Here is a 72,089-nt window from a genome sequence, read left to right on the forward strand (position 1 = left end):
ATTTATTTTAGATTGGGGTACAGTTGTTTTACAATGTTGTTAGTTCCTCCTTTACAATTTTTATACTTCCTATTTCTTTCTCTTCTCTAATTGCACTAAAATTTCGAAAAAAGTTAATTCTTACCTTCTTCCTGAATGGAAAATTCTTCTAGTGTTTCACCTTTTAGCATGATATTGTCTTTGAGAGATTATAGGTAGGTAGGTAGGTAGATATGTTATTTTAAGGACTATTCAACTATTTTATTGAGTTATTTTTTAATTAGGAATAATGTTGAATACCATATCTTTTCAGCATTTCTCATGATTGTATGATTTTTTTCTCCTTTTTTTCTGAATATGATGGAAGAATAGGCAAGGAAGAGAGTAACAACAGTTGGGGATGATTTCATGGAGAAAGTTGCAGTTGAGCTGAGATCTGAAGACGGCTAAGATTTCTGACTTCAAAATGGCAGACTAAATATACATGGTAGTTTCGCTACCTCCGGACTCCAAACCTCTACCCCTTTACCCCTCTTAAGGTTTTTTTACACCAAAGCTAAGAAATGGGTGCAATACGTGGGCTGAAAATCAGGTGATATTGTTAGATAATTGAAATTTGAGGAACCATTGAGAAACTGACAGCCAACCAACCCAACTAAAGAGGAAAACGGCAGCCTAGAAGGTGTACAAATTAGGCACCAGGAGCTGTTTTCACAAAATGTAGAAGCAATGAAGAGAGAGGGTACATCACACCTGAAGTCAATGAAACCTGGGAAGGGGTATGGAAAAGGAGAAACCAACAAAAGGATTAAAAGGGGGGGATACTGAGGTGATTATAGCAGATAAGCTGTCCAACCTCTATGCATTCCCCTGCCCTATCACCACTGTGAGTCAGGCAACAGCATTTAAGCAGGAGCAAATGCTTGAGTCGGGGAAATACAATAGTGTCCCTAGAGGGCTTCCATGGTGGCGCAGTGGTTGAGAGTCCGCCTGCCGATGCAGGGGACACGGGTTCGTGCCCCAGTCCGGGAGGATCCCACATGCCGCTGAGCGGCTGGGCCCGTGAGCCATGGCCGCTGAGCCTGCGCGTCCGGAGCCTGTGCTTCACAACGGGAGAGGCCACAGCAGTGAGCGGCCCGCATACCGCAAAAAAAAAAATAGTGTCCCTAAAGGCTGGCAACCTCTGGGAGGAAAAGGGAGTGGCCACGTCCTGACTGACAACTGTTACAACATCCTGCCCATCAACAACAGACCCCAGTGGGCACCTCCTGGGGAACTGCATAAACAGGAGCAGTAAAGAGTCTAGCAAGGAATCACATCAATAAAAATAATTTCATAATCAGTAATCACACAACAAGCTGAAGGGTAGGAAGGATTTTACCAGGCAGACATAGAGTGAAATGCATTCCCTTCTGCCTGCACTGTATCAACAAAGACATAGGAGTAAGGAACAACAGGATATGTTTCGAATATAGAACACTGGAGGCAAGAGGGAGATAAGCCTGGAAAGGTAGGCTGAGGCCAGGTTGGGGGAGGGCATCAGATGCCCAGTGGTGTTGTTTGGGGTTTTTTCTCTAAGTAGTGAGGATGAAGACAAAGGCACTTATGAGGAGGAGACTGACAGGATGACAGCTATGCTTTAGAAAGATGACTCTAATGGGCGTTTGGAGTGCAGATAGGAGACAGTGATTTAGCGAGTCCTGCAACAGACTAGAGTTGACTAAGGCCTAACTGAGGACACTGGCAGGAGGAGATGAAAGGAAAGAAGTGAGATGTTGTAAAGCATCTGTAACTGATTACACTTAAGGGTTGGGGGGAACTAACTGAAGGAGACACGGGTGGTGTTAAGTGGCACTTCTTGTACCATGCCCTGAATTAGGGAACAAGAAGAGAACTACATTTGGTTTTTGTTTCTTTCATCATTGTTATTGTTTTTGGGGGGAATGAGGAGGCCACTTTGGGACAGTTTCAGTCTGAGGTACCTGCAGGATGTCTAAGTGAAAGTGTCCCATAAGCAGCTGGAAGATCCAAATTTCAGAAGAAAGGCCAAAACTAAAATATGTAGACTTGAGAAGTCTTTTGCAAGAGTGGATTAGATCATCCACCAGAGTGGATGAAGGGAAGAAGTAATGAGGAGACCGGGACAAAGGTCACCACAAATGGGGAACAGTTATCCTGGGGACTGACTCGAGTCATTTGCAATAAAGCACAATGTGGAATTTGTTTCTGTTTTGTTTCATTTCTGCTAATCAGAACCAAATATGTGGACCAAGTGATCATGAGAGTAACTCAGTAGAAATAAATTGGTATAAGAAAGAATATGTTCTCTCAACAAATGAAGATTTCTTGTTTGAGTAATGTTGACTTAAATAAAGTAGTGCATAATGTTAGATTTAAATCTTTATTTTGCAATTGGGGAAACTCAAGTACAAAAAAGGTGTAGTGATGCCTCCAAAATCACAGTCAGCAAGAGTCAGAGCAAGACTAGAATCCAGTGATTCATATTCTCCCCCAACCCCCATCCCACTAACTCACACTGCCCTCTCCTGCCACAACTAACAATTGACATGGCTGTTTACTGCACCTGATCCTAAGAATTTCAACCATAATTGAAGGTATTTGGTGGGGAAAAGGCATCATGTACCAGGCTGACAGCTGTCTATTTAACATAGAGTTAACTATCAATAATTTCTGCCAGAAAGGAAGCTCCGTCAAGAAAAGTCCAAAACAATGGATGCATTTCAAAATCATTTGCGTGTAACACATATTTCAAACTTACATCACTTAAAGTAAGCCATGTGCTCTTGAAAGGTTATCTGCAAAACAGATGTTTGTAAAGTGAATTATCCTTTCTCCCTTGACTTATAGTACAATTTCTAAGATACAGTCTCAGAGAAAAACAAAATATACTGTGTTTTTAAGACAACCTGGTCCTTTCAAGTCATTAAGAAGTCTTTAATATATGATAAAGATCTGCAAAACACTCCTTGGAGCCTGTGGGAAAAAATTCCACACCCCATAGCATGCCATCCAAAGTTTCCAACCTCTAACTTTCTGGATTCACTTATTACACACCCCTATACCAGCCCCTTCTTCTGATGACACTAAACCATTAACTCTTCTCCAAACATTCCATGCATAATTGGGTTTTTCTCTATGCCTTTGCTTGCACTGTTCCCTGGTTTTGAAAATGACCTTCTCCGTAGTAATCACCTGTCAAAAGTCCTATCTGTTTTTCTAAATCTAGCTTGAATTTCATTTCCCCATGAAGCCTCCCCTGATGACTCCATAGAGAAGTACTCTCTCCCTTCTCCATACCTCCCACAGGAAAAGAGAACAGAATCGGAGGGCAACCTAGTTCTGGGACCCATTTAAGGTATTACCTACTCTTAAAATGTAGGTCAAATTTACCATTCATTCTCCTGTCCTTAAAATGTGCTATGAGCTTGATAGGGATAGAATAGGATAGTTATACAGGTAGTTGTAGAAGTCCCAGTAGAGGACTACAGATAGAGAGGGAAACCTAGGAAACTCTGGGAGACCACTGTAAGTTAATGATCACTCAGGAAAGCTATTGGAACGTCATGGAACAAAGCAGGCTTGCTTAACTATAAAGCCATAAATAAAACCAGGAGATATGCCCCAGGCCATTAGGTGGAAGAAAAATGTCACCACCCTTCTACTGATTTGAATAAGCACTATGATAATCCTAGTTCGACCTCATAGGGTCAGACACTCTCCTGCCTGATACGAAGGAGGAACTAGTGATGTAAGCCTCACATCGACTTGAAGAAGGTGGTCTTTTCCCCTCCCCATTTCCTTTGACTATAAAATTGTAGCTCACTTAATCCTCAGGGCAGAGGTCCCTCACCTGCCTGCTTCCATCTCTTACAAGCATCCTATATTAACAAATCTACTTCTTGCCTATCACTTTGCCTCTCACTGAATTCCTTCTGCACTGAGACACAAAGAACCTGAGCATCAGTAAGTCCAGACATCAGGTGAGTGATTCTAATTAAAAGACCATGGGTTCGAGTCCCAAGCAGGGTTTTGGCCGGGTTCAAGTCCCGGCCACGTGGGTTTAAGTCCCATTATGAGTTACACGGTTTCAAACCAGAGATCCTGCTCACTGCTGAGAATATAATGATGAGCAAGAAAGAGTCCATGCTTTCAAGGAGTTCACAGTCAAACCACTAAAATAGGTAAACCACTAAATAGGTAATTGTAATTAAAGTATGAGGAGTGCTGTGATAGGGGTGAGTGTTGGACTCGCTCAGAACCTGTCACTTCTCTCTTCTCTCTTATTTCTCCCTTTTGGATTGGAAACTTATGTCCTACGACTGTCCTCCCATTGTACTTTGGAAGTACATAACTTGTCTGATTTCACAGAGTCACAGCTGGAGGGCAATTTGCCTCAGGATGAATGTATCCTGAATCCCGTTCATATCTAATTTAGATGATATTTAGGTGAGACTTTGGACTTTAGGCTTTTAAGTTGATGCTGGAACAAGTTATGACTGTTGGCGCTATTGAGATGGTGAATTGGTGGAGCAGGGAGCAGAATGCTATAGACTGAATATTTATGTGCCCCCAAAACTTGTATTTTGAAACTTGATCCCCAATGTGATATTTGGAGGTGGGGCTTTTAGGAGCCCTCGTGAATGGGATTAGTGCTCTTATAAAAGAAACCCCATTATCTTTTAGAATGCCCTTATAAAAGAAACTCCTTCCCTTCTTCCACCATGTGAAGTTACAGTGAAAATATGGCCGTCTGTGAACAAGGAAGTGGGCTCTCACCAGACACCGAATCTGCCAGCACCCTGATCTTGGACTTCTCAGTCTTCAGAACTGTGATAAATCAATTTCTGTTGTTTATAAGCCACCCAGTCTGTGGTATTTTGTTATAGAAGCCTGAACAAAGAAAAATGGTGAAGGAGAGGAGAAAACCAAGGATTGTTCTTAGGTCTCCAGCTGGGACCACTGGAAGTCATTTACTCAGATAAGAAACACAGAAAAGAAGTAAATTATGAGTCAGAGTGAGAAGTGAGAGAAGATGATTTTGGTTTAAGATATGTTGAGTTTGAGTTCCTCGTACCACTTGACACTGCCTCTGGCATCCAGGAAAGGTTCAGTTCATATTTGTTATTATTTTTCTAAATACAGATAGTAAAGAGACAAGTAGAAGATGAGCTCATGAAATAGACTGAGAAGGGATGCCAGCAAGGATGGAGAAAAACCGCAACAGTGTGTAATTTCACAGAAGTCAAAGGTAGAGTGTATTTCAAGGTGAAAGTCCCGGTCTAACAGTGAAATGCTGCCAAGAGGTCAAACTAAAGGATTAGAAATCATCCCTTGAATTTGTCAATAAAATGTTGTTGGTTTCTCCCAGAAGGGCAGTTTCAGTGTCATGAGTATAGAAGCCAAAGTAAGTGTTGCTACTAAGTGTCCATCAACAGATGAATGGATAAAGAAGAGGTGGCACATATATACAATGGAATATTACTCAGCCATAAAAAGAAATGAAATTGAGTTATTTGTAGTGAGGTAGATGGATCTAGAGTCTGTCATACAAAGTGAAGTAAGTCAGAAAGAGAAAAACAAATACCGTATGCTAACACATATATATGGAATCTAAAAAAAAAATGGTCATGAAGAACCTAAGGGCAAGACGGGAATAAAGACACAGACCTACTAGAGAATGGACTTGAGGACACGGGGAGGGGGAAGGGTAAGCTGTGACAAAGTGAGAGAGTGGCATGGACATATATACACTACCAAACATAAAGTAGATAGCTAGTGGGAAGCAGCCGCATAGCACAGGGAGATCAGCTCGGTGCTTTGTGACCACCTACAGGGGTGGGATGGGGAGGGTGGGAGGGAGGGAGATGCAAGAGGGAAGAGATATGGGGACATATGTATATTTATAGCTGATTCACTTTGTTGTGGAGCAGAAACTAACACACCATTGTAAAGCAATTATACTCCAATAAAGATGTTAAAAAATAATAATAATCCTCTGCCCAGAGATGAAAAAAAAAAAAAGTAAGTGTTGCTGAGACTTTCACTTCTGGCTAAGGTGGAATAACAGGGACTGAACATACCCTCCTGCCTGAAACAATCAACCAAAATAAAAGGAACAAAATATATGAACCAACAGTTTTCAGACACTGGGCACCCAAGCAACAAATGACAGTGATCCTTGAGGGATGGGAAACAAATGAGGTGAGTGAGCCCTGCTCCTACCACTGCCCCAGCTTACTACCTGAAAAGAGTTTCTAAGCCATGGCACAGGGAGGGGAAATCCAGACCTAACTTAACAGAATTTTTGAGTTGATAAAATGTGACTAGAAGTCTGGAGAGGTTAGGAGGTTAGTTTGTTGGGAAAGTTTCTGATAGCAGAGAACTCCACAGAGAGAACTCTGGAGACCTATGCAGAGTCCTCCTTGAATATTCAATTGAGTATTGATTAGCACATTCACGTGAGGAAAATTCCCAATCCTGAAAGAAAAAAAAAAACACTAATAAAGGATTAGAGGGAACAGTACTCAGAGCTCACGCAGGGCAGGAAATACAGTCTGTTGACAAAGAAGGGGAAAAGAAAGTCATTTCATAATGATAAATAGGTCAATTTAAGAGGGTGTAACAGTCTTTAACACCTATGCACTTAGCAACAGAGCTGCAAAATACGTGTAGCAAAAACTGACAGAGCTAAAGGAGAAATTTTTAAAAACCCTCAATTATAGTTGAGAACTGTAACATCTCCCTCTCAGCAACTGATAGAACTACCAGACAGCATATCAGTAAGGATAGATAAGAACTGAATGACACGATCAATATTGATACAACACCCTACCCAATATCAGAAGAATATTTTTTTCAAGTGCACATGGAACATTTACTAACATGATACTCTAGGCCATAACACAAGTCTCAAATTTAAAATGATGCTAAAGTCACACAAGACATGTTTATTTTTTCTACCAGAATGGAATTAAGTTAAAATTCATTGACAGAAGGATCTCTGGGAAATCACACTATTTTTAAACTAAACAACACATATTTATAAATGACCAATGGGTTAAACAAGGAAGCAAAAGGGAAATTAAAAACTACTTTGAATTGAATGAAAATGAAAACACAGCATATGAAAATTTGTAGGGTGTAGCTAATACAGTGGGGTTAAGAGGAGTTTTATAGCATTAAATGCATATATTTGAGAGGAAAAAAAGGTCTTCTACTTACTAAACTAGAAAAAGGGCAAATGTAACCCAAAATAAGGAGAATAAAGGAAACAATAAAGATCAGAATGTAAATCTAAGAAGTAGGAAACAGAAAAAGAGAAAAAGCAATGAAACCAAGAATTGTTTCTCTGAAAGGACCAATAAAAATGATAAACCTAAAGCCAGGCTGATCAGGAAAAAAGAAACAAATTAACCATATAAGGAATGAGAGTAGTGACATCACTACAGATTCTACAAATATTAAAAGGCTATTAAGAGAATATTATGAAAAACTTTTGTTAATAAAGGGCAACAACTTAGGTGAAACTGACAAATTACTTCCAAGACAGCAACTACCAAAGCTCACTCAAGGACAGATAACCTGAATAGACTCATATCTATTAAAAGAATTGAATATGTAGCTTAAAACCTTCCCAGTAAGAAAACTCCAGGCCCAGATGGTTTCACTGGAGAATTCTAGCAAACATTCAAAGAATAAATAATACCAATTTAATACAAACTCTTCTACAAAGTTGAAGAGGAAGGAATACATCCCAACTCATTCTATGAGGCCAACATTCCTGTTACCAGAGCACAGCAAAGATATTATAGGAAAAGAACTACAGGCCAATACCCCTTACGAAAAGTTGCATTCCTAACCAAATTTAACCACCCAAATCCAACCACATTTAAAAGAGATAATACATCATCACCAAGTGGGTTTATCCTAGTATTGCAAGGTTGATTCGATATTTGAAAAAAAAAGACACCATGGACTAAAAAAGTAAAAACATATGATCATGTCAAAAGGTGCAGAAAACACATCTGACAAAAATCTACCATCCACTCCTGATTTTAAAAAAAATTTTTTAGCAAAGTTGGTAAATAAGGAAACTTCCTCAACATGAAAAGGCATCTATTAAGCAAAAAAAGAAAAAGAAAAACTTACAGCTAACGATCTACTGCTACATGCCATAACATGGATGAATTTCAAAAAATTATAGTTAGCCAAAGTCAGATGTAAAAATGTACGTGCTATACTCCATTGACTCCATTGGTATGAAACTCAAGAATAGACTAATCTATAGTGACAAAAAGCAGGTAAGTCATTGCCTGGGGCTGGGAGGTGTAGGACTGACTGGGAAGGGGCAACTGACTTGAGGTGGTAAAAATGTTCTATATCAATGATGGTGGTAATGGTTACACAAGTCGTGCATAAATTTGTAAAAACTCATTAATGACAGACTCTATGTCTATCCACCTCATTACAAATAGCTCAGTTTCGTTCCTTTTTATGGCTGAGTAATATTCCAAGAGAAAGACAAATACCGTATGCTAACACATATATATGGAATTTAAAAAAAAAAAATGTCATGAAGAACCTAGGGGTAAAACGGGAATAAAGACACAGACCTACTTGAGAACGGACTTGAGGATATGGGGAGGGTGAAGGGTAAGCTGTGACAAAGCGAAAGAGAGGCATGGACATATATACACTACCAAACGTAAGGTAGATAGATAGTGGGAAGCAGCCGCAGAGCACAGGGAGATCAGCTCGGTGCTTTGTGACCGCCTGGAGGGGTGGGATAGGGAGGGTGGGAGGGAGGGAGACGCAATAGGGAAGGGATGTGGGAACAGATGTGTATGTATGACTGATTCACTTTGTTATAAAGCAGAAACTAATAATAAATAAATAAATAAATAAATTTAAAAAAAAACTCATTAATGCACGCTTAAAAGGTATGCATCTCATTATATGTAAATTATACTCAATAAAGTTGATTTTTAAAAGTAAATGTAGGTGAGGAAGTAGACACAGAGTTTACCCTATTCTCTGAGACATTTTGGCTGGGAAGGGGAATATGGGATTCAAGGACAGTTTTTGTTTTATTTATATGTTAAGGAGTCAACTTACTTGAGACTGATTAAAAACTGACAAAAGGGAAACATTATAGAGATACAGAAGACAGCCTTTTGTAGTCCCACCATCTTTTCCAGCAATCCAAATCTCATGCTTCCCTACTAGACAGGAGTCTCCTTGTAATCAGACGTGCTAAGATTTGAAAATCTGTGCTATGATACCTGGACTTCCACGGAGACATCTCAAGCAGGCCAAGGGCTTGTCTCTGGGCAGCATATGTGAAATCCCCTACCTTCTAGCAAACCTCAATTAATTACCTAGGCCTCGACTATTGGCTACAAGCAGAGACTCACTTCCCCCACTTCCCTGCTTTTGACATGACTGTCCTTTGAGTATCTAAAGTTAGCTTCTCCCTATGCTTGGACAAATGTTGGAAGTAAGAGTCTGAACTTGCAATAAATATTTTTTAACTATCAAGGAAGATTTACTCCATTTTAAGTCTTGTTTGTCCAGTTTATACTTAAACCTCTCATTTACTTTACCCACCAACTGTTGGACTGCTTTGAATTCTGGAAACAGTTTATTTGGCTTACTTGGGATGGAACTCCTTTCCCGAATGCATTTTAATTTCTCAACATCTATATACTTGGGAAGTTTCCCAAGTAAGATCTGCAATTAAGCTGGGGCTACCGATGTCAAAACCCAAAGGGGTGGTCGCGGGTCTCGTTGCTTTGGCATACCAGTGGGCTAGATACATAATTCAAGAACGAAAGAAGCTTTTAGTACCGGGTGCCATTTTCACAAGTGGCTCTCGTGACCACTGGCCTTGGAGTCTTAAACATAAGAAAGTGGAGCAAGACAAACGAGACAAAATTTGGTGTTTTGTCTCTTTAACAAATAAAAAGAATGCCAGATACACTTGCAGAGAGACCTTACACTTTTAACCTAGCTTCTATTCTAGGGAAGCTAGGGACAACAGTTCTCATACTGTCACGTCAGCCCTGCAGCTTCTAGGATAAAAGCGTGTATATAGCATTTGTTATCATATGAAAACAGGTCACTCCTGTCCTATTAGCAAAGTAAGCACTTTTTTTTTTTTAGTAGAACTGATAGAGATACATCCAACCTCTTTCCCAGTCCCTTTTGTGACGCATAATACATGTATCTGAGGTAGCTGGCCAGGGTTAGAGGCTCAACCTATTGCCGGGGTTAGGTACTCAACCTGTGACAAGCGTTAGAGTTAAGCCTACGGTCAAGGTTAGGGCCTCAGCCTGAGGCTAGGACAGAGACTACGATTAGGATTAAAATGTATGGCCTGGGTTCAGTCTGTAGCCAGGAGCAGAGTAAAGCGACCTGGCCCAAATGGGAAGAAACTTACAAGCTTGGTCTCATTAGCACAAGACTCTGACCAGCCGAGTTTCGCAGCCAGCGTCTGCTTTGGAGGAGCACATGTGACAGCACCCTGGGAGCCACCGCTTGTGGGTCCTTCAACCTCTGCTGACAATTAGCTGAGAAAGTCATTTCCTCTCACCATGCTTCCCATTACCCAATCTTCCAAGTGCGGAAGGTGATCATTATTTCTCACCATGGGACGAGGAGGTAGGGTGGGAGGAGAGCGAGGAGGGGACAATGAGCTTGAATATTTGCAGCTTCTTTTCTCCCCTGTCCGGCAAGCCTCTGTCTCATTGAAAACAAAGGCAAGCTTCCTATTTTAACCCTCCGATCATTGGCTCCTGTCTTTGCTCCTGCCCCTTAATTTGAGTACTTACTGCTTTTCTGAAATCTGAGTATTTTTTATTACCCCCTATACCACCCTAATTGGTTCTTTTCTCTCTGTCTGTGTTTCTTCAGGACCTACCACACATTTTGCAATTAGAAGTGTTGAGGTTTGAAAAGATTTGCAAGGATAGCTGGATTTCCAACTAGAAATCTTAAGCAAGCCAAGAAGTACACATGCTGCTTCTACAGGATAGTTAAAGGGTAGCTTAGTCCTTCCAGAAAATTCACTAAACAGCATCTCTATGCAGGGCAATGACTGCATTTGATACTAAAGTGGGAGGAGAAGCAAGGAAGATCTGGCATCATTCGATCACCCTGTGGGCTGCTTTGCCTAGTGCCCAGGCCACCACTGACTGCCCCTGATGCCATACCCTGGAATCCCAGTAGCTCTTGGGAGTAGGGATGGTATGGCCAGCTCTAAAAAAGTTTCATCATGGTCCTTGAAAAGTAAAACTCAAAGTGAACATAATAGGCCAAGAGGAGCATTTAGGTAACAAAGAATAAATACCACTGCTGCTGCTCACAATATTTTAGATCATTTCAGTTTTAGGTCAGGATAATACTATTGGAAATCGGTTTTCTCTTGGTAGTGCAGTCTCTACCCCAAGGACCAGCAGTCTTTCCTCAACTCCATCAGTTTAGCAGTTCTATGTTCATTTCTTCAGGGAGGGGTAACGTCAAACAAAAGCAGGGAAAAAGTATTTCAGCTTTGGTGTCCAAAAGCTTAGGTTCTGAGGGCACTAGAGAGAACAGAGGGTAAAGTCAATATGTTTACTGAGGAGAGAAGTATTTCACATTTCCTCAGACTAGAAAAGACCCTTCGCTGTGACAAGGGAAGAGACAGGGAAATACTGAGATTATAGGTGTGCCTGGAACCCAGTGAGAGGGTCTTTGCAACCTGCTTCCTGACCAGAAGCTTGGGGAATGGAGAGGAAAAGAAATTTCTGAGCCCGATCATGGCCTGGAAGGAGCAGAATGATTTCCAAGTCCTCAAATGAAGCATGAAAGTATCAGAGAAAGCCATTAGAGCTGAAGGGGACAGGTGGAAGGATGTCAAAGGTGCAGCCTGCCTGGTAGATGACATGGAGGACCAGGGGGCTCCCCAGTGTTCATGACCCTGGAAAAAGAGGGAGGTATCCTTGAATAAAACGATATTGAGTTTCGCCATCTAAGGGTTAGAAGGAGTCAAAAAGAAATTAAGCTGCACTACAGAAACCTAAATCTGTGGGCTGAGATTTGAACATACCACCCCAATATGTAAAGATTGACAGTCCCTGAATTAATCCACCCTATGGGTTCCTTAAATCTAGCTGAAAGTTGATTCTTTGGTGGGGGTGGAGGATGTTATTGAACGGTGTCAACTCCCAAAATTATATCACACAGTTGGTTAGGAAAACAGAGGTCCTGAAATGGAACCTCACAGGTGCACAGAATACCAACTTCTCACTGCATGTAAAAATTAGACAGCAATTAAATGTGGACCATGATGCCTGCGGATGGAACAATTTTCCACAGGAGAAGCTGTCACATTTTAGCTATATATATGGAGGTGACGTCAGCTACTTGTACAGTGTAGCTCATTTTCTTGTCAGTCAAATATCTGATCTTAGGCATATGGCAGTATGTAACTTACAGTTCTAGATGCACAGAAGCCTGTGTGTGCGCATGCCCACACACACATGTGCACGTGTGCACATCACATTGCTCAAAATCAAAGCCTCCAACCAACAAGGGCCTACCGTATATGGGGAACTCTGCTCGATATTCTGTAATAACGTAAATGGGAAAAGAATTTGAAAAAGAATAGATACAGGACTTCCCTGGCAGTCCAGTGGTTAAGATTACACTTCCACTGCGGGCGGGGATGGGGTGCAGGTTCGATCCCTGGTCCAGGATCTAAGATCCCGCATGCCACTCGGCACAGCCAAAAAATTTTTAAGAATTTAAAAAATAATAATAGGACTTCCCTGGTGGTGCAGTGGTTAAGAATCCGCCTGCCAGTGCAGGGGACACGGGTTCGATCCCTGGTGTGGGAAGATCCCACATGCCACGGAGCAACTAAGCCTGTGCACCACAACTACTGAGCCTGCGCTCTAGAGCCTGTGGGCCACAGCTACTGAGCCCGCGTGCCACAACTACTGAAGCCCGCATGCCTAGAGCCCGAGCTCTGCAACAAAGAGAATCCACCACAATGAGAAGCCCGCACACCACAACAAAGAGTAGCCCCCGCTCGCGGCAACTAGAGAAAGTCCACGTGCAGCAACGAAGACCCAACATAGCCAAAAATAAATAAATAAATTCATTAATTTTTTTATAAAACAAAAAAACATAAAAAATAATAAAAGGATGAATTTTTTAAAAAAGAAAAAGAATAGATACATGTATATGTATAACTGAATCACTTTGCTGGACACCTGAAACTAACACAACATTGTTAATCAACGATATGCCAATACAAAATAAAAATTTAAAAACAATATCAAAGCTGCCAGATGAATGCAAATATCCTCTCCTCCAGATCTCAGCTTACGTATTTCTAGGTATGCTTTTTTTTTTTTTTTTTTTTGCGGTACGCAGGCCTCTCACTGTTGTGGCCTCTCCCGTTGCGGAGCACAGGCTCCAGACGCGCAGGCTCAGCGGCCATGGCTCACGGGCCCAGCCACTCCGCGGCATGTGGGATCCTCCCGGACCGGGGCACGAACCCGTGTCCCCTGCATCAGCAGGCGGACTCTCAACCACTGCGCCACCAGGGAAGCCCTAGGTATGCTTTTAAAGTGCTAACTCCAATAGCAATCACAGGTGACTGGCCATTAACCGTTTGTCTCAGACCTCCTCCTGGAACCCCTGGGAGGGGTGCCTGCTGCCATCACTCTCCCTCTTCATGTCTTATCTCCATGCTCTCTTGAATTCTGTCACCTTCAGTCCGGAAGTGACTCAAGGCCCAACTTCTCCGCACCACCCCCAGCTTCTGATGAGTTTGCCCTGGTTTTCATTTCCTCAATTCTGACACCCAGGCCACTCTTCCATACACTCCTCCTCTGACAATTTGTCAGTTTTCTCCCCACAAAACGACCAGCACTGGCCGTTCTGATGATCCATTAGATTTCCTCCATGCCTTTCAGATGTCAGCTTCTTATTTTTCTGATTGATAAGGTTTGACCTAAGGAGGCAGTGGAGTGTAATGACAAAAAGCACCAGACTTGAAGTTCTTACACTCAAAAAGCTTCAAGGTCAAGTCTCTTTCTGCCACTGACTAGCTGGGGACCTCTTAACCAGTCACTTCACAGTTCTCAGGCCTTAGTTTCCTCGTTGATAAATTTCAGGGGTAAACTAGACCAAGATTCAGTAAGCGGGAGACCTGTGTGGTAAACTGGGCCCACGGATGTATTTTGCTTGGCCTGCACAGTGTTTAATTTTCTTTTTAATGATGGATAATACACACTCTACTTTCCCAAAGCGCCCACCACTCTTTAATGCCTTCTACCCAGCAACTTCACTCATGGGCATTTGCATTCAGGACACTGGGTCAGGTGCTTTGTACCTAATGTTTGTTCCACTCTGATGGCTCCTCGTGCCTTATCATTCTTTCACTCTTCCAACAGACACCTCCCACTCCACACCAAGCTAGGACCGGAACTAGGTTCTCACAGGTGATAGCTGGGACTTCTGATGTCTCCCTGGCCATAATTCACAAAGAACCTACCCCATCCACACCGATCCACAACTCCAGTCAGTCTCCCGCCTCCTCCAGATCACCAGGCAGTCACTCTGCATGGGACAGGCCATCCCAGGACACTATACTATTCCAGAACCCTCTGGCATTCTGAGGCCAGAAACAACAGGGAGCACCACCCAGGTTTCAACCCCTTCAAAGAAAAAGGCTTTCAAATGTTCATAAAAGCAGCTCAACAGGCTTTTTGGATATCAAATCTCTCTTACAAAACAACATTTTGATGTGTTAAATGTAGATCAGTTGGAAGCACATGGATTCCATAGGTCCTAAAATGTGCCCAGGCTTGAAAATGAAGGCAAACATCTTAGTGCAGTGTCTGGGGACATTTGCTAGCTGCAAAATATTGGTGGGTAAAGTGGGTTTTGATATTCCATACGATCTCAACTACAGTGAGGTTTCTGGACCCTATCTCTTCCCATCCCTTTGCTGTCTTCTCACTCCAGTGCAGCCCAGCAGTAATACCAAGTCACTAACCACAATAGAAGTAAGATGCTAATACAATCTATGTCCTCAGGGAGACCTAAAGTCCAGGGGCAGAGACTTGTAGCCAGCTTTCATGTAGCCCCATGTCTGATGGTAGACTCTCCTGTAGAGCTGGGAAGACATTCTCTACAATAGCAAGTTTCAAATCTGATGGAAAGAAATTCCTACTCTCAGGGGACTCCCTATCCAGCTAGTAAGACAAAAACAACATCCAGAGCACACTCAACAAGACCATATAGATTAAGCTCCTAAAGCTGGTATTGACAAAGAAAACATAACCATGACTCAAACTGTCTTTAAATTCATATTCTTTGCTACTTAGAACAATACAATTTATGGGTGCTAATAATAACAATAACGATACTAATAATAATAATAAGTAAGGTCTTCCATTTATCAGTGCCCCTATGTGATAGGCACTGAACTAGGCATCTTATATCCATGTGTATACATTCTATTATTTAATCTACCCAACGATGCTGCAAGGTAGACATTAATAGCCATATTCAGAAGATATGGAAACAAAATCTCTATATCCTATTATTTAATCTACCCAACAATGCTGCAAGGTAGACATTAATAGCCGTATTCAGAAGATATGGAAACAATCTCTGACAACAGGGTTATATGTAGTTCACGAACATTTAGGTGCTTTCTGGTCACACATACTCTACTGAGAACTGTATTTGTACTCCCTTTCTTCACTGACAATGCCAGATAAACACCATGTTCATCCCCTATTCTATATTCCCTTTCCAACAAGCACTGGACTCTAAATGCCCTGGGTGTTCAATCCATAGTGGTAACTAAATGACTGACTTTGTCATTCAGGTTTGACTCTGTTAGAGCCATATTTAAGCTGCACTTGCTGGTGCCCAGGTGTCATATGGAGTTTTGCATCAACCAGTGCTCTTGATTTTTTACGTACCTCCCTCCTAGTCTCCACAGCACTGAGGCATGAGTTCATGGTTGTCTTGGCCAGGAGACAAACTTGAGATAAAGAAAACCATGCTGGGGAAACGGTGGGGGGAGGGATAAATTGGGAGATTGGGATTGACATATCCACGCTACTATATATAAAATAATTAACTAATAAGGACCTACTGTATAGCACAGGGAACTCTACTCAACACTGTAATAGCCTATATGGAAAAAGAATCTAAAAAAGAGAGGATATATGTATATGTATATGTATAACAGATTCACTTTGCTGTACAGCAGAAACACAACATTGTAAATCAGCTACACTCCAATAAAAATTTTAAAAAATTAGAAAGACATCCGTGATGCACAATGATCATTCCCCCTCCCCATCTGATGACTACGGCTTTCTCACTGGTCAGGCCCATCACTCCTGCATGGCTTCTGCTTCCCTGGGGAAGAGTCCAGGAGCTTCCTGAGGCTCATGTGCCCCACCAGTTCACGAGCTGTGTCCAACGAACCCTAATCCCAGTTGATGCTCAAACTGGGTGGGACCATGGGACCAGCTGGTTTCAGTGAGTAGAAATGTGGTGGGCTAGAGAGTCAAGGGCCAAGGTCTTAACTAGGTAGGGAAAGTCACAGGAATTTCTTGACTAACCCAACCTGGAGGACAATTATTGAACCAATGAAACCTGAAATCTCCAGAGGACATAATTATAGTAATTTTCAAAAATTTTTATCCATATCACTCCTCATTCATAGGAATTCTTACAAAGAGACTCATTATTTCTCACAAATTGGGAAGCTAGTTGGCATCCTGCATAGGAACTACATGCCAGACAGCTTGTGTACAAATCCCAGCTCTACCACTTACCCTACCTGCGTGACCTCAGACAAGTGTCTTCACTTCTTCATGCCTCTGTTTTTTTTTTACCACCTGTAAAATGGGGCTAATAAAAGTACCTACCTCAGAGCACTGCTGTGATGATTAAATGAATAAATACATACGAAGCCTGTGAAACAGTGCCTGGTAAATGCTTAATAAATGTTGGCTTTTTGTTACCATAATAGATGGACACTGAGTGGCTCTGATTGAAGGCGGGGTAGGTGTGGGCATCCCAGAGCCCACCCCCTCACTTGGTACACTTTGAAAATCATTGCTTTACTACAAGCTTCCACCCAGTTCCAGAGCCCCCTCTATAGCATCTGACCTCTTCTTAACGCTTGCAGGGATGAGGGCCTCATTACCTTAAAAATATGTTACCATCTCTAATTATCCCAGACATCAATGTCTTCTCACAGTGACTCAGAATTTACCGCCCAGTGGTGTGGGAGGTGCCACTAATGCAAGAGGCAACAGGGTAGAGCAGAAAGCAGTTGTCCTTTCATCCGAAAGACCTAGAATCCAGTCTCAGCAACTTCTTAGCTGTGTAACTTAGGGGAAGTCACTTAACCTCTCTGAGCCTCAGTTTCCTCATCTGGAAAATGAGGATAACAACATTATCTAAGGCACAGGCTTGTGCTATGGACTGAATTGTGCCCCACTCCCCCAAATTCATATGTTGAAGCCCTAATCCTCAATGTGACTGCATGGGAGATAGGACCTTTAGGAGGTAATTAAGGTTAAATGAGGTCATAAAGGTGGGGCCCTAATCTGATAGGACTGTGGCCTTATAGGAAGAGAAAGAAAGTTCCCCTATCTCCCTCCTTCCTTCCCTCCATGAGCACACAGTAAGAAAGGCCAAGTAAACGCAGAGTGAGAAGGCCAGTCTGCAAGCCAAGAAGAGAGCTCTCAGGGACTTCTCTGGTGGCACAGTGGTTAAGACTCCACAGTTCCAATGCAGAGGGCCCAGGTTCGATCCCTGGTCAGGGAACTAGATCCCACATACACGCTGCAGCTAAGAGTTCGCATGCCACAACTAAGGAGCCCACAAGCCGCAACTAAGGAGAGCGCCTGCCACAACTAAAGGAGCCCACCTGCTACAACTAAGACTCGGCACAACCAAATAAATAAATAAATAAGATAATTATTTAAAAAAAAAAAAAAGAGAGCGAGCTCTCACCAAGAACTGAATTGGCCAGCACTTTTCATCTTAGACTTCCCAGCCTCCAGAACCGTGAAAGAATAAAATACTGTTGTTTAAGCCACCCAGTCGTGGCAGCCCTAGCTGACTAATACCGTTGCTATGAGGATGAAATGAGGTAATATGTGTAAAGTGCCTGGCACAAAGGCAGCACTCAAGAAGTGGAATTATTCTTATTTTTAGTTCTTAGTTCTGCCCTGGCCAGATAATTAAAGGCAGATGCCAGGGAGAACCCACCAGAGCAGTTTGCCAGACTCAGTCAGTACTTGCCTCTTAATTTGGACTCATCTCCACGACTACTGTAAGCTCCCTGAGGGCAGAGAACAGGTTTTAGTCTTTTCTGTAGTTCCATCGCCTAGAACAGGGTGGACGCTAGGGGTAAATGCTGGGGTAATGAATGAATGAACACACAACCGTACCTATTAGTGGGCATTTGGAAGCCTCCTGGCCACAGAGAACTTGATCCTTGCACACAGAAGCCTGAGGATGATTTTTTCTTATCTGGGGCTCTTTAACTGACAGCAAGCTTGCTGCCCCTCAGCCACAGAGAACACTGTGGCACTGAGCAGAAAAAACAGCCCGCCACAGTACCAGGCTCCTTTAGCAGTGGAACTCACGAGATTCCTGCACATCTCGACCCCACATTTGCAAGTTTTCTCACTTACTGGGAGACATAACATGCTCCTACTCAGGACATGTCCCCCTTGTCAAAAGAGGCAATTCCAAACGATGTTTCAAAAGGACCAAGTTAGTTCAACACTAACTTTGCTAGGCAGGTCTCGTCAGATTTATCATCTTAACCCATTACTTTGACTGAAATAACTACAGCTGTTTTTCGCAGAACTGTCTCAGAGCTGATGGGCAGCGTACTAGGAATAATTGTACTGAATGATTTTCTAAATCTTTTGGAAGAATGGGAGTCAACCGGGACCCTTATTATTGTTTGTGCATGTGTGTGTAGTTAAATTATTCTTCTTTGGGTGAAGTTCGGTTTGGAACCGTAGGTAATAAAGTTTGGGCCAACAGGGCTTAGTAATATAATGCAAATCCTTTAATAATAGAATGTGGTGCTATAAAGCAGACACTGCACCACACCTCAGAAAAATTTTCCCAGGACACAAGAGGCATAAGGGAAGGAAAGAAAGAGACAGAGAGAAAACATTAGAATGGTAACAGCAGTTTGATATGGGAAAAGCCACCTAGCGCCTAGAAGAAGAGAGAGGATATATGACCTGGACATGAATATTTTTCTCCAATAGTAAGGAGTGGATTTTCCGAGAGCCATTCAAATTCTTCTGCCCAATTGCCCATGGGATCTACGGCAAATCTGGGAGTAGAATAATAATATAAATAACAACAGCTAGCATTCATCGAATGCTTATACTAGGCCAATCACATTGCAAAAGTTAGTTCATTTAATCCTCACAACATCCTTGTGAGTCAGGTATTATCCCTGAGTTACGGACAGGGAAACTGAGGCTCAGATGGGGTTATGTGAAGGGTCCAACGTCAAACAGCTTAGAGCAGAGCCCTGATTTGAACCCATATTTGACAGACTAAAGAGAAGCACTCTGTTAAACTGCCTCTCACCTCATCTACTGATCAGGCTGAGGCCAGGATAGTTCTTGCCTTTCTCCAATCCTATCAGTGACTGTATAAACTCTGATCATGTTCTTTCTTTCTTTGCCTTTAAAAAGATGCAGCTTCTTCCGTCTGAAATCTGTTTTCATTAGGCTGGGCCCATCCCTTTAGCCATTTCCATTAAGTGTGTGGCTCCGTGGGTGTGGATTGGTGGGTGCTGTGTGGCCGACAGGCAGCGGGGGTGGGAGGCGGTGGGGGGAGGCAGGTGAGGGAGGGAAGACTGGGGGTAAAGCAAGGCTGTTCAGAGGCGGCCTTGGACACATAGCTCTGTGGCTAGATGCTGCATCACATTTCTTTTTCTGTTAAACAGCCTTCACCCTACAGACTCCAAAAGCCCCCAGAGCCTGCAATCAGGAAAAGCAGAGGCTGAAATGGCCTGGAAGCACCTGATGCCTACTCCACCTGATGGGAGATTGGGATTCTTGGTGGATCTGAGGCTTCTTGAAGCCCTCCCAGGGAAGAGGCTCCCTTTGGAAGAGAGCTTGTTCCACTGTAGGGCGCTGGCTCCCCCTGCAGGCCTGCCCTGGGAATGACCTCTTTTAAGCTCTGCCTGTCTGTTCTTCCCATTGGAGATGAAAAGATCCACCCCGGTCAGTCACCCTCCCCCTCCCACTTCTGGCCCCCTCCAAGGTGGATGGAAGAAGAAAAGAATCATGGAGGAAAGGGCCGCCCCCCTCCTTCCCCGTTCCACTCCTGGCCAATTACTCTGAGCCTAAGCAGCAACCCTTTTGGAGGGAGGTTTGATGAACTATTCATCACTCTCTTAAATAATTCATTTCCCTTTGAGAGCCAGCAGCCCACAGGAGCTGTAAGGTTTTCTTAAGTTGACACCTTTTGAGAGATGAAAAATAAAGCAAAAGCCCCCTTTTAGAGAAACCACAGTTGTTTTATATGCCGTTTCCTGCATCTTTCTTCCGACGTTACAGGGGTCCTTCTGCTCTGCCCCATTCCTTGTGACTGGTCTCCTATTGTGTGTTCTTTGTTTTTTTGTTATCCAAACAACTCTACTTTGTAGGATCCCCTGTGCAGAGGCTTCTAGCATTTTCTCTTTCTCCCCTGGCCCCTTGGGCTTCCGGTGTCTAAGAACCCAATGGCCTTTAAATTGAGGATACAGGAGCGAGAGGTAGGCACAAGATGGGGGGTGGGGGTGGGGATTGGTTGCCTCAAATGAGATGTGGCCAGAACATTTCAGGGAGTTCAGGATCTCTCCTTTGTTCTGACTTTGGCTGCCCTGACACAGCTCCACTACTTGTCATTCTGCAAAAATCTTCCCTCCCCTTCCTTGCTTTTTAGCAAAAGAAGAGCTCCAGCGAGCTGTCCTCTGGGCCAGCCAGGGCAAACGCCACCCACGTACCCCAGAGACCCATTTTCTATACAGGAAGAAGGCTACAGGGGATTGTGAGGGTGGAAGATGGCAGACTGAGACTAATTATCTTCTCTGGCACTGACCCCCGCCTCTTCCTGCTGGCCTTACAGCTCTGGGGCTCTGACCGCACCGCCCTGATAACAATGGCACCCATCCCCATCTGCCACGCTCCAGAAGAGACTGAGCAGAGCAGTCCTGAGCAGGAGGCCCCATTCGCCCACCCACACTGACCTGTGTCTAGTATCTTTCTCTTACCTGCACTTCTTAGAGAAAACATAACAGATTTGGAGCCAGAGTAAATAAAAGGATTTAGGACGAAAAATGAAATGGACACATGCACCAAAATAGTTTAGTCTTCAAACTCACCCTGCTTCAACCAAACATCACCCAAGAAAATTAATACAATTAGGAATGCTGCTTAGTGTACAAGCAGAAATCCTCATTGATTAGGTAAGCAAGCAAAGAGCTTGAGGTATGCCTCCCTTTAAGCAAATACAATGAGGAAATCCAGCTTTCTGAAATGTTTCCCTCTTAGCGTCCGCTGCTCTAGTTTACTTCCAAAACGTTTCAAATGTGCTTCTATTTGTCAGCAATGCTTCTGTTTTTTTTTTTTTTTAAGATCAGGATTCCTTTAATAAGAAAAGTGGGTTGATATAAAAGAAGGTTCATAGGACTGAAACTCTAAAAGCACTTAACAGTATAAAGTACAGTGAGGTAGCCCAGAACATGGAGTGTGGACTGGGGCATGCTATGAGCAGATCCAGAAAGTTGCAAACATTGGACGTCCACCATCGCCTCAGTGCTACAATTACGTTTCACCTTCCAGGTAAGAATATAATTTCACAACAGCACAGAGGAATAAACAGATTTAACTAATAAGAGATATTCCCCGTGATGGTTAATTTTATGCATCAACTTGACTGGGCCACAGGGTGCCCAGATATTTGGTCAAACATTATTCTGGATGTGTCTATGAGGGTGTATTTGGATGAGATTAACGTGAGACTGAATAAGGCAGATGGCAATCCCTAATATAGGTGGGCCTCATCTAATCAAGTGAAGGTCTGAATAGAACAAAAAGGCTGACCCTCATGCTAAGAAGGGAAAACTCCTGCCTGACTGCTTAAGCTGGGGTATTGGTCTATTCCTACCTTCAGACTTGAGCTAAAATATTGGCCACTCTTGGATCTTAAGCCTGCCAGGTTTTGGATTAGAACTTACACCTCTGACTCTCCTGGTGCTCAGACCTTCAGACTTGCACTATAAGTATACCATCGGCTCTCCGGGGTGTCCACCTAGCTACAGAATTTGGACTTCTCAGCCTCGACAATCACGTAAGCCAACACCTTACAACAAATCTTTCTTTTTCTCTCTATTATATATACATCCTATTGGTTCTCTTTCTCTGGAGAACCTTAACATAGTCCCTATGTTGTAGATCAGGGCTCTCCAAACTGTGATCCTGTCCCCATAGGTAAATATTTTCAGTATGTTCCCCAATAGGTGGATATTTGACACTAAACTGCCTGGAATCAAATCTTGACTCTGCTAGTCATGAGCTGTATGATCTTGGACAAGTTACTCAACCTCTCTTTACCTCAGTTACCTAATCCAAGACATGAAAATATTAATAATGTTATTATTATTGACACCAGTTTTGTGAGCATTAAATGATTTAATATATGTAAAGTGCTTCCACATGGAAAGAGCTACATAAGTGTCATTATAAATGATTACATTACTGAGATTACAAAACTAGAAAATCTTAGTAAAGATTAAGTAAATATAAATACACACTTTAAAATTATATTCCCACATGTCTCTTGACAGACCACTGATCTAGATCATGTAGAGTATAAGCAAACTATCAGCCACAGGCCAAACCTGGCCCACTGCCTGTTTTCATACAGCCTATAAGCTAAGATGGTTTTTATGTTTTAAAATGGTTGGAAAACAATCACAAGAAAAATAATATTTTGGAGGGTTGTTTCAAGATGGCAGAGTAGAGAGACCCTGAGCCCACCTGCTCTCATGGGCACACCAAAATTCCAACTATTTATGGAAAACCTTTTGACAAGAATGATCGGAGTCTACCAGAGAAGATCTACAACTAAAGATATAAAGAAGGAGCCACAAGGAGACAGGTAAGAGGGCCGGGGTCACAGTATAGTCAAGACCCATAACCCTCGATGGGCAAACCACAGATGAGAGAAGGATTACAACTGCAGAGGTTCTCCCGAAGGAGCAAGGGGTCTGAGTCCCTCCTCAGGCTCCTCAGCCCAGGAGTCCCGCACTGGGAAGACAAGCCCCCAGGACATTTGGCTTTGAAGGCCAGCAGGACTTACTTTCTGGAGACCCAGGGGCTGTGGGAAATAGACTCTACTCTTAAAGGGTGCAGACGAAATCTCACGTGCTCCAGGACCCAGGGCAGAAGGAGTAATGTGAAAGGAGCCTAGGTCAGACCCACCTGCTGATCTAGGAGAGCCTCCCAGAGAGGCAAGAGGCAACTGGGACTCCCACTGGGGACACAGACCCTGGAAGCAGCCATTTCTGGGAGGTCCTTCTACCACGTGGACACTGGTGCTGGCAAATGCCATTTTGGAATACTCCCCCTGGCTCGTTAGCCTCAGGACCCAGCCCCGCCCACCCCCACCAACCTGTAGACACCAGTACTACTGGGATGCCTCAGGCCAAGCATCTAGCTGGTGGGGGGGGACACAGCTCCACCCACCAGCAAGTAAGCTGAGACCACAGTCACCCCTGGACATGGCCCTATCCACCAGAGGGCCCAGGACTCAGCCCCACACACCGAATGCACAAACACTCGACCGAGAACCCTCCAACTGCCGGAGACACTGGGCTCCAGCTCCACCCACCAGTGGGCGGGTGCTAGCCCCATGACTACCACAACCCTGCAGCCTGCTGTGGCAGGACCCAGCCAAACCACCAGCAGGCCAATACCAGCTCTGACCCCAGGATCTGGCCCGACTCATCAGGTGGCCAACACAAGCTTTGTGACATCCTGGGTCCCACAGCCATCTGTCCGGACCCAACTCAACCTACAGTGATCTGACACCAGATCTGGGACTCCTGGGCCCTGCATCCAGAGACCCCAGGACCAGGCTCTGCCCACCAGTAGCCTGGCAATAGCCCCAGGATGCAGCCTGACCCACCAAGGAGAGGGCACCAACCCCAAGATCTCCTGGACCCAGACCCCACCTACTGGCAGAAGGACACTGACCCAAGCAACATCATAGCCCAGTAACCTGCTTTGCCAGTACCCAGCCAACACACCAGAGGGCTGGCACCAGTCAACCAAGTGGGTATAGGGACAACGTATCTCAACAAAATAAAGGCAATATATAAGCCCACAGCTAACATCATACTCAACAGGGAAAAGCTGAATGCATTTCCTCTAAGATCAGAAACAAGACAGGGATGCCCACTCTCATCACTTTGATTCAACATAGAACTGGAGGTCCTAGCCACAGCAATCAGACAAAAAAAAAAAAAGGAATAGGAGAAATTCAAATTGGAAAAGAAGAAGTAAAACTGTCACTGTTTGCAGACAGCACAAAATTATATATAAAAAATCCTAAAGACACCGCCAAAAAAACCACTAGAGCTCATCGATGAATTCAGCATAAGTTGCAGGACACACAATTAATATACAGAAATCTTTTGCATTTCTATATACTAACAACATACTATCAGAAAGAGAAATTAAGGAAAAAATCCCATTTAAAAATTGCATCAAAAAGAAAAAAATACCTAGAAATAAACCTACCTAAGCAGGTAAAAGAGCTATGCTTGGAAAATTATAAAACTGATGAAAGAAACTGAAGATGACACAAACATATGGAAAGATACACAGTGTTCATGGATTGGAAGAATATTGTTAAAATGATCATAGTACCCAAGGCAATCTAGAGAGTCAATGCAATCCCTATTAAAATGCCAATAGCATTTTTCACAGAACTAGAATAATTTTAAAATTTGTATGGAAACATAAAAGACCCCAAATTGTTAAAACAATCTTGAGAAAGAAGAACAGAGCTGGAGGAATTATAGTCCCTGACTTCAGACTATGCTACAAAGCTACAGTAAGTGAAACAGTAAGGCACTGGCAGAAAAATGGACACATAGATCAATGGAACAGAATTAAGAGCCCGGAAATAAACCCATGCACCTATGGTCAATTAATCTATGACAGAGAGGCAAGAATACACAATGCGGAAAGGACAGTCTCTTCAAAAAGTGGTGCTGGGAAAATGGGACAGCTACATATAAAAGAATGAAATTAGAACATTTTCTCACACCATATACAAAAATAAACTCAACATGGATTAAAGACCTAAATGTAAGACCAGAAACCATAAATCTGCTGGAAGAAAACACAGGCGGAACACTCTTTAACATAAATTGTAGCAATATTTCTTTGGATCTGTCTCCTAAGGCAAAGGAAACAAAAGCAAAAATAAACAAATTGGACCTAATTCAACTTAAAAAGCTTTTGCAAAGCAAAGGAAACCACTGACAAAATGAAAAGACAACCTATGGAATGGGAGAAAATATTTGCAAATAATATGACAGATAAGGGCTTAATACCCCAAATATATAAACAGCTCGTACAACTCAATGTCAAAACAATAACAACCCGATTAAAAAATAGACACAAGACCAGAATATACATTTTTTCCAAAGAAGACATACAGATGGCCAACAGGCATATGAAAAGATGCTCAACATCACTAATCACCAGAGAAATGCAAATCAGTATTCTGTAATAACCTAAATGGGAAAATAATTTGAAAAAGAATAGATACATGTATATGTATAACTGAATCACTTTGCTGTACATCTGAAACTAACACAGCATTGTTAATCGACTATGTTCCAATATAAAAGTTTAAAAAGCAAAAACAAACAAAAAACTATAGTGAGATATCACCTCACACCTGTTAGAATGGCTAACATCAAAAAGACCACAAATAAGAAATGTTGGTGATAATGTGGAGAAAAAGGAACCCTTGTACACTGTTGGTGGGGATGTAAATTCGTGCAGCCACTATGAAGAACAGTATGGAGGTTCCACAAAAAAACTAAAAATAGAACTACCATATGATCCAGCAATTCCACTCTTGGGTGTATATCCAAAGAAAATGAAAACAGTAATTCAAAAAGATACATGCACCCCAATGTTCATAGTAGCATTATTTACAACAGCTGAGATATGGAAGCAACCTAAGTGTCCATCAACAGATGAAGGGATGAAGAAGATGTGTGTGTGTGTGTGCGTGTGTGTGTGTGTGTGTGTATACACAATGGAGTGCTACTCAGCCATAAAAAACAAAATATTTCCCTTTGTAACAACATGGATGGATCTGAAGTGTATTAGGCTGAGTGAAATAAGTCAAAGAAAAATACTGTGCATTACCACTTATATGTGGAATCTTAATAAAAATGAATATTTAAAAAAGAAAATATTTTATGACACATGAAAATTATATAAAATTCAAATTTCAGGTTTATAAATGTTAGTGGAATATAGCTGTGGTCAGGCATTTATATGTTGTCTCTGGCTGCTTTCCTCCTACAGTGGCAGAGCTGGGTTAGTCTGTATAGCCTGGAAAGCCTAAAACATTTACTATCTGCGCCTTAACAGATAAAATTTTGCCACACTTTCTCTAGAGCTCTGTTTCTCAGTGTCAAAAATCACCTGGATCATGTGGTAGAACTGGAGAGCTCCAGACCACGCCTTAAATGTTCTGAATATGTAATGAAGCCTAATAATATCCATTTTTCTAAATCTCCTGAAGAACGCCAGCTCCATCCAGGCCCAGGCTTTAAACATGACTTAAGTTCTAATGACACCCAAGTCTTTATCTCTAGTCCAGAATTTTCTCTTAGGCTCTTGGATTTACGAGTCTAGAACCTATTTCACATTTCCGCATAGATGACTAATTGACACCTTTGACCTGGCATATCTAAAGCTGGACTTTTGATTTTCCACATCACATGCTCTGCCAATCTTTTCCACCTCCAATCTTTCCCACTTCAGTTAATGGCACTGGCAGTTACTTAGACAAAAACCCTAGGAATCTTTCTTGATTACTCTTTGCTTGATCCTGGGTGTTCCATCGATCAGAAATCCTGTTGCCTCTGCCTCCAATGTATAAGGAATCCAATGACTTTCAACCATGTTCACCACCACGACCCTAGTCCAAGACATTGTCAAGGCTCACCTAGATTACTGCAATTGCCCCCTAACTATTCTGCCTGCTTCCACTTGTTAAAATGTAATATTCAATAAGATAAACTCATGATTCAAATAAACACATGTCAAAGATTTGGGCCAATGCTTTAATGCAGGAACCAGTAAGATCTTAAATTTAGTCCAAAGACCATTTGAGAAGCTAAATATTTCTAGTAATGTTAGGATATTATTTATGGGTTAGATACAAAACTAGTTAATATCCAACGAAGCCATAACTATAAACTTTGGGCAACAATCTACAAATTATCCTCTGACTCAAAAGGTTATACAATAGCCTAGACGATAGAAAGTCAAGTCCAGCACTGTACTGAAGAAAAGGCTCAATAACGTATTTTACCGAGTTCCAAGTTTTCAATAATTTTTCTGACACGCCTTTGTCCTTCTCTGCATAGAATATTATTCCACATAACAGCCTAAATGATCATTTTAAAGCATAAACAGGATCATAAAACTAAAATACAAACTCCTTACTATAGCCTACAGAACTCTATGTGACTAGACCCCCTCCTAGCTCTCTGACCTCAAATCCTACCACTTTCTCACTCGTGCACTATGCTTTGGTTTCACCAGCCTCAGTTCCAATTCCTGGAACACATTAGGCTTATTCCTACCACAGGGCCTTTGCAGTTACTCTTCCTCGTACCTGAAACTAACTTTGCCCAGATCTTCCCTTGGTTGTCTCCTTCTGATCACACAGGACTCAGCTTAACTATCACCTCAGAAGCCCTAAAATACCTACCTATTCACCCTGTTGGTCCTTAAATCACCCTATTTCCTTCATAGCAATTATCTCTTTAGTTTTGTTTGACTACGTCTCGCCCCACCGTTAAAAAGCAAATGGCATGGAAGGATGGACCTCTATCCCGGTCATAGATGTCCCCAACAGCTAGCATAGTACTTGACACATGATAGGTGTGCAATAAATATTTGTTCAGTTCACTGTTCTGGAATGCATTCCGAGTTCTGGCCCTGTGTCTGTCACTAACTGGCAACTCTGGATTTGGGCAAGTCCTTTCTCTCCCTTGAACCTCAGTTTCACCATCTAGAAGATAGATAACAGTGTGGAATTAAATGATCTGTGAGGTACGTACCAGCTTTATAATGCAATCAAAGATTTTGCAAACTGACATACTGAAGCCACTTTCCAAAAGCAGCCAAGAATAGAGGAGCAGGCATCATCATCACCACCATCACTGACTACACAGTAAGCATTTATTCAGCCGTCTTCTCTGCCAGACGCTATGCTAAAAGTTGAAAACATAGCAATTGATTGAAAAAAAAAAACCATACCCTTCCCACACAGGGATGGTAATCTAATTTAATTAGGGAAATATCCCATATACATGCAAAACAAAGTAACAATACAAAGTACTATACTAATTGTCAAATGAATTGTAAACATAATAATAAATAATAATTTTGATAGCTAAAATGTACTGAGAGCTTACTATGTACCAGGCACTAGTCTTAAAAATTTATATGTATTACGTTATATAAACCTTACAACAAACCTTTAAGAGTATCATTTTAAAAGAAATAGACACTAGTTATACTATGCCTATTCATCGATAGCAAGTATTACTAGAACGTATAAGATCTCACCAAGGACTGAGTAATAGGCAGTCTTGGAAAACAAAACAGGAACTGAGCTGAGCCTCAAGTGAAGAATGGGACTTAGAGAGCTGAAGTGGAAGAGTGAAGCCATTCCAAGAAGAAGGAACAACTTGAGGCAACACACTGAAGAGGAAATCCATTTAACAGTTTCAGGGCATGAGGAGCTGAGTGCTTTCACTGGAGTACAATTGTCTGGTAAAACTACTGAGAGACAAGTTTGGAAAGAAAGGTGGCCCTGTTCCTGGAGATACTGAGGATTCGCTGGTGTTTTTTGACAGTAGAGGTTCATGTTCAAAATAACTATCTAGGAAGATTAATGGGGCCATTAAGAAGCTACCTCTAAAATCCAGATGTGAAGTGATAACGGTTTGTATTAGGGTGGTTACAACAGAAGAGAGAGAAATTGGGGCTGTAAAAAAAATTAGAGGAAAAATTAACTGTAATTGGTGACTGGCGTGATGTTAGATGACAAGATAGATGTGACAAAGATGACCCCAGTTTTCCAGTTGGGGTATTTTTGACAGGAATGACAAAGTCTTGAGGAGTGGGAGATAAAAATGAAAAATTAGAGAAAACCTTTAGGCACATTTATAAATGACTGATGACTCTGAGAAGACACAGTAATGTAAATAAATGTCAAGTTACTTGACAAATTCAACAGAATAAAGAAAATAGTGACTGCATTATCAGGTGCTCATGAGACATTCAATGATGACTTTGTTATAACCATCTAGAAAGGTATAAAGCCCTACTTGAGGCAGAGTTCATGGTTCCTGCTTAGCTGAAAGTTGTGAAAAAGCTATCTGAACCTAAGCAGAGCAAAGTGGTAGATAAGGACATTCTATTCATACCTGGAATTACGGTATGTTCCACTTGCCCCTCTTGATCTACTCTCCAGTCTTCATCCTGTTCTCTGCCTTCAGAAGGTGACCTATATGGACCTTATCAACTGGCACCCTTCCCTCTGGCTTCTGGATGGACTTGGCCAATACGACCTCCAGTTGGAGATCAAAAGGAGAAGAAAGTAAGGTCAGGGTGTCTGATCCTCTGGCTTCCTTCCTGCAAAATTTCTCTGGCCTGGCTGTGTCCCTTGTCCAAAGGCCACAGCTCCTCTCAAGATAAGTCTCCCTTTACACAAGTCTTCCCTTCCAAGATCTGGTAACTGCTCCCTCTCTTCATTCATTCCATGGGTCTAGGACTGGTAATGTCTTCACTGCCACCATCCTTGAATTACCACACAATCCCTTGCAGTTTCTCCACACCTACACCTCTGTAAATAATCCTTTCATAAATAAAGCTTCCAGGAATTATGCTAAGTTTCCCGTTTATTTCAGTTGGGAGCTTACCGATGCAGTAATTACTCCTTAAGTGGCCGCATGAAACAGACTTTGAAAGTGAGATTCTGAGATTGACTTGGTCATACTGAAGAGTATTGGAATAACTTTCTTGCTGAGGAAAAAAATAGGAGTCGGTGAACTGTGGAAGGCAGTGGCATCATAATCACTCAAATTATTACCTATCACAGCATGGAATAAAGTTCAGGTAAAGGGCGACGTCTTGGGAAATCAAATGGCCATAGCAATTAGTCCTTGAAGTCCTGGACAACATTTCCTTCATCAAGGCATTATGACAAACATTGGGAGCCCCCTCAACCTCAAAGAGTTCTGTGATGGCTGTCTTCTCTAGGTCATAGGTTATTGTAGGGGATGCTATCGTGGAATTGTGTGTCCTGTTCTCAACGGGAATATGGGATCCTGAAGTGCTAATGGCAGGATGATTTAACAATCAATCAGTGACATGGTAGGTGCAATATACACGGTAAGACCCAGGGACAAAATGGTCATCAGAGTAGTGACCTGCAGGAACCTGTGGTGATGGTTAACTGATCATGGAGGTCTCAAAATGAAATACATAAAGTCTACCAACGTGCTGCTTGGCATACAGAGGCAGAAAAAATCTTGGTCTACTAAGCAGAAACCTAACTCAACTAACTGAAGTGACAATTCATGGCCTCTTATACAATTCCCAAACTTAAGTCAATTCACGGGCGTGAAGCCCTTGAGGCTGCAGGAGGAAACTATAAATCTTCTTGAAGACTTCTCCAGAGGTACTGCGGCCATATACTAGGAAAAGAAAAATACTCAGTTCTTTGGGGGATTATTAGATAGAGACTCTAAATTTACACTGATTCCCAGAAACCAAAATGCCACAGTGGTTCACCTGTCAGAATAGGTAGGGGCTTTTGGAAGTCAGGTGGTAGAGGGAGTCTTGGCCTGAGTCTAACTATCAGTTCAATGGGACAGAAGTCTCATCCTGTGCCTATTTTCTCAGTCTCAGGTTAGCTGGATGGGGAGTAGCATAGTTAGTAATTGAAAGATTCTCCTCTTTTGTTCCCTGGCCCACGCAGCAAGGGCTATTATAGGGGGATGAGTCAAATGCCAGCTCCTGGAACTGCCTCTTCCCCAACATGATAGTAAAGCGAATCACATACTGCATCCCTGGGGCAATTACAAAGACTAGTGCCACCATCAAAGACTTGAAAGACACCAGGATGATGATTTTTACCACATCCCCACTTAACTTGCCTGTCTGGCTGGTGTAAAAGCGCCAGTGGGTCTTGGTGAATGACAGCAAATTTCACAAACTTAATCACATGGTGCTGCCAACCACAGCTGTGGGTCCAGATATGGTATCTTTACTAGATGAGTTCAGAATATCCCTTGGCTCCTGGTAGACAGCGAGTGACCTGGAAAATGCTTTCTTTTCCATCTCCATCAGTAAGGAAAATTACAAGCAGTTTGAATTCACATGGTAGGAACAACAGTACATCTTCCCTATCACGCCCCAGGGCTGTGTCAATTCTCCTCCTCTCTGTCATAATAGGGTCCAGAGGCCCCTTCACATCATGCTGCTCCATTACATGATAACACATGGCTAATGACTCGATGAGAAGGAAGAAGCAAGAATCCTGGATGCCTCCTTAAGATATATGTACACCAGAGGGTGGAAGATAAGTTTTGCAAAAGTTCAGGGACTTGCCACACGTGTGATGTTTTTAGAAGGTTTAGTGATCTGCGATATGTCTGGATATCCTTCTAAACCAAGGAACAAGTTGCTAAACCTTATACTTCCCACTCTGAAGAAAGAGGCACAATGCTTGGCGGGCCTCTTTGGATTTCAGAATCAAATATATTCTGCATCTGGGTGTACTGTTCCAACACATTTCCCAGGTAACCCGTAAGACTATACTCTCTGGCTTCTGGTTAGGTCTGGCCTATGGGGAGCCCAGAAAGGAGAATGGAAGGAGGTAGGAAGGTGAGGGGAAGTTATTTATTCCCCTGGCTTCCTCCCTGCAAGGTTGTCTTGGTCTGATTGTGCCTCTAGACTAAGATAACTGGCCGCCCTCCTATCAGCCTCCTGTGTATGTCTATCCTTCCGGGTGCTCCCTCTGACATGACTATGCTACTCTTTGTGGATCCTTTATACCTACAGCTCTGCCAACAGTCCACTTATGAATAGCTCCTCTTCAAATTATCTTAATCTGAATGTACCATGTGCTTCCTATTAGCACGTACTGACAAACCCCCGTGGAAGGTAGGTTTTACATACGTGCTAACAGACTGTATAATCTAGGTGTCATAGTTAAGAGGCTGGGTTCTAGAGCCAAACTAACTAATGTTTAAATCACGTGTCCACCATTTCCTAATCAGTGTGACTTTGGGAAAGGTGTTTTACCTCTGAGGCACAGTTTCATCTGCAAAATGGGAATAGTACTAGTATTTACCTCACAGGTGATTAAATAAGACACTTTATGCAAAGGGCTTGGTACAGCACCCAGCATGACGTATACGTATTCCATAATATGAGTCATTCTTCTCATTCTTTTTATAGCTCCTAGCATTCGCAGAGGAGGGAAGTACAGTTTGAAAATTCATTAACTAGGGTCCTGTTTACAGTTATATTGTTAACTCTAATTGCTTGTTTGAAATAGTCTCCTGACTTCATTAAAGTAATTATTGCCTGTCAGTAAATGATGGGTTTAAATTCTGCACATATGCTAGAATTTCACACATCGTGCACTTCACAGCGGGAACCCAGTCTTAGTCAACACTTTCTTGCTCTGACATCTGCACTCAATGCGTAGGGTCTTACTTAAGCACAGACATAATTATCCTTCAAAATAAAAGTGTAAACAGCATCATGGGTCTCGTATTTGTTAACGTGCTCCCTTACTGTGAATATTCTAGTTACATTATCTGTATTCGACTGTCAGCATCACAGCCAGTCAGCAAGTTGTGGTGCAAAATAAGGAATTGGAACTCCAGGAAACGGAGGCAAGGCTGAGGGTGAAGGGAAGGATCCAGGCAGGAGAGCTTGCCAGCCCTGGGAAATCAACCAGGAGCATGAATCCAGGGCAAAGTTTGGAATCACGAGTCAAGGGTTCAGGTCTTAGATGCCATATAAGCCTTAGAAAGCTCATGCAAGCAGGAGTCAGGAAACATATCTAATATTTAAGAAATATCTATCCAATACCTACTATGTGCAAGAATTCATAACAAGTAGTGAGTTAGGCCAATAGATTGAACATAGAAAATAAAGACAAGACAGGGGCCCAAAGTCCAAATTCTAAGCAAACATCCTGAACCAAGACATCTGTAGGAAAAGGCCAGAGTTCAAGTACCCAGACAAGCAACTGAGGCAGGCAACATGGAGAGCTGACAACAAAGGCTTCAGTAACCAAAGCTGAATGCTCCTTCCTAATCAGGGAGTTTCTCCTATGCTTCCTTACCCAGGAATGGCCATGTTCAAGCTCACAAATGAATCTTAAGAGTTGCAGGGGACTGGAGGGAAGAATGAAGTTAAAATGAGAGCAGTAAATAAATCCTAGGACACATACATAAAATGTACATGTATTAAAAACTTCATGTTATAAGTCTTCAGTCCTGCCCAGAAGCCCAACCGTTTTTTGCTTGTCTGTTTTCATTTCCCACATTATATTATTCATAGACTGGAATACTTTAAGTCTGATAAAAATCAGGTGACTTTCTCACCACCAATAAAGGGAAGAGAGAAATATATGCAGTGAGTTTATGGGGCTGCAAAGGAAAATTCTGGACACTGTGTCTATAAAACCAGGGGTTAGATTCCATTCAAGATAGAGGAAAACAGCCACAGGCTGTGGCTGAGAGAAAACAGCAATGGAAGACAACAGAAAACGAAACAAACAAAAGGAGGTGAGCTTTGGGTTATGTTGTAACCACCCAGGCCAACACTCTATCCCAGGAAGACCTGGGTTATAGTGGGAGAAGGGGTGGGAAGGTATTAAGAGAGGTAGCCAGATCCTAAAAACAAGGTTTCTTAATCCTAGAAGGTACCGACTGGCTTTCTAAAAATTTTAATACACAAAACTGTGAAATTGCCCATCCAAAAGTGGGGTTCTATTATCCAAATCACAAAAGAATTTTACTTTTTCTCAAAGACAGACTTCCCCAAGTACACTTAATTAGCTAATCATGTGCATCTAAATGGTTTGACAAAAATAAACATTGTAATTATATTTGTCTATGAGTAATATAGCCATGTATTTTACATTATACATGATTTTCAAAATAAATCTGCCTGTGAATATACAATTCTATCATGTATTCTTGGAGAGCCATGGGTTGATACATTACCTAGGTTAGGTTCCCCCAGAAGCTGACCCTGGGACAAGAATGTGATACAAGTGGTATATTTGGGTGGGGGGAGGTGATCCCAGGAAGCACGAGTAGGAAAATAGGGAAGCATTGCAGGGAGAAAAGGAAGCCGATATGGAGCGATTACTGAGCAGGTCACCATTGTGGGTAACTGGGGCTCAAGCCCATTAGGAACCTCTGAAAGACAGTACAGAACACTCCTCAGAATTATCTCAACGGAGTGGGAGGGAGTTGGGGTATTTACGCACCAACTGTTGAGGGCTGCTTCACTGGTTGGAAGAGATGTGTTCATTCCCCAGCATAGGTCACGTGGGCACCAGACACCAGAAAAAGCACACAGACAAGTACTTGGTACTTGCAGTTCAAAGATGTCAGATGGGTATACACAGAAATGATGAGTGCCCAGGAGATATGAATGGGGTTCATCTCTCAGTGTAGCTGCAACACACCCACAACTTCTTCCAGCTACCTGAAGGATGGAAGAATACGCTGAATGGCATTTCAAGGCATCTTCCAACTGTGTAATTCTTTAATTGTATAAAGAAAATATCTAAGATTGTTATAATTTTTAATACACGAATATACATTGCTAGAGACTGAATGTTTGTGCCCCCCCACACCAAAATTCTTAGGTTGAAACCCAACCCCCAAGGCGATGGTATTCGTAGGTGGGGCATTTGAGAGGTGATACGGTCATCAGGGGTGAGTGCCCTTATGAAAGACACCTCAGAGAGCTCCCTCTCCCCTTCTGCCATGTGAAGTTACAGCAAGAACAGCCGTCTATGAACCAGGAAGAGAGCACTCACCAGATGGTGAATCTGCCAGCACCTTGAGCTTGGACTTCCCAGCCTCCAAAATTGTGAGAAATGTTTCTTATTTAAGCCGCTGAGTCTATCATATTTTCATTACAGCAGCCCAAAAGGCCTAATACACACATATACACACTGATGAAAGAACTTGGATCAATGTAAGTTTCAAGAAGGCAAGGACCACGGATGTCTTGTTTACTACTGTAACCTCTTGTTCACCCTGTACCCGTTACTGTGCCTGTCACATAGGAGGCTTTCTGATCAATCAACAGTTGTTGAACAAATGAAAAAGTAGGGAATCAAAGTACTCAATTCAGTTCATGTTTACACTTCTCTGGTTGACTAGTCATCTACAGCCTTTTGCTATTTGAACAGAAGTCTCCTTTCTAGCAGAGGTCAGCCAATACTCTACAGAATCACAATTTTCAGTGAGGCAAAGAGTTCCTCTTCAAGTGAACAAATGACTGTGTTTTACAATAGCATGACAGACAGGTTCTTAATTGATTTGCTAATAGTTCTTCCCTGTATATGGTCTATGTATATATGTATATTAACTCCAGTTGAATCTTTGGCCGTAGTACAATGTGTGTATATCTACGTCACATACAGATACATTTGCATACATATAAATAAACAGGAGCCCATGCAAATGGGTTGACTTTATCTGTATCAATTTTCTTTTATGGTACACTCCCAAGTTTTGACAATTGGTTTAGCACAATTTAGCTGCAAGTACTCAAAATATTCTTCAATGTGAGGAACTAACAAAATGCCTTTTCACAAGCTGCAGAAGAAAGTTCACAAGAAAATTAGGGCAATTTTGCATAGCAACTTGTATATTTACATATCAACAATCCATTTAATGAAGAGCACCAAAAACAGCAGATCGAGTAAGTCCAGAAGCTGCAAACACAACACATCCTGCTAAATTCAAAACAATAGCAGTTGAACAAGCCTGGTCTGTGTTCTAATACTGGAAAAATCCAATGCTTCTTAAAAAAAAAATCCTGGCTTGCCTTCTTCGAACTAGGAGTACCTGTATGCTGATCACATAGGATGTGGTCCTTATCTCCAGATCTCAGCCATCCTAGTGAACTCACTTCGTTTCTTAAGTACTATCCTGGTCCTGACAGTGAGTCAATTACCCATTAGTGACCGAGTGCCCACTGTGAGTTGAACACTGAACTAAACGTTATTGAGGACAGACCAAAGAAACAAGGCTCAGTTCCTGCCCTTGAAGAGTCAAACCCTGTTGCTTAAATACAATTCAAATAATAACCCTTAATAATGCTTACAAAGCAACATCAAGCAGTGCCAATTAAGAGTAGGGAGAGGAAGAGTTGAAAGGGATTGTGGCGGAAATCTAAACACCCGTGAAGTGGGTAGATGGGAAAAGAAATACGTATTGACAAATCTTAAAATAGTTGTACTAGCAGAGGGCTTGCAAATCAGTTGCCCCCAATGGAAGCAGTTTGTAGCGTATTTGGCCAGCCCAGTGTGTTTTAAATATGTGTAACTGAATGCCTACAGGCTCTATCATGCCCTATCCATGTTACCTCTGGTCATTGCACGCATTCACAGTTACTTACTGGCCTGGCCAGTGAAGACACCTAAGTTTGCTCTCCCTGAATTAGACGCACACCTCTAAACTTGGCAAAATGGTTTAGGATCTTGCTACTCAAAGTTGTGCTCCACGGACCGGCAACAGCATCACCTGGGAGCTTGTGAGAAATGCAGAACCTCACGCTCCACCCCAGCCCTGCTGAATCAGAATCTGCATTTTAACAAGATCCAGACTAAAGTTTGAGAACTACTGGCTTAGGATACATAAAAGAAAGGTCTACCTCAGCCAAGAATAATTATAAATGGAGACTGTGCTACCCACCAAATGATAACACAGGGTGAAAATAAAACCAGCTGCAAAATCGCTGAGATCATATAAACTACGTATGACATACCTCTAGTGATTCTTAAATATAGGTGTTCATCAGAATCACCTGAAGTGCTTACAGATCCTCTGGCTCTACTCCGGTAGAGATCTTGATTGAGGATACGTAGGGTGGAGCCTTTCAAACATACCCACACAGGCGATGCTGAGTGCTATATATCCAAGTGGGTCTAAGGCAAATTCCTGTGTCAAAGCCCTAACCCCAGTGTGACTATATGTAGAGATAGGGCCTTTAGGAGGCCATTACCGTTGAATGAGGATACAATGTGGAGCTGTAATCCAAGAGGATTAGTGGCCTCATAAAAAGAGGGAGAACTCTCCCTCTAGAGTGCTCAGGAGAAAGGCCACAGGAGGACACAGCGGATGTGTACAAGAGACTCCTCACCAGAGCCCGACCATGCTAGCACCCTGAGGTCAGATTTCCAGCCTCCAGAACTGTAAGAAAAGAAAGGTTTAAGCCACCCAGCCTCCCAGCCTATGGCGTTTTGTTACAGCAGTCTGAGCTGATGCAAGTGGTCCTCAGACCTCACTTTGCCCTGGTCAGGCCTTCTTGTAGTTCGAGTCTCACAGGGAACGTGGACTGCTTCTCGGTATTTTCTACCCCAGGTATTTTCTACCCTGAGGAGTTCAGCGAAAGATGCCAGGAAAGTGCACCCCTATACTCCTAAAAAAAGAGAGTGGGGGCTTCCCTGGTGGCGCGGTGGTTGAGGGTCCACCTGCCGATGCAGGGGACGCGGGTTCGTGCCCCGGTCCCGGAGGATCCCACGTGCTGCGGAGCGGCTGGGCCCGTGAGCCACGGCCGCCGAGTCTGCGCGTCCGGAGCCTGTGCTCCGCAACGGGAAAGGCCACAACAGTGAGAGGCCCGTGTACCGCAAAAAAAAAAAAAAAAAAGAGAGAGGGGTGGGAGGGCATCAAGGGGCAGCTGTTCCGGTAAGAGTGGGGCAGCCCAGGTAGCCTGGGCAAGGCGCTGTGCTGCTGAGGATGGGATGGGGTTCCCACAGGCAACCACAGCGGGAAAGGGGAAGCCAGACTGGCCCGTCCCCCTCCCTCCACGTGCATTTGTCAGCTGAACTGGCATTTGGTCTCACTTTCCACTCCAGAGCCCTGCCCTGCCTTGACCTCCAAGCCTCATCGCCAAACACAACTGCTGTGGGGACTGAATTCATGCCTGAGTGCAGATATCTGGCCTGGGGAATTTTGTGGTTGGTTTGCCCTGGGCTTCCTGCCTTTTTTGCAACCTCAACTCAAGTGCACAAATTCTAAGTACAAACCCTGGGTCCCTCTCTCCACCCCCCGTCTAGCTGCTGCAATCTCAGTGCTCCCCAGCTCTCCCCTGCACCCTGACCATGGTGTCTCCCCACATTTCTCATCTCCATAGCAACAGTCAGGGTTGTATCTGTTGGGGTAAGTAGATCAGGGGTTTCCACTGGCAGAAATGGAGGCAAAGAATTCCCCAGTAAGTGCAAAGACACAAAACACTGTAGAACACTGCTTTTCAAACTTTATTATACATCGGTGTCACCTGGACAGCTGGTTATAATGCAGATTTGAGGGCTCCTATTCTGATTCAGTAGGTCTGACATGAGGCCCAGGAATCCACATTTTAACAAGTATTTCAGCTGATTCCGATGCAGGTGATCAGAGGACCACACTTTGAGAACCACTATTTGGATCCACAGCTACAGAATCACAATCCTTCACAGAGGTGAAACATTATACCTCTGAACTCTGGTTTAAACAGGAGAGGTGAGCTCTTTCCCTGTGATGGACATGGATCAATGAACCGCCCTATTAAATATCTCGACACGAAGGACAGAAACTTCTATCCTAGGAGAGACCTGAGGTGGTGTTTCAGAGACGGAAGCCATTTATTCCACACTTGCAACGTCTTTCCTAACATCTAAGAGCAGAACCTTCTCTTCGTCTCCCACAGGTGACCTGTTATTTTGCCCCCAACCCCGATAGCAGCTTTTGAAGTGGCTTTTCCTACTTGAATTTTTACTTTGCCCCAGGCCAGAAAACCTCCACATTGTCACCAGATTTTTCTTTAAAAAAAAACAAAAAACGGTCTGATCATGGTTCTTCCCTGCTTACAAACCTTATGACAGTAGTTCTCAAATTGCTGTGTACTCTGTCTAGGAAGTTATATCTATCTATCTATCTATAGATAGATAGATAGATAGATATAGATATATATTTAAGATTCTTTTGATGTGGACCATTTTTAAAGTCTTTATTGAATTTGTTACAATATTGCTTCTGTTCTGTGTTTTGGCTTTTTGGCTGCGAGGCATGTGGGATCTTACCTCCCCAACCAGGGATCGAACCCACACCCCCTGCATTGGACAGCAAAATCTTAACCACTGGACCGCCAGGGAAGTCCCAAGGAGGTTATTTCTTTAAATGAAGGTCCTTGAGCCCGCTTCCTGACGCCTCCTGCGCACAAGCTAGCACACACAGGCACATGCAGTTTTAATTCTGGAGATTCATGGTAGGGCTCAGGAATATGCATTGTAACAAGCTCCCCAAGTATTTCTGATGCAAACTGTGGATAGACCAATGCTAATAAATTCATGCAGGAACTAGCCCAGGAACCATTAGCATTGTTCACTTGGGGCCTTCAGGAGACACCACTGAGTTCTTAGGACTTTAAGCTCTGTGGGGTTGTACTGGGGAGATGTTTGGGGCCTGAGAAGCTTCCTGAGTTTAGGAGATCCCACACACTGGCTGGTTCCTGAGCAGGGGAACAGTGAGATAAAAACACTGAAAGTGATTATTTAAGCAACCACATCTGAGCACAACCAGAGAGCAGATGGGGTTCGAGACTCAGAAGAACTTAGAAGGTGAGGAGATATAGAAAGCAAACCAATGGGTCTCCGAATTGACTACCTCAGTCCCGGGTTTTTTGCCTGTTTTTTGTTTGTTGCCTTCAAGAACTCTGATGAGAGTGGAATCCTGAAAAATATGGCAGGAGAGAAATAACCAGAAGCCTTCCTCAGAAAGGGAATGGCCAGACCCCAGAGATCAGCTGCTTTGGGAGAATCCAGGCCCAGGGCACGTAACTGTGCTCCCTTCTCCTGCTGCACTTTTAAGTCAGAGGAGAAAAGGTTTAGAAAAAGAAAAGCAGAAAAGAAAGGACAGGCAAGGAACAAAGCAAAAAATACACTCTGTGCCTAGGGGATTGGCAGGGGGGCTTGTGGGGAGAAACAGATGAGGATTCAGAGCAGGGCATTTTTTTTAATTGAGTAAGGAAATAATTCCACAGCATTAAGTGCCACATCACACCAGAGACTGAGCAGAGCAGCCCGGCCCAATACCGCATGCCATATGGTGAGTTAGAAGCCAAGCGTGCCTGGTGCCCCCAGCTCAGAGAAAAGGCTACCTTTCAGAAGCTGATAATTTTGCAGACCACCTGGGGTTCTTTCACAGTAGCATCCCTTGGGACCCAAGGCTGCTTTATTTCCCCCTCCCCAGCCCCGCAAGGACTGGCAACTGTGTCAAGCAAAGGTGGATTTTTCAAACTACATGTTTCAGTGCAGCCAACAATGAGGCAGTCAGCATGGTTCCAGGGAAGAGTTTGCACTGATTTCAGTCTTTCAGCCAGTAAAGTTACTTGATGAGAAATCGCTAGTAATAAAACCTAATTTCAGGCATATTCACGATGCCCCCCCTGGCGTCCCTCATTGCAACTATTTAGGATTTTCTAGTGTTACACTTCAATAGATGAGGTGTGGATCCTTGCTCTGGACTTCTCCTTCTACACACACACACACACACACACACACACACACACACACACACACACACACACACAATTCTTTTGTTTTTGTTTTTTTTTTGTGGTACGCGGGCCTCTCACCATTGTGGCCTCTCCCATTGCGGAGCACAGGCTCCGGACGCGCAGGATCAGCGGCCATGGCTCACGGGCCCAGCTCCTCTGCGGCATGTGGGATCTTCCCGGACCGGGGCACGAACCCATGTCCCCTGCATCAGCAGGCGGACTCTCAACCACTGTGCCACCAGGGAAGCCCCCCAGGCCCCATTCTTAAACTCCCCTGTCCCTTTAAATCAGGCACACAGATGAGTGACCGCTAATCTGATAGCTGAGTCCAGCTTAGTGTATTAATGGGCACCAATGGCCAAATAATCACACTCAAATATGTCAGATAAGTAACACTGTGGTTAGGAGTCAGAGCCGGGTTCCGACGCCAGCTCCATCACCTATTAGCAGCCTGACCTTGAGTGAGTCATTGAACCACTGTGTGCCTCCAGTTTCTCATCTGCAAACCAGGGAAATAATAGTATAAATCTCAAAGGGGTGTTAGCAGCATTCACTGAGGTAACGTATGCATAGTATCTAGCGCAGATCCCATCACAGAGCAAATGTCCAAATATCTCTGGCCATTTTAATGTTGCCAATGTCACTCCTCTCTAGCACTGTGGGCATTTCCGCAAGAAAGTTCTAGAGACACATTAACAGTGGTAATTCCGGGTATTAGAGAAGTTTTAGTCAAGCGCAGTTGAGTTTGGGACCTTGTTGATTCCAGCACACCCAGAAGTCATCAGAAATCCTGGATCTTGCCTTACTGCTGGCTTGTCCCAAGCCTCTCGGTGTTTCTGTCTCCTGACCACAAAATGGGATTACACTGGGGCCAAATGGCCTCCTCCACATGAAAGTCAATAAAGGGGGCCTAAAGAAAACACGAGGCAGGGCTGCTCTGATCCTTGGTACTGCTCAGTGGGCTATTTTTGGCACTCTGTCCCCACAGTATGTCTCTGTTTTTCATTCCGCGCCAGAACCAAATTCCAATTAGGGGTTCATCGACAGTAGGAATTCTGCCGCAGAGAATAAAATAATTGTGACATGTTTGTTTTAAAGCTGATTTTTCTTACTCAATAAACCATCTGTTGGGGATAAACTGGTACCTTACGAAAAGTTCTTTTTTTTACAGATCAGAAAGTTTAAAGGTCCACAGTAATATCTGTGCTTAGGCAACCCTTATACTAGTGGCAGAGTATACATTTTTAACATGTCAGACTACATGTACAACTGCCGATTAGGTGTCTAATTAAACTTCCACTCTGGGCAGTCAGGAAATGCCCTAAACCTGGTCTATCAAAGTGATTCGCTGGGGACAACTAGCATAAGATACCCACATGGGCAATGTGAATAAGCAAGCAAACGGTAAACATACAGGGACCAAAATTAATGAGGGAATCAGAAGGGATCTATCTTCTAGAGAGAAGACATTGCACCCTCCAGGTGAAGTGATCAATGGCCCTTTCAGGCAAAGCCTGGGTGTCACAAGGTGGGGCACAAGGCCTAAGCAGCCTACTAATAATTCTTCAGTAATTATAATAATACTTCAGCCTACTAATAACCCTCCAAAGCTTGCGGTTATCCCACCACTGTCGCTCTAACCTTGGGTTAAGTTGATCATAATTAAATTAATCTGATCAATTAAGTAGCAGTAACGGGAGAGGAGGCAATGATCCAGATTCATTTAGTTTTACCATAACCAGGAGCCACTGTCCCCACAGGCACAGCATCTAGGATCCCGGGGTAATAAATGCAAATAAAACCCAAGAACAGAGACTGGCCTGGAAGAATCTATGAAGGTATTGACACACGGCCAACCCCACATCCTAAGGGTCAACCTCTGCACTTCAAGCCTGTTTCGAGCAGAGAGGCTTTCACAAAGTTTTTATAAGCCCCACTTCCCCTGTCCACTTCCACTAAATATGACCCCTTCCCAGTTATAATAGGCACATGACCCAGGGGCGGTGGTGGAGGAAATATCACAAGTGATAGTATACATTAGTTGGCGTTACAACTTTCAATTTTTGCCCTTGGTTGTCTCTGATACCACCTTTTCCAGTGTCTTGTCTCATCCATTGATTTACAAACTCGGCCATGACAGAACTCCTCATCAGCACGCCAAACCTCAAAGGTCCTAAATTCTAGACGCTTATGTCCCATATAGGAGAAACGTCAATTCTTGTCTTTTTCCATCTTTACCCTATTTACAGGGAGGTGATAGCTGGGTCCAAGCCATTGGGTGTATGGCACACGTACTTCACTCAATTAGATGAGGAAGAAAGGAACAAAGGGAAGCCATAGATGGTCATCCAAAGCCTTTCTGACTTTCTGATCATCAGGATCGTGGCAGAGAAAGGGAGTTGAAGCAAAGTTTCAAAGGTTTCTGCACCTCCCCCGCTCCAAGTTCACCATTAACTCTTACTATCAGACTATTATTCATAACAATAGAATCATTCATTATTATGATGGATGTGTAGTGGTGGCCTTTGGAAAGATCACACTTGGGCTTCTGCTTTCTAATTTCTCAGGAAAGGAATGGTGGGTATTCTAGGGAAAGGAAGAAAGGACACTAGCGCAAGCCTTCTACTGGCCATCAAAGAGGCCCCAGTGGGGTGCCTGACCGAAGATAAAAAGGGGTGCCCTGATCTCTATGCATCTCATCAGGCATCTTGTAGGCCATACTTGCTACCTTGCCTCAAAGGCAAATGCCAACTGAAAATCTGAACCAATGTTTCTTTTGCCCAATTTTGTTATTTTGTGAGGTCAGCAGCCAGGTCCACCTTGTGCCTCTCGCTCTCCCTGCATTTTAGAGTCTCATGAAAATATCTCTAAGCACCACGGATGATCGGGCCTCGGTCATCATGTTGTGAACTGGCTGAGGGTTGTTTCGTTAGCTGCAATTCTCACAATATGGTCTTCCCTCCTGGGCTTTCAGCCCAGAGACAAACAAAAGCAAGACCCACCTGCAGCTGTACCACCTGCTAGTCCCCCAACAACTGGAAACGAATGCACAGTTGGCAGAGGCCTTGGCAACCCTCTGTGTGCCCCCCGCAATTACCACAACCCCAAATTATTCAGAGGCTCGGCTACCCAGGAAAGAGAAGCACTCTAAGACAGCTCCTCTTAGAGGCTTTCCCCACGTTGCGATCTGTGGGTCCATGATCACAGATGAATCCAGGTGCTGTTTTAATCCCCGCCCCACCCCAGGCCCAAGAAGAGACAGTGGAATCCATCGGCAATCTAGAAGTTATTAATCTCAGGACTTTCCTTTCAGCCTGAAGAATGCCCCTTCACTGGTTCCTGTTACTAACGTAAGGAGCTGATTCAGAGCACACTGCTTCCATGCCAAGATTTCACTTTTGGATTTCTTTATCTTTTCCAGCCTGCTCTGTGCCTCACATCAGATGGTCTGGGATGGGGAGGGGAGAAGCAAGGAGCCAGAGAGGCGGAAGGATGAAGAAGGAAAGAAGAATCAATTTTTTTTTTTTTTTTTTTTTTTTTTTTTTGTAGCTAGAGCCTGCCTTATGACACATTCGGAGCTCCCTCCAGCCTGTGCCAGAATCTGAAGTTTCAAACAGCATCCAACCTTCTGACTTCATTTCAATTCGACAAAGATGTATGGGGCACTGACTTTAAGTAAGGTCCTGTGCTAAACTGCAGGGGATGTGGTCTCCAGGCTTTAAGAAGATTCTGGTTTGGAGGAGAAAGGAGAAAGAGACAAAACTAACTAGGAAGTACAAGGGAATGGAGTGGCTACTCTAGTAGACACAGGGAGATCAAAGATATGGGATGTCAGGGAGTCAGCCCTAGGATTTCACAGCACTACTAAGGGCAGAGCGCTCCAAGGCGGGAGAGGAAGCACCGGTACAGGGCTCCTATACCGGTTCCTGAGCTCCCTCTCCAAATTGTAAGGCTTCAAAACATGTCGAATACGGTTCCCAACCTAGTCTTACATGTGATAGAACAGGCACTCACCTCACCACATGATTTAGAAGCAAAGAACACCTCCTCACCTCAAGTCTACCCCTGCACAGGGAACTATATAAACTGAAGGAGCCCACCTGGAGATTCCTCCTCCCGATGCCCTTTCGCAGCTCCTGTATTCCTCCAGAAGCGGGGAAATAGGTAAAAGTCCCCGTCCACAGTGCCAAGAGGGTCCTGATGAAACCTGAAGGTGCCAGGCACCTGTGCAGGGGGTTGAGACGAAAGAGCAGGAGAAAGAGAAAGGATGGGAACACCGCTCGGGCCAGACTCAGTCACATCAGCTCCACAGAGAGCTGGTAAGAGGCGGCCTTAGCTGGGACTCCTAACTCCGTCACCTCATCCTGGACAGGTGACTTAACCTTTGTGGGTGTCCATGTCCTTGCCTGTACCCCAGTGACAATGGTGACATTGCTTGTGCAGGGCTGGAGGATAGTGCAGGCTCGGCAAAAAAATCCACAGTTCTGTGGACAGCTGGCCCTGACGGTGAAGGGATATGTGAATGAGGGAAAAACCGATGGCTGTGCACCTCGTAGGGACTCCACGATAAGGGGGAGAAATACAAGCTTGTCTGTCAGAGCACAGAAGGTGCTTTTAAAAACTTCCAGAAGGGAATTCCAGCAGGAGGCTGGGCCTGTGGGGTAGAGTGAAGCCTGGATGGGAGCAGCTAAGCGCGTCTGACAGGAAGAGGCCTCGTGGCTGGGAGTCATCAGGGCCAATCTAGGCGCCAGGGAGGTGTACTCCCTTCCCCTGGGTATTTGTCATGGAGGGGGGCTGAGGATGGAACTTTCTGGAATGAGGTCCTATACTGAACAGGAATCAAAGGGAGGTTGTTCTCAGGGTGAGGTTACAGGGATGAAGCCTGTGGTTAGGGGCTCTAGTGATCATTAAAAGACTTGTAGCCAGATGGAGAAAATGGAAAGTCTGGGGAGGGTGAGAGGGGTGGAATGTTCTATCTGCCCACATGAGAAGCTAGACACTGGCTTCCCTGCTGTCTCCTTACCTACCCCTTCGAATTTCCTTTTTCACCTTTTTTTTTTTTTTTTGGTAACACAGTCTTTTGGTTAGTTGGGACCAGGACCGTGGTGTTAATGTCTTTATATGGAGAGATTCATGCAACCTCACGCCCTTGAATTCCCAAATGAGATGACTTGGGTGGCAGAATCTTTGTGATGGGCACCATAAAATTCAAAAGCAGAAACTTTAAGCAAGAGAGAATCTTTTGAATCAAGCAAACAAAACCCCACAGGGTCAATACAGAAAGCGAGTGGATCTGGAAGAGTTAGGAAAAATAGAACAGCTCCTCTGGGGTGGAGCCCGCGTGTGCAGGCTCATTGGGGTGCATCCACGGCTGATGCCTGATGCGCTGCAGCTTCTCCCCAATCAAGTCCCTCACTCATCTAGCAACTTCCTTCCTCTTTGTTCCTTGGATAGTCAGTGTTGCTGTGTTAGATTGTGACGCTTCATGCCCCAAACTTCCCAACCAGGTGACCTTTTCTGGTGGACACCAATGGCAATGCCTAAGCCACAACTGTGCACAGGGTAACTCTGCCAGCCTCTAACCAAGAGTGGGGCACAAGGGCCACACGGGACGAGGTGCTCTGGGGAAGAACGATTCCAATCTAAAGGAAGGAGGCAAGACTGGAATTTCTGGCAACAAGGTATAATAATGCCCCTAGACGAAACCTGAATTTGCTGGCTCTGGAGAGAACACTTTGGTCTCAGAAGGAGAGCGTCTAGGGAATACAGGCCTCACTTGAATTATAGAAACATCTCTCCTGTTTTCCGAGGGAGCAGAACAGAAAGCATCTGCTCTGCTACCTGGCTTCTCTTCCTTCTGTACTCATCACTTCGTGTTCATAGTCTTGCTCACAGCTGAAGGTTAAGCTTTACAATACGTACAGAACACAAGCCCATAGCTCTTCAATTTCTAGAATACCCTCTGGCCTGGCCATGCATGCTACAAAGGTGAAAGATCCCATGTCTTTTTGCTCAACTATTTTGAGATTCGTTTCATCAAGATAAAACCCCAATCATTTAGTCTTGCCATAGCCTGATTTTCACTTCTTTTGTGGCTCTTGCAAGATATTCAAATGATCACGTTGCAACGTGGCAAGAGAGACGTCACAGTCCAAGCACCCCGAAAGAAGCGGGGGACAGAGAGACAAAAAACAGCAGAAGGAGTAGGGGCACAATGTGGTGGGATGGATGAAAGGGGGAGAGGAGAGATCTATTCAGGGAGATAAGCTTTAGCAGATCCGTGCACAGAGTTCCCTAAGCCAGCAGGGTCAATTTAGAATTGATCTGGGAGACAGAAAGTTTTAATGCATTCTGTATTTGTTTCTACTCCCCACCAGCACAGTATATTTTTATGACTGGTCTTTTTGCACAAGCCTAAAAAGTGCATAACTGAAGAGAGAAAGCATTGCACATATTACACAGAGGTTGGTGCAACACACATTTAGGGCAGCTTCCGGTGATCTGCGTTCACTCCATTTCCACCCACTGGACTGCTAGATAATGGGAGTTGGAGTCTGAAATGTCTAGGCTGGGGCAGAATACACCCCCTGGAATTTTTTTTTCTGAATCTCTATTTATCAAGCTCCCTGACTGATGTGAAAATCTATACAGCAGAGATGACATCAACTCTTTTTTTTTTCTTCTTCCAAAGAAGAATCCTCTTTTTGCAGGTAGTTCATCCTCTAGGCTGCAGACTGAACACAATTTTTTTAAGTCTAAGTATTAATTAGAGAGATAAAGAAATGTATCTCCCTTTGTTCAGAAGGAGAATTCTATTGAGCCTTTGACAATGAAGCTGCTTAAGGGGCAGCCAGAGTGGCTCTTTCTGCACAGAGCTTCTGTAGACGGAAGATAAAGAGCTCACTCGTGGAGGACTCTGGCTGTGTGCCACCCTCTTGCTGCTTCCTCTGGACTCCAATGGGAAGTAGAGGGCTAAAAGCGAATAAAAGGTCCACAAAGGCCAAGATGAAGCCTGTGACTTGAAGCCACAGACCAGAATGCTCCATCGGGGTACCTAATTGCCTCAGAAAGCCTTTGTGAGCCTGTGTTCTCATTTTAGGCCCTGCTGCTCTGCCCTAGCATCGGCTGACAGATTATGATGAGCTCACAAAAAGGCCACTCAGGAACCCAGCGAAGATGAGTTTCTCATCAGCACAGAAGGCTCCTTGAAGCCGTACCACTAGTCTACCAGGGACGTCTAGGGGTGGGGTGTCCACTTTGCTCATCCATAGACACTTTCCTTTTAAAAGCATCCTTGGTAACAGGGGAGAACAGTAAACATCAGCACCCTCAAGGCTACTTCCATTGGGGATTGAATGCAGGGCTTGGGGAACAGTGGTTATCTCCTGACGACATGCCCAGTGCCCACCGCAGGCAGCTCCCTGACTGTCATCCCGTGACCTTTTCCTGAGCAGATTGGCCACTTCCCTCTACTACAGTCCCCTGCTGCCCTTAGGCCATTCTCACACCTCTCACTGGATTCCACCTGTCAAAAGCTTTTCTTTGTTCTTCTTTTCGGGGGGGGGATTTAAGAGAAGCTTTTAATTGTGGTATAATATATAAAGAGGATAATGTACAAGTCGGAAGTGTCCGGCAGGATGAATTTTCACAAACTAAACACATCCATGTAACTGACACACAGATCAAAAACAAAAACACTGCTAGCAACTCAAAAACTTTCCAGCTCCCCTCCAGTCACTATCACTCCAGGTCATGACTATGCTGACTGCTACCAGCACAGATTAATTTCATCTGTTTTGGTATTTGACAGAAATTGAACCCTACTCTATGCACTCTTGGGTCTAGTTTCTTTTGCTCACAATTACATCACAGAGGTTCATTCAAATGCTTGAATACAGTTTTAGAATCTTCCTTCTCATTTCTGTTAACTGTATATTCAGCCAAAGTAATACTAATTTTTTGATCCATTCTACTACTGAGAGGAATTTGGGTAGTTTCCCAATTTTCAGCTGTCAAAGAGAGCTGCTATGAACATTCTAGCACAAGTATTTTGAGGAACATATCTATGTTCTCATGGACTTTAGCTTTCCCACTTTTGCCAAGCTCAAAATGTCTGCCTGATTCTAAATCTCACTCAACAGCAGCCGAAAGGACTGATGAATTATTATGATTTTTTTTAACATCAAATGTGGCAAACAGACCTTAGCGTGGACCCCATGCTCACACCTTGTATAATCCCCTCCCACCGAGTGTGGGCGAGACCCATGATTTGCTTCTGAGTAATAAAATACGGCAAAGGTTGTCACACTTCGGATTAAGCTACATTATAGTTACAGAGCAGTGGGGATGGGATGTCACTCCTGGGATTATACATACACACACATGTAAAAAGGCCTACAGAGAGGGCCACGTGACAAGAAACTACAGATAGGCTCCTCTGGTCCACAGCCAGCAAGAAAATGGAAACCCCAAGTTCCATAGCTGCAAGATTAAGTCTACTGACAAACAGAATGGTCTTATAAATTGAGTATCTCCCAGTCAGGATTTCAGATGAGAACACAGTTGGCCTTTATTGCAGCCTTGTGAGATGCTGGGCAGAAGACCTACTTAAGCCACGCCCAAACTTCTGACCTGTAAAAACTGTGAGATAATAAATGGGTGCTGTTATAAGTCATGAACTCTGTGGTAATTTGTTACACAGTGTAGCCGTTTCCTATGGTTGCTGTAACGCATCACCACAAACAGTGACTTAAAACAACACACATTATCCTGACAAGTCTGAAGGTCAGAAATCCTAAATCAAGGCGCTGGCAGGGCTGCATTCCTCATGGAAGCTCTAGGGGAGAAGCAGTGTCCTTGCTTTTTCTAGCTTTCAGAGGCCACTTGCATTCTTGGCTCAGGGCCCCTTTCTCCACCTTCAAGTCTCCGTCTGTCTCTCTGACCTTTGCTTCTTTCATCACACCTCTTTCTCTGACTCTGACCCTCCCACCTTCCTCTTATCAGGATCCTTGTGATTCCCATGGGCCTACTAAGATAAGCCAGAATTATCTCGCCAAGATCCCTAAATTAATCACATCTTCAAAGTCCCTTTCACCATGAAAGGTAACATGTTCGTAGGTTCTAGGTATCAGGATGTGGACATCTTTGGGGCCATTATTCTGCCAGCTACTTGCTGCAATAGAAAGCTAATACACTAAGTACTAGGGCAATCAGTCTTCTCCAATGATGTTCATCCCATTACATCAAATGGTAGGGTTATAGGAATTGTCCAGGCAGCACAAAGTTCTCCCCTGTAGCCCCTGTTATCTCTCAAAGTTTATATATTATTTCAACAAATCATTTAACACCTTCTGTGAGTTCATTCTAGAGGATCACTGATAGATTAAAAACACATACTAAAGAAAAAGTCTCTCTAGAAATCTCTGTTTTCCCAGTTTTCATGAAGTGGAGATGAGTATTTACATGGGAACATGACTGAGAAAGCTTTTCTTTTTACAGGCCAATGCTTTTTTTATTTAGACAAGATAGAAAGGTGTGCTGAGTGTTCTTCATATAAAGCAACCTAGATCTATCAACTAAAACTAAGTTTGGCTGTAATTCAGACCCCAAATATCTGTGGTTCAAACAAGATAGTTTATTTCTCTGCCCACCTCCAGATTTTCATGTAACGATCTAAAACTCATTGTGGCTGTGGTCCATCAAGTCCTCAGGGACCTCACGTTCATCCAGGAATTGAACGAGGAAAGGAAGAAGAAGAAAGACAAAAGGGAATGTGCCAATTTTCTTTTAAGAAACATTCCCTAGGATAAAGAAGATGTGGTACATATATACAATGGAATACTACTCAGCCATAAAAAGAACAAAATAATGCCATTTGCAGCAACATGGATGGACCTAGAGATTGTCATACAGAGTGAAGTCAGAGGAAAAATATACGATATCGCTTGAATGCGAAATCTAAAAAAAGGGTACATATGAACTTATCTATAAAACAGAAATAGAGTTACAGAGGTAGAAAACAAACTTATGGTTACCAGGGCATAATGGGCAGGGAGGGATAAATTAGAAGACTGGGACTGACATATACACACTACTATATATAAAATAAATAACTAATAAGGACCTACTGTATAGCACAGGGAACTCTACTCAATACTCTGTAACGACCTATACAGGAAGAGAATCTAAAAAAGAGTGGATGCACTTCCCTGGTGGCACAGTGGTCAAGACTCCATGCTCCCAATGCAGGGGACCCATGTTCAATCCCCAGCCAGGGAACTAGATCCCACATGCATGCTGCAGCTAAGAGTTCACATGACGCAACTAAGGAGACCACTTGCTGCAACTAAGACCCAGCACAACCAAATAAATAAATGAATAAATATTTTTAAAAGGTTCATTAAAGAAAATAAAAAATAAAAGCGTGGATATATGTATAACTGATTCACTTTGCTGTACACCTGAAACTAACAGAACATTGTGAATCAACTATACTAATAAAAAATTTTTAAAAAGAAAAGCATTGAATGAAAAAAAATTTTAATTAAATAAAAATTATTTAGGTTAAAAAAAAAAAAAGAAAGGTTCCCCAAAATTGCCATACAGTTCTACTGTCATCCCATTGGCCTTATATGGCCACATCCAAGAACAATAAAGTAGTTCTTTTTGTGAATGGTCATAAGTCTAACAAGAAGCTGATGATTCTATTACTTTGGAAGAAGGATAGAATGGAAATTGGGGATAACTCTGCCTCCATGGAAAGGCCAAAGATACGGTTTCAACCTGATGACTTCAAGTAACCACACTGGAAGCTGATGGCTTTCTGAAGACCATTATTGCTATAAAAGACTTACTAAATTGGAATGAGATCCTTGAAATCAGAGCATACTCATATACTTCTTGAATGTTTGAGAAACATGCTAAAGTCTTCTGTTCCCATCCCTCACATCACATTAATCTCCAAGTTCTTTTGATCCTACCTTCCTTATATTAATTTCATTGTTCTCCATTGCCAGTACCATAGTAAAACCTCATCGGCTCCAATATGGATCATTACAACAACCTGTAGAATATTAGCAGAGACCCTGCTTTTGATTTCTCCTGTCCTCTTCCACACCATACCATACACCCAAAATATTATCCATACTGGTCACCTCACTGAATTTACACAAACCTGTCCATTACACTGCTCAGAATTATTTTGCCATGTTTGAATCCAATGAACACTTCCCAAATGGGTCATGTCAGATAGCCTTACAGACCAAGACTTCTTATTTCTTTTCTCATAACTATCCATTGCTCTTTCCTTTGTTTCATTAAGGTAATCACACCTGGACCCCTCTGAACAGAGTTCACACTTTTCTACTTCTCCTGAGTGAAGGTTATGACCACATGCCTAAAGGTCATTAACCCTGAGACCAAACCTAGATTTTTATATGTGCAACAACCATTATTTATTCCTCATCCCCAGAAGCCTTCTTTGGGGACTGACAGAACCTTACTACCAGTTAGTGTCAGGAAAATGGAAAATAATGCCAGATGGAAATCTGGATCTATACAAAGGAATAAAGAACACTGGAAATGGTAACTATATGGGTAGATATAAGGAATATTTTTTTATTTTAAAACAATCTTTAAGTTAGGCTTAAAAAATATCTTTAAAATATAATGGACTATTAAAATAAAAATAATAAGGTAGTATGAGGTTTACACCATTTGTGAAAGTAAAATGTATGACAATGAAAGCACAAAGGTTGGGATGGGAGAAATGGAAGTAAGCTATTATAAAGTCCTCATACAACACATGAGGTGGTATAGTATAACTTGAAGGGAGACTGTGGTTAAAGATATTTACTGTAAACCCTAAAACAACCTCAAAAATAAAACAAAGACTTACAGCTAATAAGCTAACAAAGGAAATGAAGAGAATTGTAAAAATATTCCATTAATCCAAAATAATGCAGAAAAAGAGGAAATGGGAACAGAGAACAGATGGGACAAATAGAAGAACAGCAAGATGATAGATTTGAACCTAACCATATCAATATTCACATTATGTGTAAATGGTCTAAATACCTGAATTAAAAGGGAGAGACTGCCAGATTGAACACAAAAGCAAGACCCAACTATATGCTGCCTATCAGAAACACATTTCACATCTAAATATATAAATATCTTAAAAGTAAAAGGGTGGAAATATATATCATGTTAACATTAATCAAAAAAATCTGTGTCTATATTAACATCCAAAAAATTAGATATGAGACTATTACCAGGAATAAAGAAAGTCATTTAATAAGGATAAGGGAGTAAATTCATCAAGATTATATAACAATCCTAAACTTTTATGCACCTAATAACAGAGCTTTAACATACAGATGGCCCCCAACTTATGACTCAACTTATGATTTTCTGACTTTCCAGTGGTGCAAAAGTGATACGTACTCAATAGAAACTATAGTTCACATTTTGAACTTTGATCTTTTCTCAGGCTAGTGATACATGGTATGATACTCTCTTGTGATGCTGGGCAGCGGCAGCCAGCCACAGCTCCCAGTCAGCCACACAATCATGAGGCTAGACAACTGATAAGCTTACAACCGTTCTGTACCCATACAACCATTCTGTTTCTTACTTCCAGTATTCAATAAATTACATGAGATATTCAACACTTTATTACAAAATAGGGTTTGTGTTAGATTGTTTTGCCCAACTGTAGGCTAATGTAAGTGTCTTAAGCATTTTTTAAGGTAGGTTAGACTAAGCTATAATGTTCAGTAGGTTAGGTGTATTAAATGCATTGTCAACTTAATGATATTTTCAACTTCGTGTGGGTTTATCAGGATGTAACCCCATAATAAGTTGAGGAACATCTGTACGTGAAACAGACTGAAAGAACTGCAGAGAGACAAAGACAAATCCACAATTGTAGCTGAAGATTCCAACACCTCTCTCTCAACAACTGGTCGAACAAGTAGGCAGAAAATCAAGATATAAAATATTTTAACACTGCCAACCAACTTCACCAAATTGCTATTTACAGAGCACTCCACTCACCAGAGGAATACAAATTCTCTTCATATGTACAGAGAACATTTGCCAAGACAAACTATATTATGGGCCATAAAACAAGTCTTGATAAATTTCAAAGACTTCAAGTCATAAAACTTATATTCCTTGTCCACAATGGCATTAAGTTACAAATAAGTGACAGAAAAATACCTGGAAATTCTCTAATATCTGGAAAGTAAATAGCATGCTGTTTGACTATTTGACATCCATGGGTCAAAGAAGAATTCAAAAGGGAAATTAGAAAAAAGTTTGAACCAAATGAAAATGAAAACACAACCAATCCAAGTTTGGGGTTATGAACAAAGCAGTACTCAGAGGGAAATTCATAGCACGAAAATGACTAAGTTAGAAAAGAAAGTTCTCAAATCAATGACCTCAGCTTCTACCTTAAACTAGGGAATTCCCTGGCAGTCCAGTGGTTAGGACTTGGTGCTTTCACTACCAGGGCCTGGGTTCAATCCCTGCTCAAAGAACTAGGATCCCACAAGCCACATGGTGCACCCCCACCCCCAGAAAAATAAAAAAGAGGCAAAGCAAATAAAACCCAAATTAAAAAGAAAAAGACAAATCAGGAGGGACTTCCCTGGTGGCACTGGTTAAGAATCTGCCTGCCAATGCAGGGGACACGGGTTCGAGCCCTGGTCCGGGAAGATCCCACATGCCGTGGAGCAACTAAGCCCGTGTGCCACAACTACTGAGCCTGCACTCTAGAACCCATGAGCCACAACTACTGAGCCCGCATGCCACAACTACTGAAGCCCTCATGCCTAGAGCCTGTGCTCCGCAACAAGAGAAGCCACTGCAACGAGAAGCCCGTGCACCACAACAAAGAGTAGCCCCCGCTTGCCTCAACTAGAGACAGCCGGTGTGCAGTAACGAAGACCCAATGCAGCCAAAAATAAATAAATAAATTTATTTTTTAAAAAAAGTCAGGGGAAGAAAGATAGGGAGTGATGAATTACAAAGGGGCATGAGGACACTTTTATAAATATTAGATATGCTCATCATCTTGACTGTGGTGATGTTTTCATAGGTATATACATATTTTGAAACTTATCAAATAGTATAATTTAAATATGTGCAGTCATATTTCATTTCAACATACCCGTTTTTAAACTGCAATCCAGGGCCAAGATGGTGGAGTAGGAAGACCTGGAACTTATCCCCTCCCACAGGTACACCAAAATTACAACTATGTACAAAGCAGCTATCAATGAGAATGCTCTGAAGACCAACAGAAGATTCTGCACAACTGAAGATACAAAGAAGAAACCACAATGAGACAGGTAGGAGGAGTGGAGACATGGTATAGTCAAGACCCAACAACCAAGGAGGTGACCCACAAATGGGAGGATAGTCACAGTTACAGAGGTTCTCCCCAAGCAGTGAGGGGTCCAAGTCCCACATCAGGCTCCCCAGCCCAGGGGGGGTCCAGTGCTGTGAAAATGAGCACCCAGAACATCTGGTTTTGAAGACCAGTGGTAACTGTATATGGAAGAGCCAGAAGGCTTTAGGAAATCAAGATTCTGCTCTAAAATGTCACATACAAAATCTTACATGCTCTGAGACCCAGGACAGAAGTAGTAATTCGAAAGGAGCCTGGGTCAGACCTACCTGCTGATCTTGCAGAGCCTCCTGGAGAGGTAGAAGACTACTGAGACATGTCCCCGGGGACACAGATGCTTAGCAGCCATTTTGAGGAGCTACTTCTACTTTGAGGACGCTGATGCTGGCAAGCACCATTTTGGAGTCCTCTCTCTAACCTATTAGCACCAAGGGATTACCCACCCACCCACCAGCCAGGGGGCACCAGTCCAGGGATGACCCACGCCAAGCAGTCAACCATGCAGGAACCCAGCCCCACCGAACAGTGGGCAGGCATCAGTTCCAGGACCCTCCAGGCTCTGCAGCCAGCATTCCAGGACCCATCTCCACCCACCAGTGGGCCAGCATCCTGAACACAAGGCAGGGCCCGGCAGCCAACCGGGCCAGGGTCCAGCCCCACCTACTAGTGTACCCACAGCAGTTGGCCCCTTCACAACAGAGGGGCCCATGAAGCCAACATAGGCTGCACCCCTAGAGCATATAGCTCTGGTGACCAGAGGGGACTGTGCTGCTGGGCCCCATAGAAGGTCTCCTATATATAAGGCCACTTCTCCAAGATCATGCAACATAAGCAACCTATCTAATACATACAAATAGACACTGAGAATTAGACAAAATTAGGCAACAGAGGAATACGTTGCAAATGAAGGAACAAGATAAAACCCCAGAAGAACTAAGAGAAGGGAAGATAAGCAATCTACCCGATAAAGAGTTCAAGGTAATGATCATAAAGATGCTGAGTGAACTCAAGCAAAGAATGAACACATTAAAGAAGTTTAAGAGTTAGAAAATATAAAGAAGAACCAACAGTGCTGAAGAATACAATAACTGAAATAAAAAATACACTAGAAGGAATCAACAGTAGATTATACAGAGGAACAGCTCAGCAAATTAGAAGACGTTGTAGTGAAAAATCACCCAAGGTGAACAGAAAAAAAGAATTTTAAAAATTGAGGATAAGGTAAGAAAATTCTGGAAGAACATCAAGCATAATAACATTTGCATTATAGGGGTCCTAGAAGGAAGAGAGAAAAAGGGGAGCAGAGAGTTTAGTTGAAGAAATAATAGCTGAAGACTCCCCTCAAATGGGAAAGAAAACAGACATCCAGGTCCAAGAAGCACAAAGTTCCAAACAAGATGAACCCAAAGAGATCCACACCAAGACACATTGGAATTAAAAAGGCCAAACATAAAGAAAAAGAGAAAATCTTAAAAGCAGCAAGGGAAAAGCAACTAAGTACATATAAGGGAACTCTCATAAGACTCTCAGCTGACTTTTCAGCAGAAACTCTGCAGGTCAGAAGGAAGTGATGAAAGGAAAAAACCTACAATGAAGAATACTTTAACCAGCAAGGTTATCACTCAGATTTGAAAGAGAGATCAAAACTTTTATAGAGAAGCAAAAGCAAAAATTCAGCATCACAAAACCAGCTTTACAAGAAATGTTAAAGGGAATTCTCTAAGCAGAAAAGGCCACAACTAGAAATAGAAAAATTATGAAAGGAAAAAGTCTCATTGGTAAAGGCAAATATACAGTAAAGTTAGTAAGTCAACTAATAAAGCTAGTAGGAAGGTTAAAAGACAAAAGTAGTAAAATCATTTATATTCACAATAAGTAGTTAAGGGATACACAGAAAGATGTAATATGATGTCAAAAACATTAAAATGTGTGGTGAGGGGAATAAAAACGCAAGGCTGTTAAGATGCGTTCAACTGAAGAGATCAACTTAATCATATATATATAATATATATGTATTTATATATAGTTTTATTTCTAAAGCCCATGGAAACCACAAACCAAAAATCTATAATAGGTACACACACACACAAGAGAAAAAAATCGAAATATAACACTAAAGATAGTCATCAAACCACAAAGGAAGAGAACAAGAGAAGGGAGGAACAAAAGGAAACTACAAAACAATAAGAAAACAATAAACAAAATGGCAATGAGTACAAACTCATCAATAATTACTTTAAATGTAAATGAACTAAATGCTCCAGTCAAAAGACAGACTGGCTAAATGGATTAAAAAGACAAAACCCATAATTCTGCTGCCTATAAGAGATTCACTTCAGAGCCAAAGACACACACAGAATGAAAGTGAGGGAATGGAAAAAGGTACTCCATGCAAATGGAAACAAAAAGAAATCTGGGGTAGCAATACCTATAAAATAAAGACTGTAACAAGAGACAAAGAAGGACATTACATAATGATAAAAGGATCAATCCAACAAGAAGATATAACAGTTGTAAATATATATGGACTCAATACAAGCACCTAACTACGTAAAGCACATGTTAACAAACAAAAAGGGAGAAATTGATAGTAACACAATAATAGTAGGGGATTTTAACATCCACTTACATCAATGGACACATCATCCAGACAGAAAAATCAATAAGGAAACACTGGCCTTAAATGACACTTTGGATCAGATTGGCATTTATTTATATTTGTATGAATGTCAATCTGATCTAATGTGTGTTTATATATATCTATATATACAGGTATATAGGTATATATAAATAAATGACAACATTCCATTCAAAAAACAGAATGCACATTCTTTTCAACTGCACATGGAACATTCTCCAGAATAGACCACATTCTATGTGACAAAACAAGTCTCAATAAACTTAATAAGACTAAAATTTTATCAAGCATCTTTTCTGGTCACAACACTATGAGACTAGAAATCAACTATAAGGAAAAAAACTGCAACAAACACAAACATGTGGAGACTAAACAACATGCTGCAAAACAACCAATGGGTCACTGAAGAAAGCAAAGAGGATATTTAAAAATACCTGGAGAGAAATGAAAACAAAAACACAGTGATCCAAAAATCTATGGGATGCAACAAAGGCAGTTCTAAAGAAGTTTATAGCAATACAAGCCTACCCCAGGAAACAAGAAAAATCTCAAATAAACAACCTAACCTTACACTGAAAGGAATTAGAAAAAGAGAACAAAACCCAAATTTAGTAGAAGGAAAGAATAAAGATCAGAGTAGAAATAAATGAAATAGAGAGCAAAAAACGATAAAAGAAAGCTGGTTCTTTAAAAACATAAAATCGATAAACCTTTAGGGAGACGTAAAGTAGCTGGACACAAAACTGATATACAGATATCTGTTGCATTTCTATACGATAATATACCAAAATGAGAAATTAAGAAAATCTCATTTACAACTGCATCAAAAGAATAAAATACCTGGGAATAAATCTAACCAAGGAGGTAAAACACCTGTACTTGGAAAACTATAACACTGATGAAAGAAAGTGAATATGACACAAACAAATAGAAAGATATACCATGCTCAATAAATTGAAGAATAAGTATTGTTAGAAAGAAAATACTACCCAAGACAATCTACAGATTCAGTGCAATCCCTATCAAGATACCAATGTCATTTTTCACAGAACTAGAATAATCCTAAAATTTGTATGGAAATACAGAAGATGCTGAATAGCCAAAACAAACTTGAGAAGGAAGAACAAAGCTGAAGATATCACACCCACTGATTTCAAACTATACTACAAAAGCTATAGTAATCAACACAGTATGGAACTGGCCCAAAAACAGACATAAAGATCAATGGAACAAAATAGAGAGCCCAGAAATGAACCCACACTTACATGGCAATTCATCAATGACTAAGGAGGCAAGAATATACAATAAGAAAAAGACAGCCTTTTCAATAAATGGTGCTGGGAAACTGGACAGCTACAATGCAAAAGAATTAAAGTAGACTACTTTCTCACACTATATACAAAAATAAACTCAAAGTGAATTAAAGACTTAAGACCTGAAACCATAAAACTCCTAGAAAAACACAGGCAGTGTGCACTTTGACATCAGGCAGGCAGCCTACTGAATGGGAGAAGGTATTTGCAAACAATATATGTGTTAAGGGGTAATGTCCAAAATATACAAAGAACTCACACAACTCAGCATGAAAAACACAAACAACCCAATTAAAAATGGGCAGAGGGCTTCCCTGGTGGTGCAGTGGTTGAGAGTCTGCCTGCCGATGCAGGGGACACGGGTTCGTGCCCCGGTCTGGGAAGATCCCACATGCCGCGGAGCGGCTGGGCCCGTGAGCCATGGCTGCTGAGCCTGCGCGTCCGGAGCCTGTGCTCCCCAACGGGAGAGGCCACAACAGTGAGAGGCCCGCGTACCGCAAAAAAAAAAAAAAAAAATGGGCAGAGAACCTGAATAGACATTTTTCCAAAGACGACATACAGGTGGCCAACAGACACATGAAAAGATGCTCAACATCACTAACCAACAGGGAAATACAAATCAAAACCACGATGATATATCACCTCACCTGTCAGAATGGCTACTATCAAAAAGACAAGAAATAACAAGTGTTGGGGAGGATGTGGATAAAAGGGAACCCTCAATGCTCTGTTGCTGGGGATGTAAGTTGGTGCAGCCACTATGGAAAATGGTATGGATTACTGAAAACTGTATGGATTACCTCAAAAAATTAAAAATAGAGCTACCACATGATCCAGCAATTCCACTTCTGGGTATTTTTCCAAAGAAAACAAAAGCACTAATTCAAAATTATATATGCACCCCTATGTTCACTGAAGCATTATTTACAATAGCCAAGATATGAAGCAACCTATGTGTCCATCAACAGACGAATGGATCAAGATGTGGTGTAACACACACACACACACACACACACACACACACACACACACACACGATGGATTACTCAGCCATAAAAAAGAATGAAATCTTGCCATATGTGAAAACGTGGATGGACCTAGAAGGTATTATGATAAGTGAAATAAATCAGACACAGAAAGACAAATACCATACGATTTCATTTATATGTAGAATCTAAATAATAAAACAAATGAAGAAACAAAACAGGAACAGATTCATAGATACAGAGAACAAACAGCTAGTTGCCAGCAGGGAGAGGTGAAAAAAGAAATAGATGAGGAAGCTTAAGAGGTACAAATTTCCAGTTGCAAAATAAATGTGTCACAGGGATGTAATCTACAGCATGGGGAATATAGTAAATAATGCTATACTATCTTTGTATGGTGACAGATGGTAACTAGATTTATCATTGTCATCATTTTGCAATGTACAGAAATATTGAATCACTATGTTGTGCACCTGGAACTGACAGTGTAGTAGGTCAGTTATACTTCCAAGAAATGCTATCCAGATATAATAGTAAATGCTGTTTCCAGTTGGCACTGTATTTCTTTAAGTACCTACCCAATTCCTTGAGCCTCTTCCCTGCTCAAGAATGAGCCACCACGAAAATGGAAGAGGATGAAAATGCAGGTGGCTCTTTGCCAAATGTACAGAAACTCGATCCTGAGAATTTCACAGGGTTCTGTGAAGATCAAAAGTGATAACAGAGCTCATGACAAAGTTAGAAAGTGTTATAAAAATGTGAAGGACTTCTCTCTCTAGTTTCAGGTTTCCTGGTAAAGTAAATATTAGGATTTACTAGAGCCAGGTTTGGAAGTGGATAAAGTTTGCTGTTGGTCCTCTGTGCCCTGGCCTTGATGCCCTCATACTGTGACTCCCAAGGCCAGGGAAAACCGAAACAGGGCCTCATCTGCAAGTCTTCCTCCTCTCCTCTCCTCTCCTCTCTCTGCTAAACCCCTAGCAATCTTCCGGTCTCTCCTAGAGAGCCTGCTCTCAACTAAATGACAGTGAATGCTAAATAAGAAATTCAGATAAACGACTTTCTTAAAAACTACTTACCCATATGTTATCTTTGACCCTTAGTGGCTTACTATGCCTTCACACTGGTTAAACACTAATTTCAACAAATCCTTCACTGACTGGCTCTTACGAGGGGGTGGCATTTGGAGATAGATGGCCCCTTACTCAGTCTATCCTTTCAGAAGCTAAACATTTCTTGGAAACCTCTTCTGTTGAGTTTACAATGCTGCAGTTTCTCTGCTCTGGTTATTTTATTATAAGCCGGGGATCTATTACATGAGCATTCCTAGAACTCCCATAAATTGCCTTCCTCTTCCCCGACCCATGTGTGTACACCTTTAAAAATAAGAAAGCAAACAAAGCAGCTCCAATTACTAAAAGCATTACAATGTAAAATTTCATCCCTTGTATATCACTTCAGGATTATAATTAAATCATTAAAATGCATTGCTAATCTGTAAATCTGGTCTCATTAGCATAAGCCTGCTCCATAATTGCTAAACACACAGTGAATGCTTGTGACTTTGACTTCTGGACTAGTAAGCCTGCGTGAATGCCACTCCCCACACGGTGGCCCAAGAGCTCCTGGACAAGCTTCCTCCAATTTTGTTCTGTATGCCAGGCCAGTGGTATTGGTTTTACTCCTTCTTTTGCATAGGTAAAAGTTTCATACAGGTCATTATCAGACCTCCAATAAGCTTTTAACCAGTTTTTTTTTTAATGTATCTAGTCTGAGATAGTCTCTCCCCATCTTTTGGAATAAAGCATAAAATATAGGCTTATTGATAGGATCAGTCTCCTGGAGACTTTGAGAAAAGTACAAGATGATCTAGTCAGTTGGCAACTTTACTTGCATTGATGTCCTTGAATCTTTTTCTTAACCCAAATATTTTTTGGAAGTGGCAGTCACTGCCTCATTGCATTGAGGGTGGCTTTTAATTTTCATCGACTAGTTTTCAGCTTATCATCACTCTCCTAGGCTGTGGCCATACCTGGGCATCCCAGAATTTTTTTTTTCTTTTTTAAGAGATATACATACAATGTACTATGTACTGCTCAGCTCCGTGGTCAAATACGTGTCCACGTTCTCCCCAGGCTAGCCTTGGCTCACTGTTCCCCTGTATTACTTTGCACTGCACATTCCTTTCTGGGACATCATAGCTCTTCCCAGGCCATGGGATTTGGATACACATGCCTACTCCCCTCCACTACGGGGCCACAGTCCACCAGCCTCCCCAGCCCTGATCATAAAGCTGAAAGAAAAGGTTTTCAGTGGAAAGAAAACTTTCTCTGTCTACCTTTTGTCAACTCCTGGAGTGCTACTTTTCTGTCTTCTTTCTGGGCACATATAATCTGCCAGTGCATGTTGGGGGCAATAGTAGTGGAGGGGAGAGGTCCCCACAAGTTGAAACAGCTTATTCTCCCTCTCCCCAGGGTCACTGGATGTGTGGGGTAAGATTTGAAAACTTGGTTTCTTTTTTTTTCAAATATTCCCCAGTAGCTGGGGAATCCTCTTTCTCTTTTTCCAGCAACTTCCTCAGAAAAAAAAATAAGAATCCAATAGGAGATAAACAGTCTTTTGGAGTAATAAGATGTTAAATACAACTTCTAAACCTAGGAGCAAGGAATCTTCCTGAATTCTCCCTAAAATGGCCAACTGATGTGCTTCCTGCTTTTTTTAAACTTATTTACATCTAAAGGACTCCTTCTAATACTGTTCTTATTAAATCTTTGGGGCCCATAAGCACCGTAGTTTTGCACTGTCCTCAGAAGATGTGATCCCTTCTGTAGGCCTTCATTTCCTAAGGGCCTGGGCTTGGATGTGTGACTGTGACGAGTTTTATTTTTAACTATCATTCATCTAGGAGATGAGATAGATTCCCCCTAGCATTTTTCTCCTTCCTTTCCCTTTATTCAAGCAAGTAGTTGCTCTGTGCTTCCTGACTCAAAAGAGGCATGTAGCAGAGTAGAAAACAGAGCTAAAAGACAGAATGATTGGCTATTTAAGTTCCCAAAGCTGAAACGCTTAGGAGAAGGGGATTCTCTGCTCAAGACAAAATGTCTTAGCCCAACTGTGAAGGGAGACAGGTTTCCCCACTGCTGGGGAAAATAAGGCTAGGAGAGAGGGGTGCTCTCCACCTCACCTCCTGACCCTGTCTGCAGGGCAGCAGCAAGATGCCAGAGGATGAGATCTGAAGGTCTTCAAAATAGAATCCAGAGACCCCGGCTTTCAGACTGCAGGCCAAGAAGATAGCCAAGACCCCACAGAAGAAAAGGCAACACAGACCTACCATGAAAGGTGGGGATGAATGAGTGGATACAGAGAAAGTATGCACCTAGTAAGGCCTTATTCTTCCTCACCTCCCCTCTGCTACCTGGAAATCTTTACGATACCTGAGTCCTTTTCAGTTCAGAAAGCTTTGCCATTTCAAGTAGGAATCCAGCCTGCCAGTGTCATTTTGTTGTGAATATTCCCCATTAGGACCTCAAAAACTTGAGGTGGACTTTGTGTCTAGACTAGACTAGATGGACTTCCTACGGCTGGTCCTCAGGAAGAGATAAATGCCCCAACTTCCTGACAGGAAGTACCAAAAAAAAGGCAGAGATAGGGGCTTCCCTGGTGGCGCAGTGGTTGAGAGTCCGCCTGCCGATGCAGGGGACACGGGTTCGTGCCCCGGTCCGGGAGGATCCCACATGCCACGGAGCGGCTAGGCCCGTGAGCCATGGCCGCTGAGCCTGTGTGTCCGGAGCCTGTGCTCCGCAACGGGAGAAGCCACAACAGTGAGAGGCCCGCGTACCGCAAAAAAGGAAAAAAAAAAAGGCAGAGATGGTCTACAGAACGTGGACAAAAATCCTATGAGTCGGTCATCTTAAATCTTTTCTGGCATAAAATACTCATTTTGAATTTTGGTTGTTTTTTTTTACATGTATAATTTATGTGGGAATTTAGTATTGAATACCTTTTAACTTCCAAAAGATGATTGAAAGTCACATGGTATAATTAAAATAGGAGGTTTTTTGTTTACTTTAATATGAAACAATGCAATTTTGTGCAGCCGGTACAGAAAGCAAAATCAGGAATGGGAGCATGGCATAACTGATCCCATGCAAAGATTAGGATTTCTGCACTGAAATGAAAATATCTAGAGCTTTGTGTAAATATAAGACTTGTGATCTCAGTGGGAATTGTTATAATTCTAAACTGGTTTTAATTTCTAGCAGACACAGAAAATCTGGAAATGTTTCAAATCTACACACACAAAAAACTAATTAAAAAAACTAATTGAAGCTTCTGTATAAATTTAAAGATGTTTTCCAGTATTTTTATATACTAGTTATATTTTCTAACATTTTCAACTGGCTTTTAGAAGTTTGAGTTTATATAGCATTAAGATACTTATCCAAAAGCCTCTAAGAAATGAAAATTCTACAATAGGAATATATACAATTAAATAAGGATACTCGTAATATAAAGTAAAAAATCTGAATTGTGAATCATGTATCAAAGGAGTTTGGGGCAAAACCTTCAGAACTTCTATTTACTGGTATTGGTCTTGTTTTTTTTTTTTTTTAGTAGCATGGAATTCTATGAGGTATCATCTTGATTCTCAGTAGGAAAATTAAAGATAATATTACCTCAGTAAAATAATAGTAATTGGCCACAGAACTAAAACAATTAATCCTAAAATTCATATGGAACCATAAAAGATCCAGAACTGCCAAAGCAATCCTGAAGAAAAAGAACAAAGCAGGAGACATAACCCTCCCAGACTTTAAACAATACTACAAAGTTACAGTAATCAAAACAGTGTGGTACTGGTACAAAAATAGATATATGGATCAATGGAATAGAAAAAAAGAGACCAGAAATAAACCCACACACCTACGGTCAATTAATCTTCGACAAAGGAGGCAAGAATATACAATGGAGAAAAAACAATCTCTTCAGCAAGTGGTGTTGGGAAAGCTGGACAGCCCACATGTAAATCACTGAAGTTAAAACACACCCTCTCACCATACACAAAAATAAACTCAAAATGGCTTAAAGACTTAAACATAAGACATGACACCATAAAACTCCTAGAAGAAAACAAAGGCAAAATATTCTCTGACATCAAAAGTACCAGTGTCGGGCTTCCCTGGTGGCGCAGTGGTTTAGAGTCCGCCTGCCGATGCAGGGGACATGGGTTCATGCTCCGGTCCGGGAAGATCCCACATGCCGTGGAGCGGCTGGGCCCGTGAGCCATGGCCGCTGAGCCTGCGCGTCCGGAGCCTGTGCTCCGCAACGGGAGGGGCCACAACACTGAGAGGCCCGAGTACCGCAAACAAAAACAAAAACAAATAAAACCTCCTTGAAGGGCATACCTGGTGGCGCAGCAGTTGAGAGTCCGCCTGCCGATGCAGGGGACACGGGTTCATGCCCCGGACTGGGAAGATCCCACATGCTGCGGAGCGGCTGGGCCCGTGAGCCATGGTCGTTGAGCCTGCACGTCCGGAGCCTGTGCTCCGCAACGGGAGAGGCCACAACAGTGAGAGGCCCACATACCGCAAAAAAAAAAAAAAAGTACCAATGTTTTCTTAGGTCAGTCTCCCAAGGCAATAGAAATAAAAACAAAAATAAACAAATGGGACCTAGTCAAATGTACAAGCTTTTGTACAGCAAACGAAACCATAAACAAAACAAAAAGACAAGCTACAGAACGAGAGAAAATATTTGCAAACAATACAACTGACAAGGGCTTAATTTCCAAAATATACAAACAGCTCATACAACTCAACAACAAAAAAACAAACAAATCCAAAAATGGGCAGAAGATCTAAAAGACATTCCTCCAAAGAAGAAATACAGATGACCAATAGGGACAGGAAAAGATTCTCAACATCATTAATTATTAGAAAAATGCAAATCAAAACTACAATGAGGTACCACCTCACACCAGGCAGAATGGCCATCATTAAAAAGTCCACAAATAATAAATGCTGGAGAGGGTGTGGAGAAAAGGGAACCCTCCTACACTGTTGGTGGGAATGTAAGTTGGTTCAGCCACTGTGGAAAACAGTATGGAGGTTCCTCAGAAAACTAAAAGTAGAACTACCATATGATCCAACAACCCCACTCCTGGGCATATATATGGACAAAACTATAATTCAAAAAGATACATGCACCCCTATGTTCACAGCAGCACTATTCACAATAGTCAAGACATGGAAACAACCTAAATGTCCATCATCGACAGATGAATGAATAAAGAAGATGTGGTACATATATACAATGGAATACTACTCAGCTGTAAAAAAAGAATGAAATAATGCCATTTGCAGCAACATGGATGCAACTAGAGATTATCATATTAAGTGAAGTCAAAAAAGAAAGACAAATACCATATGATATCACTTACATGTAGAATCTAAAATGACACAAATGAACCTATCTATGAAACAATCACAGACAAAGAGAACAGACTGGTGGGTGCCAAGGGGGAGGGGGTTGGGGGAAGGATGTAGTGGGAGGTTGGAATTAGCAGATGTAAGCTTTTATACAGAATGGATAAACAACAAGGTCCTACTGTACAGCACAGAGAACTGCATTCAACATCCTATGATAGGGACTTCCCTGGGGGTGCAGTCATTGGGAAACCACCTGCCAATGCAGGGGACATGGGTTCGAGCCCTGGTCTGGGAAGATCCCACATGCCACGGAGCAACTAAGCCCATGCACCACAACTACTGAGCCTGTGCTCCAGAGCTCGCAAGCCACAACCACTGAGCCTGTGTGCCACAACTACAGAAGCCCGCGCGCCTAGAGCCCGCGTTCCCCAAGAGAAGCCACCACAATGAGAAGCCCACGCACTGCAACGAAGAGTAGCCCCCACTCACACCAACTAGAGAAAGCCCACATGCAGCAACAAAGACCCAATGCAGCCAAATAAATAAGTAAAATAAAGTAAAAAAAAAAAAAGGTACATATATCTTTAAAAAAATCCTATGATAAACCATAATGGAAAAGAATATTTTTAAAAAAGAATGTATATGTACATATGAATCACTTTGCTGTACAGCAGTAATTAACACAACACTGTAAGTCAACCATACTTCAATAAAAAATAAAATAAAATAATAATTGGAAAAACCATTTTATAAACTACAAACTTTGGTTAACATTACAGAGCATAATATATGTAATTGTTAAGGGAATGTTGCAATGTAATAAAAAGAAGTGTGTGTAGCTCAGAAAAGAACAAGAAATTAAGTAGTATCAAGATAAGGCCAGGGCTTCCCTGGTGGCGCAGTGGTTAAGAATCCGCCTGCCAATGCAGGGGACACGGGTTCAAGCCCTGGTCCGGGAAGATCCCACATGCCACGGAGCAACTAAGCCTGTGCGCCACAACTACTGAGCCTGCACTCTAGAGCCCAAGAGTCACAACTACTGAGCCCATGTGCCACAACCACTGAAGCCCACGCACCTAGAGCCCGTGCTCCGCAACAAGAGAAGACACCGCAATGAGAAGCCCGCGCACCAGAATGAAGAGTAGCCCCCCACCCCGCTCACCGCAACTAGAGAAAGCCCGCGCACAGCAACGAAGACCCAACACAGCCAAAAAAAATAAATAAGAGGGTTAATGTAAATTATAAAAAAAAAGACAGAATTCAGTAGAGTTAAAACATATTTGAAAATATGAAGTTCTAACATTACTGGAAATTAAACAGAAGTCAGAATTGGTTTATTCAGCCAGAAATCATATACGTGAATGTTATACCATCATATATGGAACAGAACCTTGTAAACTGCATCTGAAATTTTCCATCATCTTCAGGTAGACAGGTAAGTGCACCCTCCCCTTCCTTTAATTCCTATCTCCACCAGGAAAAAAGAATAGCAGAAACTTTCACTTAAAGAACTATCAACTGCTAAAAGTCAAGGCCTTCAAATTGAAGGCAAACAAACAATTGAACAAAACCATCAGACAAATTCTTATTTAACCACACAGAATGAGGAGCTGAGTGAGTTTAGAATAAAAAAATCTGACTGCACGTACTTAGTGGTTTGCAGCTAAGAACAAAAGGAACTGTACTGAAAATCTTGAGCTTTATTCAATAGCTTTATTGTTTGTTTTAATACTGTATTGTTATTTTGGAACTCTTGTTTTCCCAGATTAAGCAAAGAAGTAATTCTATGTATTGTGTCAGGAATCAAAAATTTATGAAGGAATTCTATACCATTAGAAGAGAACTGGAAATATCAATATGAAGTAAGAGAAAGTACAAGTCTTTTTCTGGCTCTGTTCATTGAAATGACCCAAGAGCAATGAAATCCCCACAGTGCCCCCTAGTGCTCAGATTCTGGTCTCTGATACTATTTTACACTAAAAGGAACCATGGCTCCTTGGAGAAATGAATGATTCTGTGTCTGGGGCAGAACGGCACAAGATGAGCCTAGAAAATCTTGTTGTGCCAGAAAGCAACAAAGTTCTCAACAATTAGTGGGTCATGTGAGAAGTACACAGGAACAAATTTTAAAGAGACTCCACTGGCCAAAGTTGTGACAATTTTATATGTCAATCATACCTCAATAAAGTGATTTTAAAAAAGGAGAATAATGACTATATTTAATATATGAGAAGCCATATGTCCATAATGATTGACACAAAGAGAAAAGATAACAAATGATTATAAGAGGTTAACAGAATAGAATGCATTTCTCATTCATGAGGCGTTCTTGATTAATTTACTGTATCAGTGGAAAATACAGAAATTAGAATGATAAATACGTCAGTTGGAGGGCATTTTCTGACTCCAGCGGAATATCAGAATGACCCATAAACCGCAGTCCCCAATTAGACAAAGCTGAGTGAATTATCTAGAACTCAATCGGTATAAATTTAAGTATTCTTAAGATTTATATGGTTCTAAGAATATCAATGAATGTGGAAAGTATTAACATCCCTCAGGATCTCATCAATTTACAAGTTTTTTAGACTGAGGAAAAATACATTAATATATCATAAGGTTTTATCAACCAGATGGAAGCTGCAGACTAATAACGTAATGTATAAAACTTTACTCCAGGCGAGTGGGCTAATCAGCTGAATGCTCACAGCTTAAGGTTATAGAATCACTCACAGAGCCACCACAAATAGGGTCCAAGATGCCCTTCTGGGTCATGAATGAGAATCTAGTCAGCCGCCAGGGCTAAACCTCTGGTGGTAAATATCCTAACTTATCTGGTATGGTAATTCTTTCTGTGGGATGATTCAGAATTAGGTATAGAGATATTTAAGTAACCCATTATGTTTTTATTTTTGTGTTAAGAGAGCTGTGCGTATTTGATATTTTGCATATTTGTGATACATGAAAGAATTTACTCTGTTAGTGAGAGCCTTATAAATCTAATTTGAAATGGGTAATTAATTTGGAGTTATGATTTCAAGGTGAAATTTTCTTTCCAGCATTAACCCATCTAAGACCCTTAGGTCTGTCATTTTTATAAATGTAATTTTTAAGAAATTTTTAGTTCCCAGGCGGATTTGTCTGGTAGATCAGACAGCCAAAATCCTAAAAAGGGACATGCTTGAGGGGACACAGCTGTTAATACTGCTTCCCCCTCAGACTGTCAACCCACAACAGACGCCGCTCTGCTCTCTCCCCAGGTCCTACCTGTCCCATCCACATGATGGGCCTAAGAGAAAGTCGGCTTGGACAGCAACCTGCCTCCTCTAAACCCTGACCGGGACGCTATGGCCTCTGTGTCCTTCCCCCTTGTCCTAGCACAGCATCCCATTTAAAGCACACATGGGTGAAGTGGGGGTGGGTGGGAATAATGGAATAAATTTTAAATGCTGAAATTATACTGAGATTTTCCAATATAGCATTTTCTCAGTGTGTATGTGCTACCGTCTCTGTGCTGCTTATAATGTGGTGAAGCTGCTAGAAATGTGATATAGAACTCTCACCTACCTGCAAATTGACTTTACTGTCTCCAGGAAATGGGACACTCCCACATCTTAGCTGCATGACTTTTTTTTTTAAATGGATGGCGCAAAGCTTTCCTCCGCACTAAGGATGAATGCTATTACCACTGTTTTTTAAAAGTGTTCCAGGAATTTCTTCTCTGCGGAATTCCCTTTAACATGAACTCAGACCTACGTTTTTGTTCTATGGGATAAAATTTTCAACATGTAGTTAAAGCTGTAAAAAAAAAACAAAAAAAATCACATTTCAAACACATTTTCTTTACCACTCTCAAAGCTCCAGCAAAATAGAAGCAAAACAGGGACTTCCCTGGTGGCGCAGGGGTTAAGAATCCACCTACCAATGCAGGGGACAAGGGTTCGAGCCCTGGTCCGGGAAGATCCCACATGCCGCGGAGCGACTAAGCCCGTGTGCCACAACTACTGAGCCTGTGCTCTAGAGCCAGTGAGCCACAACTACTGAAGCCCACATGCCACAACTACTGAAACCCACGCACTGCAACGAAGGGTAGCCCCCGCTCGCCACAACTAGAGAAAGCCCGTGTGCAGCAACGAAGACCCAACGCATCCAGAAATAAATAATTTTTTTAAAACATAGAAGCAACAGAAACTGTGACATTAAGGACTAAGTACATTTTGCAGTGAAACAGGCCTTAAGTGACCTAAGGCCTTTCAAATTATGATGAACCTGTGAGCTGCAAGTCACAACTCAGCCTACACGTAATTGTCCTCCAGCTAACAGCCCAGCACTTCCCCTCAAATGCTGAAGGATATACACTGCAGTCTTCTAGTCAAGGGCAAATGTCTACATTTCCTTTCAGAATGTGTGCAGGCTGCCAGACCAACACTGGAGTCCACAGCAAGTAATCCATGCCAGCCAGGAAACTAGGTCTAGGCAAAGAAATATCAGAAAAAGAAACCAGCTCAAACTCAGAGGTGGCAGGTACTATGAAATTCCCTAGCTCAGACTGCTGTAACAGAATAACATACCCCGGGTGGCGTAAACAACAAACATTCATTTCTTATAGTTCTGGAGGCTGGGAAGTTCAAGATCAAGGCTCCAGCAGATTCAGTATCTGATGAGGACCTGCTTTCTGATTCATAAATGGCTATCTTCTTTTTTTGTTTGTTTTGTTTTTTTTGCGGTACATGGGCCTCTCACTGCCGTGGCCTCTCCTGTTGCGGAGCACAGGCTCCGGATGCGCAGGCTCAGCAGCCATGGCTCACGGGCCCAGCCGCTCTGCGGCATGTGGGATCTTCCCGGACCGGGGCACGAACCCGTGTCCCTTGCATCAGCAGGCGGACTCTCAACCACTGCGCCACCAGGGGAGCCCAATGGCTATCTTCTTGCTTGTCCTCACATGGTGAAAGGAGGCAAGGGAGCTCTCTGGAGTCTCTTTTATGAAGACAGTAACCCCACTCATGGGGGCTCCACCTTCATTACTTCATTTCCTTCCAAAGAGCCAAATATATATAAAATATATCCTTGTGGTTCGGTTTCAACATAAGAATTCTGGGGAAGACACAAACACTCAGTC

Source organism: Hyperoodon ampullatus (genome assembly GCF_949752795.1).
Source record: "Hyperoodon ampullatus genome assembly, chromosome: X".
Classification (NCBI taxonomy): Eukaryota; Metazoa; Chordata; class Mammalia; order Artiodactyla; family Ziphiidae; genus Hyperoodon; species Hyperoodon ampullatus.